We start from the raw sequence: 60,948 nt of genomic DNA, 5'->3' as shown, positions 1-60,948 counted from the left end.
GTGATAGCAAACGGGCGGGTCAAATACGGATACCCCCTCCCCATTCCATACTCACCTAATATTTTTCAATCTACTACCCGCCCACCATCCATAATAGGTACAAATTTTCAAATCCACACTCGCCCACGCGGGTACATTTTCAAATACATCCCCACACACACTACCCACTAGTGACGTACCCGTCTAGATCCGCCTGAAAGCAAACTTAAGTTATATATAAACAAAAAACATAAAAAAACATGTCCATTAAGAAACATAATAAAATAATCCAAGAATTATTTGAGTTAAGTGTTAATATAGATATTAAAGTACATAAAACACCATAATAAAATACATAATTAAAGTTTAGAAACATAAATGACAAACAAATAATGTTTTTGTTCTTTGGTACAATATTCTAAAATTTCAGACAATACTTGTGACATCTGATACTCGAGTATTACAATCATTATTCTCTATTTCCTCCAATTGAGAGCGCTCCAATTTAAATTCACTACTGCCTACATATATAATAGAAAGTGGGCAGGCGGGCGAGCGGTTATTTAGCTAGGTAAGTGGATGCGGGCGGGTAATGTCTCAAATCCATTACCCGCCCACTACCCGCTAAAATTATATCCATCCCGCCCTAATTAAAACGAATACGATACGAAATCCACGAAACTGTACCCGTTTACCATCTCTAATTATCTTCATCGTCACCTCAATTTTCATCATTGGAAAATAATTAAAAAAAGAAAAGAAAATTCTGGCAAACCCGAGAGACCAGCTATTCCGAGACTCTGGTCATAAGCCAAAAGAAACAAATACTGCTTCGCTTCTCTATTCGGTTGCTTCTCTACAATTCGCCATTTTCCTTCTCACACAACCACCAAAACTCCAAACAAACCTTAACCATCAAGGAAATTTAAAAAGAAAATTCAAAGAAATAAAAAACTGTCTACGGTATCTGATTCTTCACTAAAACCAAGACAAATCACTGAAAACCTAATTTCGTTACTGTTTATTCTGTGCTTACATATTCACCTTTGATTCCTCTGTTTTTTTTTGGATTGTTGATCCGTTTTTGTGGAGATGGCGGAACTAGATAATTGTTGCTCGACGCAATTGATCGATGGAGATGGAGAGTTTAATGTGGTTGGACTCGATAACTTCATGCGGACTACTAATTTCTCAAACTGTGGTCTCTCTTATGCCGTCGTCGCCATCATGGGCCCTCAGAGTAGCGGTGCGTTGCTTTCTTATCCGTTTCCAGTTTCGCTTTCTTGTTCTGTCCCTTTTGGCTCCTGCATGTCTAATTTTAGCTCGTTGAAGTTTCGAGGACAAGTTTATTGTTGAAATTGTAATATTTTTTTTTCAATACTTACTTTTAGTTCAATTGTGTCCAATTCGAAGATCGAGTTCTATAATGGATTACTTCTGTTAATGCTAAAATGGAACTGAATATCCAGTGAAGTTGATTGATTGTTTTTCGTTGAATTCGGATTTTGTGCGTAACTTTCTCTGGAAGTGAACCCGTGCATTCAAAATTCATTTTTCTCAAAATATCTAATGTAAACACTGAACCTGCCAGTGAAATTAGCAGATTTTGGAAGAGAATTTACATCCTATTTTCTAAAAATAAAAATTTAGTTTTTTTCTGAAGGTTAATGATTGTACGCTAATACAGTGATTACCATTTATCTTACTATTGTAATATATATACTTATACATTACTGTTAAGATTCTTTAGTGTTCGCTTTGAGGCTAGTTCATTGATAAACCGTTAGGTTGATCCCAACTGTTGTAATATTTTCTGAGGCAATCTGATGGTTTGTAGGGTTGCCAGCGTGTGTGTTTAGCTTTTACAATAAATTGCTTACAATGATGTTTGCCTTGTCGACTAAAAGGTTTTGTATTCTGTTCATAGGGAAGAGCACCCTGTTAAATCATCTTTTCCACACAAATTTCAGGGAGATGGATGCATATAGGGGAAGGTTAGTTGCATTTCTCAAATTACTGTCTAATATTTTCTGTTAGATTTTATTTTCTCTATCACGTGATAGATCTCTAAACTGATCCAATTTCATTGCAGGAGTCAAACCACCAAGGGTATTTGGATTGCACATTGCGTTGGAATAGAGCCTTTCACCATTGCCATGGATTTGGAAGGTACTGATGGAAGAGAAAGAGGCGAGGTAACTAGCCTTTTAAAGGAAATACTTTTGACCGTCGAAGATAATAGTAATTGCATTGAGAGTCAGTATATAAGTTGATTCATTTGGAGAGGAAGGGCTTTTATTCAGTGAGAGTTCTATTCAAATCAAATTGGAGTGAAATACCAAAATGTCCACAGAATTTGTTTTATTTTGGCAAGATATGGTCATATAAACACTTACCGGCTTGGGGAATTAACTGGATGTATATCTCACATCCAATTTACCGAGCTTCCCTGTGGTCTTCAAAACTACCAACAGACACAAATAAATACCAGCATGGAAGATATAAGAGTTGAATTGGGAAGGGCACCTCAAAGTATATATTACTAAATATAAAATGTGTATTAATTAATTATTCCAGTCATTTTTATTTTTGTTTGGATAGTCATATTTCTTTGCCACTATCTTCACATTGGATTTTTGTTGTTGTGATTTTTCCTTTTTTTCAGGATGACACTACATTTGAGAAACAAAGTGCCCTTTTTGCTTTGGCAATTGCCGATGTTGTGCTAATTAACATGTGAGTGTATAAATATATGCTCTTGATGTGTCATATATTTGATGATCAATGCATTAAGGTTTTCTTGTCTTAAAAGAAAAATTATGAGCAGTACTGCTAAGATCCTCTTAAATCACTATAAATCTTACCGGTACAGCCTTTGTATTTAAATTTGAATATGTGGGCATTTTAATAGTCTGAACTGGATGAACAACTCAATCACAATTATAGAACTTTCAACCAAGAGTGTGCAAACCTTTAAAATTCTAGGTATCTCACATGTATTCAAACATCAATTGATTGATTTCACCGGGGTTTCCATAGGCTAGCTTTGGAATTAAGGCCTGCCTATATAGCATCTCCATTGCTCACCCATGGCTCTTGTGCTGTAGTTCCTTTTCCTTTTCTTGTTTTGTTTGCAAAAAATCCTGAATTAGAATGAGTAATATTATAATATGTTATTAAGCTTTTGGACAATCTTGAATATAGCTCCAATTCTTAAATGTGATCCATTCAAGTAGTTCATCGTGTCTTTTATCATCATTGTTTTTTTTAATCTTTTATCTATTTCTTGTTTATATAGTCGTGGTGCTAATGGTAATGCATGGTTTGGTTTAATGGAATCTGACTTTGTCTCTATATTTCAGCCTATTTTTTTAAAATAGGATGCTAGAAATAAATTTAGATGTTAATTAGATATCGGATATTGATGTAGGTGGTGTCATGATATTGGTCGGGAGCAGGCTGCCAACAAACCGCTACTAAAAACAGTTTTTCAGGTACTCCGTGTTCACGTAATCTTTTTCGCCCCTGTTTATCTGCTCGTTAATTGTGTTTAAGAGTTTTGTTTACAATTTTAATCAAGGTAATGATGCGATTATTCAGCCCCCGGAAAACAACACTGCTATTTGTTATACGTGATAAAACAAAGGTCTGGATTAATGTTTTCCATTTTCTTCTAAACTAAACTCATCATCTGGCTTTGTACTGAAACATTTAAGGTATTCATTTTCCCCTTCTTTTTTTTGTGACTGTTTTTGTAGACCCCCCTTGAATATTTGGAGCCTATATTAAGGGAAGATATTCAAAAGGTAACATCGTGTATTATGTATTTCCACTTCCCCTTTCCCTCATTTTTTCCTAGCAATTTAATTGGTCAAATTTATTGCAGATATGGAATGTAGTTAGTAAACCTGCTGCCCATAAAGATACACCCCTCAGTGAATTCTTTAATGTAAGAATATATTGATACCCTTTTTACTACATGTTACTACATGACTATAAATATTTTTTCACCTTTCAACTTTGACATGAAGGTGGAGGTCACCGCTTTATCAAGCTATGAAGAAAAAGAGGAGCAATTCAAAGAACAGGTAGCCTCTCACTCTCTAGTTAATCAAGTTTCATCATACTTCAAATTTTTGCTCTAACTAACTTTTAGTGTCAACTTTTAAGTCTTGTCATGTTACCTTGTTTAACCAAATAATTGTGTTTTGGATCCCATGATCCCTTTTTTGTTGATACGTTAGAGAAGGCTTGAACTAGCAAGGAAAGTGGTTTTAGAGCCTTACTGCCTTGTCTGATATCATATGCAGGTTGCTGAATTAAGGCAGCGGTTTTTCAATTCTATTTCTCCGGGAGGACTAGCCGGTGATAGACAGGGTGTTGTCCCTGCCTCTGGATTCTCTTTCAGTGCACAACAGATATGGAAAGTTATAAAAGAGAACAAGGATCTGGATCTTCCTGCTCACAAGGTTTCTCCTTGCCCATATCTTCCTATCCAGATAGGATTTCCCGTTTAAGTAAATGTTTATTTCATCATGTTCATTAGGTAATGGTTGCCACTGTTCGTTGTGAAGAGATTGCCAATGAGAAGTTCTGTCGCTTATCCTCTGATGCGGTACTTTTACAGCTATCTTCCACTTAGATGTTGCTTGGCTGATTGAATACTTTTCAGTAATGGGATTATTATATTGTGTAGGATTGGTTAGCATTGGAAGAAGCTGTTCAATCTGGGTCAGTATCTGGTTTTGGGAGAAAGCTGAGTACTATCCTAGAAACCTACTTTTCAGAGTAAGTTTATCTCTACGGTCGGTATGTTCAATGACATAATTTCTGTTTGATGCACCTCTATTTCGATTTAAATTGTATGCAAAAGGATAGTTTTCCAATTTGGAAAAAAAGACCTACAGTAAAGGCTTTAATCTATGCATTATGATACCAGAATATGTAAGTTAGAAGGTTTCTTCACTCCTCAAACTTCAATGTAGTTCCTAGTTCTTTATTGTTTTTACTATTAGATAATTTTATGATTCATATTGGATATCTGTTGTTTTCCCTGCAAACTATAATCTTGCTTGTACACATCCATTTTTTTTGCCATAGATATGACTCAGAGGCAATCTACTTCGATGAGGGTGTAAGAAATGCAAAACGGAAACAACTGGAGTCAAAAGCTTTGGATGTAAGTTCCGTTTGCTTCTACCACTTTGATGCTTATTTTGTTTCAAAAACTTGATGGTTTGTATAGCTAACATTCAGGCTTTTAAATTTAAGTTCTAACATGTTGGTCACTTTCAACAATGACTTTTTTATTGTCTGCTTGAATTTATCTCCATGCATGCAACTGCAGGATTTTTTAATTCCTTTTGTCAGGAGTTTACAGTATTGTTTTGTTATGGGTGTTCTTTTAATGTCCATCTACTATAACCAGTGTTCTTTTGAATCATGATGGTCTGATTTTATCAATATCTATGATATTTTGTGGAGGTTGTTATATTTTAATATCTAGAAGGTATTCTGTTCTGACCCTCCTTGATTGTAAATTAGATAACCTGGTAACTAATCTGCTGATATATGCATTAATTGCTAAACGTGATATGTAATCTGCTTGAGTCCATGTGAGTGGATTTTCAATTTGTTGCCTCTTCATTATCTTTAGGATTGTTTACATGAATGTACGTGCTCACGGGCCTACAATGCTGGTATAATTTTGTAATGCTCTATTGTATGTGCCAGAATGAGTTAGCTTGTTGAAAATCTTGATATCACAAAAATCTTCCTCTTATTGAGGTACTCTCTTGAATTGACCAGCTTGTGCATCCTGCTTATCTCAAACTGCTAGGACATTTACGCTTCAAATCACTTGAAGGTTTTAAGTCTAGACTGGATCAAATGCTGAAGGAAGGAGAAGGATTTGCAGCTTCTGCTCATGCATGTACCAAGTCTTGTATGCTTGAGTTTGACCAAGGATGTGCAGGTAATGTACTAAACTCTTTTCATTTGTTTGTGCTTTAATGAACTATGCCAAGCAACCCTAAATTACCATAATAATATGATTTGAAAGTACTGAGTTAAGAATGTTCAACTTGTTTATCTTCTTTAATGGTCTATTTTTTTTATCTCTTACAGATGCTGCTATCAGACATACTAATTGGGATGCTTCTAGCGTTAGGGAAAAACTGCAACGAGATATTGATGCTCACATATCATCTGTTCTTAATGCAAAATTGTCTGAATTGGTTGCTAGATATGAGGTACTTTTATTTAGTAATTCAACCTTGTATGACTGTTCTATCTGTAGATTTTTTTAAAACTTTTCACTATTTTTTTTATCAATCAGCAAGGTTCTGACATATTAGTTTTACTCAGGAAAAACTTAGACAATCACTATCTGAGCCAGTGGAATCTCTACTTGATGCTGCTGAAAGAGACACCTGGGCTTCAATAAGAAAGCTTCTTACACGTCAGACTGAGAATGCTGTGTCAGAGTTTTCAACTGCCATTTCTAGTTTTGAGTTAGACCAACCTTCAATGGAGAGCATGCTGCAAGGTTTGAGGGATTATGCAAGAAATTTGGTTGTGAAGAAAGCAAAAGAACAAGCTGGAAAAGTTCTGATCCTAATGAAGGATAGGTAGGGAGTATCAGATTTCAAATTCTGTATTATTGCTGTTTGATTTTATTAATAGTCTGTTGTGTTTAATGCTTGATGTAATGTTTCAGGTTCTCAACTGTATTCAGTCATGACAGCGATTTAATGCCAAGAGTTTGGACTGGAAAAGAAGACATTAAGACAATTACTAAGGATGCTCGTAGTGCGGTGATTTTTTGGATTATTTCATTTATGGAACTGTAATATACATTAATTTCATGCTACAGCAATCTGAGAGGCTTTCAACTATTGTTCTGTTTGCAGTCTCTGAGGCTGTTAGCTGTTATGGCTGCCATCCGGTTGGAGGAGAAACTAGATAAAATCGAAAACATACTATTTTCTTCCCTAATGGAAGGAACAGAAACTTCTCCAGACCTTCTTGCCTCTAGCAAATGGGAGGAGGTAATGTGGGTTGGTTAGTTTTGTAATATAGTATGTATTTCATCAGACCAAACTTTCCTATTTAAAAGTCGAACATGTATTAGGTTCCTCCTGAAAATACCCTTATTACACCGGTGCAATGCAAGTCATTGTGGAGACAATTCAAAGCAGAGACAGAATATATAGTTACTCAAGCTATTTCAGCACAGGTATGTAATCTAATGCTCTTGATTGCTACTCTTGCTAGTTGTGGGAGATGACATATCAATGAGGAAATAGTTTAGGCTATCTTTCTAATGATTTTGTTTCTTATCTTAGGAGGCTTACAAGCGAAGTAACAACTGGTTGCCTCCCCCATGGGCAATTGCGGCAATGATTATCCTTGGATTTAACGAATTTATGCTTCTTATAAGGTAACTTCATCTAATCTAACGTGTATAGTGCAGTTATTCATTGCTTCTTTTTACTTGTTTTGTCCTCTGCAATGCTCTTTTAAAGGGGGTTAAACCCCTAGATTTTAACAAGAGTTGGGGCTGGAGCCACCCCATTCCTGGGAAGGCAGTCTTTGAACCTGCAGGTCAAAGCCCCAGGTTTAGCATGAATATTCATATAAATTCTGGTTCCTATCTCGGTTCATAATACTAGTATGGATCTTCCTTATTGTGCTCATAATATTTCTTTGCTGATGAAACAGGAATCCTCTCTATCTTATGTTTCTATTTGTTGCATATTTAATCTCAAAAGCCATGTGGGTAAAGATGGATGTCCCAGGGCAGTTTGAACATGGCACTGTGAGTATGAAAGAGAATGCACTCTATTTTTTCCAATTCTTGTAGTTGTGAGTTGTGACCAATGATTTACTGTTTCGGCATGCAAATGAAAGCATATACTCGTAGATGACGAAAACAAATTGGTGCTGAAACGTCTGTGGGTTTATTTATGTCCAATATTTATGTTTACTTTTGTTCTTTGGAATGTTACCAAGTTATTCAAGTTCTCTGTTCACCTTCTTTCCAGCTGGCTGGACTAATCTCTATTTCATCGAGGTTCCTTCCTACTGTGATGAATCTTCTAAAGCAACTCGCCGAAGAGGCTCAAGGCCATCAAACTCCCGAGCCCCCGAAGCAACAACCATTAGTAGCAATTCAAAGTTTCAGGAACCAAAGTCAGCCAAATCCAACAAGCTCAATTCCAGAGTCATCTGTTTCGTCCAACGTCTCAGTATCTGATAGTGGTCCTGAGTTCTCAAACCCTAACTTAAACGCAGAGAAGAAACACAAAAACTCCTGAAGCTGAGCTTTCTTGATAAAAGCCAGCTTTCCCGTGTAGAATGTATAACAAATAGGTCCAAATACTTCCGAATGAAAAATGGGAATATATTGAGAGGGAGGGAGGGTCTTACATACGTAGCAAAGGAACAAATAACGAAGGATAGGCTTACCAAAGTTGCCAAGGGTATCTGTTATTGTAGACAGTTCGAATAAATTTAAATAATGAAATCTTTTTTTTTTACTTGGCGACAGTTACGGATGTTTCTAGCCGAAATTTGTTATGCTGTGTGCTTTAGTTTACAACAAAGGTTTTTCCCTTGCGGGCATGCATATCAATTGAGTGGCTTGTGTTAACAGTGAGATACCAACTCTCTCAGGCTAGTGAATAAACGTAGCCATACTACACTTTTCTTTGCATTGATATCAGAGCTTCATGCCAATAGGAATTTCAACTTAGAACGTGCAATAAATGTGAGAACAAGGTTTTATGCTGCTGAGAAGAAAGGTAATTCTAACTCTTGGAAAAATCATGACAGCTTTTACATCTGTATCTGCTTGACCGATGAGCTTGATAATGTTACAAAAGTTTTCAAATGGATTGCATGAAATGCTGATCAATTAGTTCAGGCACTTGATTCACGACGCAGCATTAGACTTCATCTCTCGAGTCATGACCATCGCTTTTGACATAGTTTAGAGATGGTTAAATCTGCACCTCCAAATCCATCCATTATAGCATTGGCTGTAGGGAACTCTGCTCTGGATGTGTAACTACAAGAGAAATGAAGAATAATGAATTGCACCACTTGAAAAGAGGCGTGAATAGCATGAAAAAGTTTACAAGGTCCAGAAGAAAAGCCTTTACCTGCTCCGCAGCACAACACGGGGCATGCGTATCTGCTCAGCTGCAGCAAGTCCAGATTTGCTTCCTGCAATAAGGAAGCAAAAGTAGACAGGAACCTCGGCAATTGCTGCCCCTGCACGTAATGCTGCTACAGTCTTCTCCAAGCTGGATAGCGTTCACAGTATCAAATCAAAGTTGGTAAATGCTATACGGCCAAATGACCACTCAGCACATCACACATGAACATGTAGCAGCAGTCAATGCATTTCACATTTATATTTTGCCTAGATCAAAAAATCATTGAAATTTTAGTACACACACATATACGTATGTTTCCAGCAATCAACATTGACTAGAAATATTCTTGACAATTGCTAGAGATGTTTGGAAACGGTCGTGGTGCATGACTAGCCGTAACTTTAGAGTTGCCATTTCCCTTTTGCTTTGTCTGCCTCTGTTAAAAATGAAAATCTGAAGAACAAGAAGAGGAAAAATAGAGGTCAGACCTTTTAGATGATGTGGTATCAATGTTAACACTCACTCTCAGCAGGGATGCAACCTCCTCCGCAATTCTTTGTTTCTCAGACGAAGCTGGTCACGAAGCAAGAACAGAACCTCTTAATACCGACCGTTTTTTGGCAAACACAAGGCCGGGGAATATATACCTGCTCTTCTTGCTTCCTTCGCTAGTTGTTCATCCAAAGAAGCAGACACTCCTTTACTGAACACAAGTTGACCATAAAAGCTTTTCTCTACTTAGTCATTTCCAACAACTTTAATTTTCGAGAGTCGTTCATCACCAAGCTTTTCAACAATAAATCTGTTTTTGATTTGACAGAAAAGGGAAACATTAGCAAGCTTCAATGCAGTCAACGAAGCATCGTGAGCTCTAACAAATTGGTAAGTGTTCAAAGTTCAATACATTTCACTTAAGCAGTCATTATTTCCCAAGTTACTAGAAAAGGGATGTCTGAAAAGGACTACGTAGCATTAGATGAACTATCATGTGGCTTGTCATTTAATTTTTTCTTAGATTGCGCCGCCATGTAACGAACCAGAACATTCTTAACCGACAAAATATAGAAGGACAAGAGTTAGGCAAATTGGAACAGAACTACATCTCTTATATTCCTGAAATATACAGAGCATAGCATTGGTGATCACTAGAACATACCGAGCAATTTTATCCCCACTTTTACTGTAAGATGTTAAGATGATCACAGGTATTCCTTTGTTACATGCATCATCGATAAATCTTCATAAACACATCGGTAAAACCTGAATTGAAGGATTGGTCCTGAGGAGGAAAAGTAGGTTTCAGAAATGAACAAAACACAAAGAAAGGCAACTTACTCCTAGACTCTGGGTCGTAAAGGTAAACTTTTCAGCATGAGTTCCTCCAGTGCAGTTTTCTGCCAACAACAAGATAATCCATTGCTAAACATGTTATAAACTATAAGAACAAGCTAAACACTACGGCAAGCAAAATCCAACACAATTACAAGAAAGATTGTGTAGTAAAGGACGTAGTCAAGGCTGTAATAACAGGATAACAGCAGTGCTACATCCAGGGAAAGTTTATATCATTTCTTTATCAAGATCAACTCTATGATGTTTAGATTCTTCGCCGACACGTATCTAGACATGATACGGAGATAGGACTTCTAAGGATCCTCCACATACATGAAAAACCCTAGAAAAAATCGAACATAATTGTACTGGTTTCGTACTAGTACTGTACTCGTCATTTACAACTCAAAGTAGCAAAATTCAAGTTACCTTCTCGCGCAGTACACTTTTTACAAATGACTCCTCACTTGTAGGCAATGAAGTAGGCCAATCAATCTGCCAGATTACAACAGACTGTAAGCCACACAATTGATGTAATAACAATCAAACATACAATGCTAACCTCTACAGGAGATAAATGCTTTCAACCATACAAACGTACTCGATTAAAATACAGAACCTACATTTTTCCTTCATTACCAGCACCTCTCCTGGAAAGTAAACACAATGCATTTCAACAAGATTCATAGTTTCAATCATGAATTGAAAAAGGACAATTTTAGCTGAGATTTCACCTTACAAGATCCAAATAGACAGGTTCGGTCCAATTTGCACAGTCAAGGCCGAGCTTTTGAAACGCTGGTAAGTATTGGAACAATAAACAGTAAATTAAGTAAAAAAAACAACCCATTAGCGGATAATCATGAAGCTTAATCATTGAAGTATTAACTTTAGATCCTTTTTGCGCAATAGACGCATATGATCACTTCTTACGCCGCACCTAAATTTTAGGCTTGGTGATTACCCACACGATATGCGTCCATAAGTACCCTGAAATCATCATAAACAAAGAAAAAAAAAACAAATAAAAAAAGTATCAAACTAGAGAAAAGGGGAAATTCCAGAGCAGGAAATGTAACAAAATGAGTAGCATTACAAATAACTTACCCATCGACTTCGAGAAGAATAGCCAATTCCCGAGATGGGTTTTGGGTTTGGGGACTAAGGATGAGGTGAAAGCAGTAAAGCCATTGAATTGCGGGTTTTTCCCATGGTAGTTGAAGTTTCTGGGGAAAGTAGAGAAAAATGAAGCAAAAAGAGATTAGTTTTAGGAGGCAGACTGAGATTGCTGTTGATAGCTGGAGTTATGGTGTTTTTTTGAGAAGCCGAGTGTGTAGAGGGTTGAACAGGTTTCCTTGTCGGGAATTTTGCTAAAGACGGAGAGCTGGTGATTGGCAGCCAAAGAGTCCGTTTCTGGTTCACTGCTTTTTGGTCATGGTTTATAGATGTTCGGTTTCTCAAGGTAATTTACCATTACACCCTTGTTTTTCCTCTATTTCATTTCGGGTAAATATACATTTTGTAGTTGAGCATGGCTTGAGCATTTTGATATATATATATATATATATATATTCCTTTTATATTAATTATTTAAATATATTTTTAAGATTTAATTTGATATTTATTTATTTTATTTAATTAAGTATTTAATATGGTCTTTAGGTTCAGATTGTTACATGAATTTGATTTTATAATTTAATATGATCCAAATAAATAATTTACTTTTTAAGTATTAATTCAAAATAAAAAGGTAAAGTCTTGGTCTCAATTTGAATCAATAAATCAAGTCCAAGTAAGTGTGACAATGGAATGGGACGAGTCAAATTTTTATTGTGGCTAACTCGAAACGTAAAAGTTTTCATTCAATCTCAATCCAACCTAAATTTTAACATAAACATAATGTAAAATCCAAAAGTTTTAGTAAAAGTCCAACTCACCCTCCTACCTAAGTTCCAATAAGTTTTTTAAATTATATAAAAATAATTATAGAATAAAAACAATATTTTAATAAATATATGGATGCAAGATGGGATAAATTGATCTAAATTCAATCTTGATCCGACCATAAAGATGACAACATAATATTTATCCCGACCCTTGATTTAAGAAAACGGTCTCAATGAAATTGAAACTCACGAGGTCAAAAAGAATTATCATCCCTAAATTTAGGAACCAAACTGGACCAAATAAAAAATTATAGCACCTAATTGTATAACAAAGTAAGCTCAAGTACCAAAATATGCATTTATCTTTCTTTTATTTTTCTTTGGGGCCCAGGCCTAATCTATGCTACCCGATCCATGAAATTGATTGATTGGATTGAGGTTTTTACATAAAAGTCTGTTAAGCCCTAAATTAGGAAATAAACTAAAAATTTAAATGAAGCCACAATATTCGGTATAAACCAAGAATTGGGGGCGTTTGGTTTTACGAATGATCATAGGCATTCCGGTTTAACTATTCTCTTGATATGCACATTCTGATGATGTCATCCATGAAACAACATTAAAAAAAGATGGATTTAAACCTGAATTAGTACCCAAGTTAACAAAATGGCTGCCTTAAAAAAGGATTCTTAAATTTACATCACAAAGAAGTAACTATGAATTATATATTTTACACTTTGCTCATTCTCATTCAAATTATATAAGGAAAACATAAATAAAAGCAAAAGAGGCCTACAAAACTGATGCAACCTTGTAGCTTCTAACACAAATTGATGAAAAGCAAGTCATGCTTACCCCACTGGCATTCACTGTGTTTCAGTTTGAAGTGTTAATCTGAGATCTTTCCGAACTTCTTTCCGCTGTTGTCGAGGGTATCCATGTTCTTCCTCTTCTTTGACAATGTAGTTGGATTTTGATACCCATTTTCTTCATTGGTGAATTGAGCAGCAGTTCTGGCACGCAGCTCTTCTAAACTCTCGCCTTCTTTTGCTCTTTCCAGCACCTAAAATATACATAGACAGCATTTATGTTGTTGATGCTGAATGAGAAATGCGAAGCTGGTAAAGTTGGGGCATGACTTACTAGATGACGACCGTAAAGATGGGTGCTTGAAAGTGCTTGAAGTGCATTTTGGGCCTCTTGCTTCGTAACAAACTCCACGAACGCAAACCCTCTATGGTTTCCGAATTTCATTGGTAATCTCAGGCTCTTGATCTGAACAGCCAAAAAAGAAAAGTAGGGTTAGCCAGAGAAGCAGAGAACATTTTCGTGTTTGGTTTATAAAATCAACATACAGCTGATTCAAATTTGTCATGTTTCATCTTTTCTTTTAATGTACTTTATTATGTAAGTTTCCAGAAGAAACTCCACCAGACACTGCTTCAGTAATTCCCATGAACAAAATAGAATAGTATATACTCTAGCCTCTTGGTCCATATAGTTACCAAAAAAACTAATTCAGCACTAAGATATATATATATAGGGTTAAGAACGTAAGATCCACTTACATAATGTAAAACTTTTTTAGTTTTACACAAATTTAGGACCGTTAGATGAGTGAAAATAGACGGTTGAGATTAACTCATTGTTTTTTTCCATTGAATATCTTTTCTTATTTCCTATAATTAATTTCAGCCGTCTATTTTCACTCATCCAACGGTCCTCATTTCCTACTATTATATATATATAATGATGCCAACTCGTTTTAGTTATGCAATGTGTAGATGCGGGCCTTGATCATTTATAAATTTGTAAAATAAAAAACTTTTACCTGGCCAAATGGGCTAAATAACTGTCTCAAATCTTTTTCTGTTGCTTCGAAAGCTACATTCCTTACAAGCAACTTTGTTGAACTTTTATCCTTCTCAACATTTTCAACTGCTTGTTCTTCTTTTTTGGCATGGCAAAGTTGCAAGATAAGAGCATGCCCATCCAAAATAGTTCCCTAAAAGAACGAAAGCTGTCAAAAAAGCCGCAACTCAAATTGTTGAAATTATGATTTTTCTTAATTTGCTGATCTTAATTGTAACTACCTGCAAATCTCTGCAAACATTTGTTGCAGTCTCTACTGAATCGAACTCGATAAAACCATAACCCATTGAGACTTGCTTTCCATTCTTCAAGTGCTTTTTTACCTGCCAAAGAATGGCAAAACCACGAGGGTCAGAAGGACAAGATTGATTGAGATTAAAGAATGTTACGTATACCAAAATAATTACCCTGATGCTCTTTATTCTTCCTTCCTTTACAAGTTCAGTGAAATGATTCTTCAAGCTCTCTTCAGTAGTCTTGAAATTAAGGTTCTTGACAAATAGAGATCGTGACTGTGATAGCAAAGCAATGGTAAGTAATAAACGCAAATAATTTACCACATCAGAGAAAGAAAAGAGGCAAAAGAAATGAAGAAACTGATATCATATGCTGAACCTCAATTCTGTCAGGATCAATATCTGCATCTGATATGGCTTCCACATGTTGCTCCAAAATTGCTCTCTTAACATCATGTTCACCAACAGCTGCAACATTCTTTTTGTCGCCCTTGGTCGCTGAAATCTTATTAAGAACACTGTCAGGAGCCCACTCCAAGTATAAAGGAGCATCCCTGAATAGGGGGAAAACCAAATTCAGAAAAGGTTCAAAATATAAGAGCCACTATAGTGCCTAACAAACATATATGAAGTCATCCAGAATGAAAGTTCAGGTTAACAACCACTATGTTTAAGCATGTAGCCAAGTACAGCTAAAATCAAACACATTAGCACTCCTGAAGATAATTTGAAAATTAATTAACAAGTCTGTAAAGAAATTTTATTGTTCTGAATTGCAGTGAAGAGATTAAACTAATGTCTAAAGGAGGGGGAAATCTCACTTATAACGCTTATATGCTAAACCCTTAAATGCTGCACGAGCTTCTCCTGGTTCTAGGAAAGCAACCTGTAATGCCATGCACCCAAATCATTAATAAAGGACAAAACAGTCATGCACCTTGCAACAGCAGCATATCGTGAAATCAGATTTGCCAGTTATTCACAGTTTATATGGTACCACATAATAAATTTTAGGAGGAAAAAACAAAAAGCACTCCCTTACCTCTCCAATGCATAACCCTACACCAAAAATCTATATAAAAATTATAATTAGAACATATAAGCATACCAGGGCCAGAGTTTTTGTTGGGGGAAGTATGATCTTGTCTAAACTCCCAAATTTTCCAAACATCTTAGCTAGTTCACCTTCCGACGAACCATACGGCAAGTTCTTGACTAACAAAACATGATTACTCCTTTTTATACCATCTGTTTTACCAGCAGCTATTTCCTCCAAAGAAGATATATTTACTCCAGCATTTGTAAGGGCTTTCTTAGTCTCTGAAATCACTTGAGTTTCCCCTAAAGCAATACGGACAGCTAGATCATCTGCTTCTCGATCAAGCAACTCGCTCTTACTCACACCAAATTTCCTAGCAATGTTTTCAACAACCTATTAACACGCAATAAAATGAAAGAGGTCAATGATACAATCACGATATAGTGAAGCCATAAGAGCACTTCTACAGCATAGCCAAAGATGTAAGGCTACTATCATCAGTGCCAAAACGTGATGGGAAAAATAAGACAGGTTCACATCCCTTGGTAAGGTATCAGTATAGTAATTAATAAGCGAAGGTTGTGTGAAATGCAGTTCAAGTTCACTAAATCTCTTTTTCATTGACAAAACTTTTGCGATAAAAGAAAAAATCTAGAACATCCTTTAAATTCAGTTAATATACAGAAATGACCAAGGATTAATTTTTCTGAAAAAGAAAATGGTCTGTGATATATTCAATAAAACATACTGTATCAGGGCGCATGAAAAGACTGTTCCATGCTCTTGTGTCCCCGCTAGCTTCTGATGCCTTCCTCTGTTCCTCCCTCTTTTGCTTGAAACTCTTTGAACCTTGGTTAGCTGAATCATCAATCCTAAGAGAAAGGAATTGGACTTAATGACCATAATATATGGAAAACGATGATCATTTGAAACCTAGAAGGTTATAGAAAATGATTATAACTGAAGCTGCTTACTCTTGTTTGTCTGCTGGCTTTTTAAGTTTTGCTGGCATAACGTGCAATAATCTGCCCTGAAAAATTGATCTGTCAACTTCTTCTAAAGCCCTGCAAAAATAAACCACACAATAAGATCCAGAAGCACATTAGGATATCATCAAAAGTGTCAAAACATGAATACATCCCAAAATTAAAAACATACAAGGTTGGATGACCAGCTTTGTTTTTCTATTAGTGAAATCAGAGAACAAAAGCAAAGATAAGAGGTTAAGAATTAAAGGATCCAAAGGGATCAGCATCCATTTAATCTTTAGCAAATGAAAAAACAAATGATTCTTGTAAATACAAATAAATAAATATAGCAAAAAAATAAGAACTTTTAAAGTTCTACTGTTTAATGAATGGCAAGCATTAGAATTTCTGTGCCCCAAAGATGAGCATTCCTCTTATGTGAACCTTGAATTCAATGGGACAAGACAACCAGAAAATTATATCATGTAGCTGCAGCACTAGAAAAAGAATTTATTCAACGTTGAAATTATGAGCTTTTGGCATGCATGCGTTAACAAATGTTCAAACGAATCTTTGGAGAGAAAAAATTAAGTGCCAAAATCACCACTAAAAGAATTAACAAATAATACCTGACCGCACATTCTGGAACCTCGTAAAGAACGTATGCAATTCCCTTGGAACGCTTAGTGTCTTTATCAATAACAAGATGTACTTGTGAGACATCACCAAATTTGCTAAAGAGTTCCGTCAACTCATCTTCACTGTTAGATGAAAATCAAGAGAGAGAGATATTACTATGGAATGCCCTTAATAATAAAAGGAAAAGAGGGAAAATGAAACAAACAAGTGCATGTGCACAAAAGTATACGTTGCTGTATATGGCAGGTTACGAAGAAAAAGTCGACCACTCTCAAGGACTTCATCTCTATCATCTTTGACACCTGAAGATGGGTTGTCTGAATCAAGTATTTCACCATCAAGATCTTTGGATGAACCCTGTTGAATCTGATCCTGGTTAACATTCTCAGATACCGAATTCTGCTTTCTCTTTTGATCATCATCACCATCTTCCTCATTGTCACTGCTATCTGAATCTGACCAATCCTTTTTTACTCTACTCTTGAAATAATCCATATCCGAAATGACCTCATTATGAGCAACATTGTCTGATGCTTTGGTTTCATTTTCATCTGACGCTATGGTGGTTTCATCTGATTCAGCATAAACTGGAGTTGATGTCTTTCCGCCTTCCTTCTCAGCTACACCTTTTTTGTCAGTAGCTTTGCCATTCTGATTTACCGGGGTATCAAGAACAATGTCATTTGCCCACATTTTAGACTTAACCCTCGGCTGCATAAGCTGAAGGAACTCCTGAAGCTGCGGGTCATCACTCTCCCCGCTTTCAAGATCTTTTTTCACAGAACTTTTAGTCCCAGCTTTGTTTTTTCCAGTTTCAGTCAAATTATCCGGTTCCTTCCTAGAATACCGACTCCATGGATGAGGAGTACTAGGGTCCCCTACTTTCCGTGCAATCTGAAAGAAAACAAAATCCGATTTGTTTCTCCATACATTTCAAAATCACATCAATTTGCAATAGTTATATCATCTTTAAATCTTTGCCTAAACACAACAAACATCAATTAATTATGGCAAACCCTTTGAAGTTCAAAAGCAAAAAGGAACACAGAAGACCTCGCATATGATTCTAGAAGTATCGAGATAAGACTTGTTAAAGTACTTGACAGCTTCCTCAGCTTCTTGTTCCGTACGGTACCCAATAAATGCAAATTGTCTATTCTTTCCATCTCTGATTAAAATATAAATTCATCAAAAAAACAATGAACCGTAATGTTTTTTAAGTTCAAAAAAAGGAATTTAATCGTTACCTGGTTCGCATAAGCTTGACGTCGGTAATTTCTCCTTTCTGAGAAAAGAAATCTCTTAAACGCTCTTCGGCCACATGCTTTGGCAGATTTTTCACACATATTCTAGACCTTCACAAACAAACAAAAATCTTCATATTGTGACAATTCAGTGATTCAACTGGAAAAGAAAAGAAAAACGAAAGATAACTTACATAATTTCTATCGATTTGAGCTAAAGATGTATGGGCGCCGCTTTTCGAGGGAAATAAGGGTTGGTTCAGTGAGTCGGTTAACTTTTAAACCTTTGAATTGAAAGGAAGAAGGTTTTCTTAGTTTGAAGTTTGAACCGGGTGTATTACGGGTCGATGCGAAGCCCATATTCTTATCGGATTTGGTCCATTCTTTCAAGATCTAAGGTGTAGTCCAACAAGAAATAGGTGCTGAAGTCCATTAACTCTGCAAAGTGGTATCTCGAGATCACGGGCCAATAATATTGTCCCACGGTGATTGATTCTATAGTAAACTACATATTTAGTCACTCAACTACCAATTTAATTTTGTTATAGTCACCAATTAATATTATTTTTAAATCATACTTAATATTACGTTTTGATCACTTAGCGTTAAAAAGTTAACAGTGATACTAACGTATCATCATATCATTGAAAAAAAATTATCACGCCAGTAGTTTTATTTATTTTTTACGACAAGTAATCATATTTGAACCAAAACATTATGTTAGGTATGTTTTTGGGGGAAAAAACAGTTGAATGATCAAAATGACACCAAAATAAGAATTGAGTGGCTAAATATGTAGTTTACCTTTACTTTAATATTATAATGTTAAAAGCAATTAACGTTTCACAAATTAATATTTTAATATTTAATTTTATATAATTTATTTTGGATCAAAATAATTTTTCTATAAATAAAATCGTTGATTAAAACTTTGAAAAACATATAAGTATCTAAATAGAATGATTTTAATTTCTTTATTGCTTACATAATATAATAAACGAACAAAGATCAATTGATTTTGAAAGAATCTATTTTATACATTATTATATTAAATTATGAAAATTATAGAACAAGTTTAATAAAAAAAACATAACTTTTGGAAATGGGTTGAAAATGTTCATGGGATTCCCTTTGTATCGAGCATAGGAGGGCAAGAAAGACTGAAGAGACCCCTCATGTTTTTAGTCTTTTACAAAAAGAAAAAGAGATATTGCTTAGTCAAACACCCCAAATAAAGTATAATACTTTGATGGAATGTTGTGGGCCTTAACCATTTCGTACGTAGCATTAATTTATTTTTATCATTTAACTTTTATATCATAATAGATTACATGAATGCTTATGTGAGTGATTGTAATGTAATTTTTAAAAGTTAAATGGTCAAAATAAACAAAAATTGAAATAAAACGACTTTTATCCATGAAACAAATACTGCTTCGTTTCAATTCGGTTACTTCTTCTGTACTCTGCGCCTTTTTCCCGCGCTTTCCTTCTTACACAATCACCATAAATTCAAACAAACTTTAACGAAAGTCAAAATGTAAATCCAAATATATAAAAGGCTTTGTCTGTGGTATCCGATTCTTCTTCGCTAAAGCCAAGAAAAACTGAAAAGTTAATTTGGTTACTGTTTATTCGGTGCTTACAGATTCACCTTTAATTTCTCTGTTATTTTGGATTGTTGATCCGTTTTTGGGGAGATGGCGAAACTAGACAATTGTTGCTCGACGCAATTGATCGATGGAGATGGAGAGTTTAATGTTGTTGGACTCGATAACTTCAAGCGGACTACTAATTTCTCAAACCATGGTCTCTCTTATGCCGTCGTCGCCATCATGGGCCCTCAGAGTAGCGGCGCGTTGCTTTCTTATCCGTTTCCTGTTTCGGTTTATTGTTCTGTCACTTTTGGCTCCTGCATGTCTATTGTTAGCTCGTTGAAGTTTCGAGTAGTAGTTTACTGTTGAAATTGTTATAATTTTTTTTTCAACACTTACTTTTAGTTCAATTGTGTCCAATTCGATTACTTAATTTTTTCGAGATTGAATTCTATAATGGATTACTTCTGTTAATGCTAAAATGAAACTCAACATTCAGTGAAGTTGATTGATTGTGTTTTGTTGAATACGGATTTTGTGCGTAACTGTCTTTCTCTATAAGTCAACCTGTGCATTCAAAATTCATTTTTCTCAAAATATCTAATGTAAACACTGAATTGCCAGTGATATTTAGTAGATTTTGGAAAAGAATTTTCGTCCTATTGTTTTTTAATCAGAAATATAGTTTTTCTTTTAATGGTTAACCATTTTACGCTAATACAGTGATTACCATTTATCTTTCTGTTGTAATATATATACTTGTACATAAGATTCTTTAGTTGTTCACTCAGGCTAGTTCATTGATAACCCCTTAGGTTGATCCCAACTGTTGTAATATTTTCTGAGGCAATCTGATGGTTTATAGCTATGTTGCACTGATACGGATATGGGGACGAGAAACGGCAATTTTTAAAATTACAGGGTATGGGGACGGCAAGGGTACGACATATAAAATAATTTTAAAATTATAAATATATATAAAAATCATAAATAAAGACAAATATCAAGACTCAAACAATAATATTAAGTTTAGAACAGTAAAATCCATAAACAAACAACAATATTAAAATGTTAAATTTTAAGATTCAAACCATAATATTAACTCTATAATAATAAAATCCACAATAAAATCATAATATTAAAGTGTCAAATCTTAATACTATAACTCTAAATATCCAATATCTCCCAATGAATCAAAAGCATCTCCACCAACATCCCACATTTGGTTTTCTCATCCTCATATTGACTAGAACTCTTTGATAAAAGACGAAGATTGTAATGTAAACTAAATCTTCGGCGTGACTCGGATTTAACTTATTCCTCCTAAGTGAGTGGATAAAAGAATAAGTGCTCCAATTTCTTTCACAACAAGAGGATGAAGTAGGTTGTCCAAGCATTTTGAAAGCCAAAAATTGGAGCAATGGAATTTCGGCACCAAAGTTAGCCCACCAACTTTTCGGATCCGAAGAATACCTATTTGTAAGAGGCACCAAATCTTCAAAAGGCCGAGCTTAAGTGATAAACAAGCAAATTCATCGAAGACTTTGTCATAATCATCATCATTTGGAAATAACCTACGAAAACATTTCATTCTCTCTTGAGATATTTCACAATCTCTATGAGGAGCAACTCTACAAGGATCCTCGCTTAGCCAACCATCACTATAAAACCTTCAACATATTAAAAAAAAGTACACATAGCATCAAAGAACTAGGAGTTAAAAATATAAAATTCAAAACTAACAAAGTTATGTATGTACCTTGGATTTAGTAAATGAGCTAGGCAATGAAGAGGAGTATAACTCTTTGTCCAACGAGCTATAAGAATCCCATAAACAACATGATAAAAAGGACTGAAGTCTGAAATAAGACGTTTTTCCTTCTTGTAAATTTCACACTTCACTTTCTCAATCATGGAATCCCACAACTCATATACCAAATGAAGACATGGCTTATCAATGTCACATACTCTAAGCATGTCATAGATGAGTTTTGTGAAAATCAATGATGTAAGCTACTTTATCCCACCAATCATCACTCACAAGCTTTTCTTTAATAAAGTTTGATTTTACCATGTCATCCTTCCTATAAGAATTTCATTCATCACTGATGACCATTGCTTGAAGTCTCTGCTTGGTGAGCTTAAACCTCTTAAGCATCACAATGATCGAAGCAAAATGAGTATAGGCAACTGAAAGTAACTTAAGAGGACTAAATCTTTGAAAGATTACCAATCTCATGTTGTGGTTCGTGATGAAATTCTTGATTTGTACGACATCCTCATGAATATCAATAATCTAATGACACAAGTCATATGTTTCCTCATTTCCCTCAACATGTTTTGCTGAACAAATATTCTTCAAGGCAAGATTAAGTGTATGGACAACTCACGGTATCCAATAAATATGAGGATACATGCTCTCAATAATCTCTCTTGTCCCCTTGCAATTAGATGATTTATCAGTAATAATTTGTACCACATTTTGATGACTAACCTCATCAATCACTTCTTTCATCAAATTAGCAATGAAAAACTTATATTTGACTTCACTAAAACAATTCACAACTTTAAGAAACATAGACTCATTTCCAGAAATAGTCATAAAATTAATGAGAGACTTTCTTGTTGGATCACTCCAACCATCACACACAATAGTTAATTATTTTTCTTGTCATGTTGCTTTAATCGGTTGCAAGAGCTTCAATTAGGTTACCGTGCTTCCTAGGTTGCCGAAAGCTCCAATTAGGTTATGTTGTTGCGAGTTTTTTTTAAAAAAATATAAAATGACGAAAAGATCTTGAGGACGCATGTCCTCGAAACGTCTTCAGGTCTCGGTAAAACGACTCCGACGTCATTCAGCAGTACCTTGCCATGACACGTCTCCGGTATATACCCAGCCGTCCCCATGCCGGGATGTATTGAGTACTTGAAACAACACAACTATGGCATCCCCGTGCTTCCTAGGTTTATAGGCATGCCAGCTTGTCTTGAGCTTTTACAACAAATTGCAGACAGTGGTGTTTGCCTTGTCGACTAAAAGGTATTGTATTCTGTTCATAGGGAAGAGCACCCTGTTAAATCATCTTTTCCACACTAATTTCAGGGAGATGGATGCATATAGGGGAAGGTTAGTTCTTGCATTTCTCAAATTACTATCTAATACTCTTTTAGCTTTTTTTTTCTCTATCATATGATAGATGTCTAAACTGATCTAATTTCATTGCAGGAATCAAACCACCAAGGGTATTTGGATTGCACATTCTGTTGGAATAGAGCCTTTCACAATTGCCATGGATTTGGAAGGTACCGATGGAAGAGAAAGAGGCGAGGTAACTAGCCTTTTTAAAATTGCCTTTGACTGTTGAAGATAATAGTATTTGCATTGCGAACCAGGCTATTACTTGGTTCATCTGGAGAGGAACGGCTTTTATTCGATAGCAGTTTTGTTCAAACCAAATTGGAGTGAAATACCGAAATGTCCTCAGAATTTGTTTTATTTTGGCAATTTATGATCGTATAAACATTACTGGTTTGGAGGAATTAACTGGATGTATATAGCACATCCAATTTACCGAGCTTCCTTTTGGTCTCCAAACCCACCAACACACAGATAAATACCAACACGGAAGATATACGAGTTCTGAATTTGTGAAGGGCACCTCAAAGTGTATATATTACTAGATATAAAATGTGTGTTAATTAGTTATCCCATTTATTTTCATTTTTGTCAGGTTAGTCATATTTCTTTGTCACTATCTTCGCATTGGATTTATTTACTTTTCCTTTTTTTTTCAGGACGACACTACATTTGAGAAACAAAGTGCCCTTTTTGCTTTGGCAATTGCCGATATTGTGCTAATAAACATGTGAGTATATAAATATAAGCTTTTGATGGTTATTGCATTAAGGTTTTCTTGTCTTTAAAGAAAAATTATGAGCATTTTAAATTTGGATATATGTCATTTTAATAGCCTGTACTGGATGAACAAGTCAATCACAATTATAAAACTGTCAACCAAGAGTGTGTGAACCTTTAAAATTCTCGGTATCTCACATGCATTCAAACATCAATTGGTTGACCTAACTGGGTTTTCCAAAGGCTAGCTTTGGAATTAAGGCCTGACTATATAGCATCTCCATTGCTCACCCATGGCTCTTGTGATCTTATGCTGTTGTTCTTTTTCCTTTTCATTGTTTTGATTGTAAAGAAATCCTGAATGAGAATGAGTAATATTATAATATGTTATGAAGCTTTTGGACAATCTTGAATATAGGTCCAATTCTTAAATGTATTCCATTGAAGTAAATCGCCTTGTCTTTTATCATCATTGTTTTTTTTAATCTTTTATCTATTTCTTGTTTATATAGTCATGGTGCTCCAATGGTAACGTATGGGTTTGGCTTAATGGAATCTGACATTGTTCCTATATTTCAGCCTATTTTATTAATAGGATGATAGAAATAAATTAAGATGTTAATTAGATATTGGCTATTGATATAGGTGGTGTCATGATATTGGTCGGGAGCAGGCTGCCAACAAACCGCTTCTGAAAACAGTTTTTCAGGTACTCTCTGTTCACGTAATCCTTTTCTCCGTGTTTATCTGCTCTGTTAATTGTGTTTAAGAGTTTTGTTTCCAATTTTAATCAAGGTTATGATGCGATTATTCACCCCTCGGAAAATAACACTGCTATTTGTTATACGTGATAAAACAAAGGTCTGGATTAATGTTTTCCATTTTCTTCTAAACTAAATTTTGACACCATCTGGCTTTGTGCTGAAACATTTAAGAGATTCACTTTTCCCCTTCTTTTTGTGACTCTTTTTGTAGACCCCCCTTGAATATTTGGAGCCTATATTAAGGGACGATAATCAAAAGGTAACGTCGTGTATTATGTATTTCCTCTCTCCCTCTCTTTTCTTTTTTCTAGCATTTTAATTGGTCGAGTTTATTGCAGATATGGAATGTAGTCAGTAAACCTGCTGCCCATAAAGATACACTCCTCAGTGAATTCTTTAACGTAAGAAGATATTAATATCCTTTTTGCTACATGGTTATAAACATTGTTTCACATTTCAACTTTGACATGAAGGTGGAGGTCGCTGCTTTATCAAGCTATGAAGAAAAAGAGGATCAATTCGAAGAACAGGTAGCCTCTCACTCTCTAGTTAATTGAAGTTTCATCGTACTTCAATTTTTTGCTTTAACTAACTTTTAGTGACATGTTACAAAAAGTTAAGTCTTGTCATGTTACTTAATTTAACCAAATAATTGTGTTTTGGATCCCGTGATCCCATTTTTGTGGATACATTAGAGAAGGCTAGAACTAGCAAACTTAAGTTGTATTAAGAAGAAAAAAAGCGCGGTTTTAGAGCCTTACTGCCTTGTCTGATATCTTCTGCAGGTTGCTGAATTAAGGAAGCTCTTCTCAAATTCTATTTCTCGGGGAGGACTAGCTGGTGATAGACAGGGTGTTGTCCCTGCTTCTGGATTCTCTTTCAGTGCACAGCAGATATGGAAAGTTATAAAAGAGAACAAGGATCTGGATCTTCCTGCTCACAAGGTTTCTCCTCATCCACATCTTCCTATCCAGATAGGATTACTTTGTTCCTCGTTTAAGTAAATGTTAATTTTGTCATGTACTTTAGGTAATGGTTGCCACAGTTCGGTGTGAAGAGATTGCCAGTGAGAAGTTTTGCCGCTTATCCTCTGATGCGGTACTTTTACAGCTATCTTCCTCTTAAATGTTACTTTGCCTGATTGAATACCTTTTAGTAATGGAATTAGTATATATTGAGTAGGATTGGTTAGCATTGGAAGAAGCTGTTCAATTTGGTTCAGTATCTGGTTTTGGGGGAAAGCTGAGCTCTATCCTAGAAACCTACTTTTCAGAGTAAGTTTATCTCTATGGTTGATATGTTGAGTGACATAATTTCTGTTCGATGCACCTCTATTTCGATTCAAATTGTATGCAAAAGGATAGTTTTTCAATTTGGAAAAAGATCTACAGTAAAGGCTTTAATCTATGCACTATGATACCAGCCTTTGAAAGTCAGAAGGATTCTTCACTCCTCAAACTTCCATGGACAGTGCCTAGCTCTTTATTGTTTTTATTATTAGATAATTTTATGATTCATATTGGATATCTCTTGTTTTCCCTGCAAACCATAATCTTGCTTGTACACATCCAATTTCTTTTGCCATAGGGATGACTCAGAGGCAATCTACTTCGATGAGGGTGTAAGAAATGCAAAACGGAAACAACTGGAATCAAAAGCTTTGGATGTAAGTTCCATTTTCTTCTACTACTTTGATACTTATTTGTTTCAAAAGCAAGATTGTTTTCCTAGTTAACATTCCAGATTTTAATTTTAATTCTAAGAAATTTGTAGCATTCACCAAGATTTTTTTTATTGTCCGCTTGAATTTATCTCTATACATGCAACTGCAGGATTTCTTAATTCCTTTCGTTACAGTATTATTTGGTGATGGGTGATCTTGTAATCTCCATTTACGATAACAGGTGTTCTTTTGAAACATGGTGGTCTGGTTTTATCAATATCTGTCAACTTTTATTTGTAACTTCTCTTTGGTTCTATTAGTCCTGGTAGCGGTTTGATTAGAGCTTTCTATGATATTTTGTGGAGGCTGTTATATTTTAATTTCTACAAGGAATTTCTGACCTTCCTTGATTGTAAATTAGATAACCTGGCAATTAATCTACTGATATATGCATTAACGACTAAACGTGATATGTAAGCTGCTCATGAGTAAGCTTGTTGAAAATCATGATATTGCAAAAAATCTTCTTCCTCTGTTTGAGGTAATATCTTGAATTGAGCAGCTTGTGCATCCTGCTTATCACAACCTGCTGGGACATTTACGCTCCAAAGCACTTGAAGACTTCAAGTCTTGACTGGAACAAATGCTGAAGGAAGGAGAAGGATTTGCAGCTTCTGCTCATGCATGTACCAAGTCTTGTATGCTTGAGTTTGACCAAGGATGTGCAGGTAATGCAATAAACTCTTGTCATTTATTTGAGCTTTAATGAACTATGCCAAGCAACCCCAAAACTACCATAATAATATTTTTTTTATAGGAATAAGAGGCCTCATTAAAAACCTCCCTCTTAGTTGGCTCTTGTGAAAGAGGCAACTAGCGGAAAAAGGAAAAGAGTACCTCATTTTATTAATAACCCATAATTACATAAGATACAGCTTACATAATAAACTTCCCTAGATAAAATACATAACACGACAACAACAGAACACAATACCTCAACCAATCCCCTCTTTTGCTAACTTGTCTGCTTCCCAATTACAACTCCTTGGAATCCAATTAATAATAAAACCCCTAGCAGATACATAGGCCCCAATTTCCTCAACCAAAGAGCTAAAAAACGTTGGGGCAGAAATAGGTATCAAGATCCAATCCACTGCTTTCCTGCAATCACTCTCGAGGATAAGTCTTCCCTTCGTTGCCCACTCCGATGAAAGAAATACATCAATTCCCTGCTTAATAGCTTTTAACTCAGCTAACATAGGAGGGCCAGGTACCACAGCCATAGAGAAAGAGGTTAAATAGAGCAGTTGGAATCTTTCAAAACTCCTCCAATTCCTCCCTGCAGCACATCCCCTCTCACGGCCCCATCAACATTGAATTTAAAGAAATCATGAGGGGACGGAGACCAACAAATAACCTTCTTCTTCTTAGATATCTTTGTATGGATTCTGTCCGCAAGTGATGGATCCCCTATTAATAAATCAGCCTGAATATTAGCAAGAGGAAATTTAGCTAAGAACCATTTAGCCAGCCTAAATCTGGTTATAAAGAACATAGATGAGCTATCAAAATTCCAGTTTTCAAATACCACCGAATTCCTCGCTTTCCATAGTGACCATAAAACTACTCCAGGAATAAACTTCCAGATGGTAGAGTACTCCCAAATATAGGACCAAGAACAAAGAAGTGAAACCGGATCTTGGGGCAAAACTGTAGAAATATCCCAAAAATTTATGAATCTATTCCACAGCTCCATTGCAACCGAACAAGATACAAAAAGATGTTGAATTGACTCCTCAAAGTTATGACATAATGGACATTGGACATTTTCCAGATTAACTCCTCTCTTCTTAAGTTCCACTCTAACAGCCACTTTATTATGAGAAATTTGCCATAGGAAAGTTTCCACTCTAGGAGGTACCAAACCAGACCAAACCCACTTCTTCCACTGAAAAGTATCTCCATTTCTGCTTGAAAGAGCCATTCTGCATGACTTAACCGAGAACAAACCATCACCAATCCCCGACCACCCAAGGAAATCATCTACTGATTCAGTCAGACGAATATTATCAATCAAAAGCATTAATGACATCCACTGATCCAATTCCCAGACACATAAGTTTCTCCTTAACTGAATATTCCAAACCCAACCATTATTTTCAAAGCACCCAAAATCTGCCACTTTTCCTTTTTTATTGTTCGATAGAGCGAATATCCTAGGGAACTGACTCTTTAAGGAAGAGCCATTGACCCAATCATCATTCCAAAATTCAATTGATCTACCATTCCCCACTTGAATCTTCGAATTGGACCTCAAGCACTCCCCTATCCGATCCTCTTTCTCATAATTATTCAAAATACCTCTCCAAATCCAAGAGTCTACAGGAGAAACGGCATTGCATATTGACAAGGATAAATTACTGACATTAAGCTTACAACACAGTATTTTTTTCCACTGAGCTTCTTTCTCGTTTGCATACTTCCAAACTCATTTCACTAGCAATACTCTATTCACCAATCTCATGTCCAAGATTCCCAAGCCACCCTCGTCATAAGGTTGACACACCATATTCCAATTTATCCAATGGATCCGTTTCTTGGCTTGTCCTTCACCCCAAAGAAAACTAGCCACTATAGAGTTTAGTTTCTGATTAACCTTCAACGGTAATTTAAAGATAGAAAGGTAGAAAATAGGTAAAGAAGACAGCACCGATTTCACCAACACCACCCTCCCAGCCATCGATAAAGAGGAAACTTTCCAACCTGCTAGCATGCTGTACACTTTCTGCAGAACTGGATCCCACAATACTTTTGAATTTTTAATTGCACCTATTGGTAAACCAAGATAAGTCATAGGAAAATAACCCATCCCACAACCTGCTTCAGATGCCCAATCTTTCACAATGTTCGCTTCCAAATTAATTCCAAACAGTTTACTCTTAGACAAATTGAGGTGAAGCCCTGAAATTAGACTAAACACCCTCAAAACTCTCCTTAAATTGAGAATTTGAGTTGAAGAATCTCTGCAGAATAAAATAAGATCGTCTGCAAACTGTAAATGAGTCAAATTAAATGGATTATCCTCCTTACCGATACTAAACCCTTCAAAAAGACCTAGATTCGCAGCCTTACACAACATTAAATTCAAGAGTTCCCCAACTATGTTAAACAACAAAGGGGACAAACTACAACCTTGCCTCAACCCCTTGCCCATCTAAAATTCTGCTGTTGGAGACCATTAACGAGAACTGAAATTGAAGCAGAAGAAATACAGTACCGAATCCAAGAAATCCATTTCTCCCCAAACCCCATGATCTTCAATAATCTCAAAATAATTGGCCATTCGACTGAGTCATAAGCTCTACGAAAATCAATCTTGAAGACGACTCCTTTCCTTCCTTTTTTCCTCCAAAAGTCTATGGATTCATTGGCCATAAAAGCACAATCAAGCAACTGCCTTCCAGGAATAAATGCAAACTGAGAGGGGCTAATAAGATCTTTAATAACTGAAACCAGCCTTTTCGATAAGATTCTGGAAATAATTTTGTATAAGGTACCAACTAGGCTAATTGGTCTATAATCTTCAATACCTTTTGGATTAGGTCTCTTAGGAATCAATGTAATAAAAGCATGATTGACCCCATGCTCCCAACTCCTCCCTCTATGAAAATCATTCACAAACTTCATAAGATGATCCTTCAAGAAAGGCCATCCGGTTGGAGGAGAAACTAGATAAAATCGAAAACATACTATTTTCTTCCCTAATGGAAGGAGCAGAGACTTCTCCGGACCCTCTTGCCTCTAGCACATGGGAAGAGGTGATGTGGGTTGTTTGATTTTGTAATAGTTAGATATTGAGTCAAATTTTAACTAGAAATTAAGTTGAGTTTATTTAGTTGGGAATTCTTATGGAATAAAGATTTTTGTTGATCAAGTATTGGATTTTTTAATTAAAGAATAAGTCTTGACCTTTAGAATTATGAGAGAAAAATATTTTTGAAGAGATGCAATTATTTTGTAATCTATGTAATTTTGGGACTTATGATATAGACAAAGTTTTGTAGGATATCGGGAGACTTTTTTTTAATTTAATCGAATTTGATATATATATATAATCACGTTAAATCTCATCCTTTACGCATATCTTTACGGGTTTTTTATTTTATTTTTTCGTTTAGGAATTCCTAATAGTAATGTAGTATGTACTCCATCAAAGCAGAGTTTCTTATTTAGAGTAACACATGTAATAGGTTCCCCCTGAAAATACCCTTATTACACCGGTGCAATGCAATTCATTGTGGAGACAATTCAAAGCCCAGACGGAATTCACGGTTACTCAAGCTATTTTAGCACAGGTACGTAATCTAACTAGTTGGTTGCTTCTCTTGCTAATTGTGGGTGATGGCATATCAAGGAGGAAATAGTTTAGGCTATCTTTCTAATGATTTTGTTTCTTATTTTAGAAAGCTGACGAGCCAAATGACAACTGGTGGCCTCTTCCATGGGCAATTGCGGGAATGGCTGTTGGAAGCTTATCTCGTCCATGGGCAATTGCGGGAATGGCTGTTGGAAGCTTATCTCGTCCATCGAAAATTGCGGCAAGGGTCATCCTTAGGATATAATGAATTATAGTTATGCTTGTTTTGCATAAGCTCGATCCTATGTGTGCAAAACTTAAAGTTTAGCCTAACTTGTATCTATGTGCTTTTGCGTGTGATGTGCTGATCATGATACTTATACTAGTTCGAATGGTACATGTACGATTGATGGAAGAATGTGAACTTGATGAATTAAGGTAGATCGAAGGGTTTGCTTGTGTGGTGAATTCAGTTTCTTGTTATCTTAATAGTCTATATAATTTCCATAAACTGTTATGACTCGAATTAATAGTCAATTACGCTATTAAGTCGTTTTGTTCTTCGGACTGTATGAAGCGCTCTCGTCTTGTTATTGAATGTGACTGTTGTCAAGTGGTTGATTGGTTAGTAGATCCGGCGAAATCATTGTTTCCATTTGGTTCGCTCGTAAGTTCTTTATCCGTGTTTATCCTTAGCAAAAGTTGGGTTGTGAGGAAAATTCCAAGAGCGTCTAATATAGAAGCGGATGCTTTGGCTAGAGCTGTTATTGACCGGATTATTGATTTTGTGCATGTATACTAACGTTTTCGATTGAAGTGGTTGTCGTCGTGTACAGGTCAGGGTTGCGATGGGAGTGTGCCCAGTTTGGTAGTGCCTTGTGTCCGCGGGAGCTAGTCTTCTGTTTCCTTGGTAGAAGACATGGAATGAAGTTTGATGGTTAAAATCCATAGTGGTTGGTTTATAGCATCCAGAGAATTGTGCTCTGATCCGATCTTTATCGTTTGTGGTGTGTGGTTCTATAACGGTTAATTGGATTGGGTAGTGCAGGGCCTATTTCGGTTTATTGATGATGTTAGACTTTGTCAATAATACTTTTTTTCCTCCATGTTAGGTTTAGGAGTGGTTTTAACGAGGTTCTTGACAAAGTGATGTACTATTTATTTTGATCTTAATAATACAAACTTCATTTTTTTTTCAAAAAAAATGAATTTTACTATAGAATATATTAACTCGAAGTATATTTAGAAGTGATAAAGTTTTCAAAAGTGATTGTTGGTTTTGAGAGAACCTACTTTTTATAAAATTATGTTAGATCATGGAAATTATAGAATAAATTTAATAAAAAAATAAACTTGGAACTGGGGTGAAAATGTTTATGGGATTCCCTTCGTATCAAGCAGGGGAGGGCAAGAAAGACTGAAGAGGCCCCTCATGTTTTCAGTCTTTCTCAATAGAAAGGATCTTATAAGAGATATCGCTTAGTCAAACACTCCCAAATAAAAGTATACTACTTTGATGGAATTTTGATGGTCTTAACCATTTCGTACGCACCATTAATTTCTTCATTTTCTTTATAAAATTCCCACTTTGCCTTGTACCCAACAGAATATTTAAGCTGCCAAAAAAATCTATTTGAGAAAGAAATTTCTTGCAAAGAAAACCAAAAAGACAAAACAATATACTTTGTTTCACTTCCTAGCATGCTTTGCTTTGTTTTGATACGTGCAAAGAGAAAAAGAGTAGACGTTATTAGCATTAAAGATGTAGTTGGAAAAGAATAAATGATTAGATATAGTCCCCCTCACCGGCAAAGAAAATAAAACCCACTAATTCGATTACTTAATTCAATATACCATTGAAATTCAAAATACGAAACAAAAGACGAGACAAAATGATCATGTACTAACAAAACCCTAAGCACACTTACACCACAAGACAAAGCATGCGAAGGAATCTTATGGCATCAGCATTAAAAACATAATGTCGGCTAAAAACATTAAGGCCCCTTAATCAGTTTTAAGTAGTTGGTTTAATTTGATGGACATTGGACCTACAAAGATTTTGCTTAAGCATCAAGCCACCTCCCAACAAGAATCATTCCCTCTCCCATATGAGGTCATGGGCTCTAAAAAAATAAACATAATTTTCAAACCTTGATTAATTAGAACACTAGTTCTGGGATAATTTGTTGGTAATATATAAAAACCTTCAAAGGTCAATGTGATCACCTTTGTGGTTTTAATTGTTCACGTCATGGTCCATGCAGGATCTTACCATTGTAATCACAAGATCTTTGCTGAAAATATGTTCCCATTATAATAATATCCATATTTCTTTTCTTGCTCCTCTTAAACCTAAAAAAAAGTGTTCGATTCTTCAACTGATTTGTTAGTTTGAGGTGAGCCCATTATTCAATATTTTATGAATACAGAGCCTCGACTTTTTCTTTAAACCAAGACTTTATTAATATCATTATACATATATATAATTTGCAGTTTGAAAATGGAGGGTGTTAGGTATTCTAATATCATGCAAATAGAATAACACTATATGATGATTCAAATCTACTGTATTTGAGATGTATATTATTTTAATAGTACGAGTGATTACAAGATAGTATTTGTTCATAATATTTTTTAGCCATTGATAATGTACACACCGCACAGGCGTAATTGTTCGAACCCGACATTTTTAAGAAGAACAACACTCCCTTCAACCACCGAAATCATTTGATGGAGTCAACTACTTGAGAAAATTTATGAAAATGAACCACTTCAATGAACATATGGATTTGTAAAATTGTAAAGAGTGCATTCATATGTTTGTTGTTATATGAACTCGATTTTTTTAAAAATAATCTGGGGTGGATTAAAAGGTAATATATGTTCATAATTCTTTTTAATTATCGACAATGTACACACAACTTGCAAAATGCTACGGCTCGAATCTAATGTCTGAAGAGATAACACAATTCTCTTTGACCACTGAGATCACTCCAAGAGTTTGAACTTGAATCTGTAAAAGTATACAAATCTTAAGATAATTTTCAAGCTAATATTTGTATAAAATTTAGGTGAGAAAAATTGGTAACCGATTGCTTGACCAAACATTTGTCCCCCGATCTCTCAATTACATACTCCCAAAATTTTCAAAAATAGCCTGAAATTGACTTGCTAGAGTATTGTTTATCAAGTTTTAATTTGGTCAATAGGTGTTTGTTATATGAGAAAGGGAATCCTATGAAATTTGAAATAAAAATATGCATCTAAACTCAAATGAATTTAGAATTTTATAAAAATATAAAATAATAAAATTTAGAATTTATTATACACTTAAATATTATAATAATAAAATCAATCAAATTAAAATCAACTTATACCCCCACTAATTCTTTGGTTCGATCTTTCCTCTTAATTCTTGAGGAGTTCTTTCTTTACATAAATCATCAAAATCCACAAGACATTAGAAAACGTAGAAGCATGGCTTCAACACAAGACTCGTAGCCTTTGATTAGGATAGATATTTGATACCAATTCGACTGATTTTAGTTTGATTTAATCAGATAGGATCATTTTTTTTTTTGAAAATTTGAGTTTAAATTTGATCATATTTTTCAAGGATGAAGTTAGGTTGGGTCGAGTTTCAATTTATGGTGAAAAATATTATATCCAAGGATAATAATATAATTTATCTTTATATATTTATGGATAATTATTATAATATTCCTCTCTATTGTTTTTCAATTATATTTTGATTTTAAAATATTTATGTAGGGTTGAATTTTGAATCGAATAGAATTTCTGGTGACCGATGAAAATGTGTTATACTTAAATAGTTAAATTGAATTTGTTTTAATGTAAGATATTTTTTTAAATAGTTTGGAGATTTCACATAAACGGGAATTTGTATGCATCCACGTGATGCATTCATGCAAATTATTTGGAGGACCAATACAGTGTTATATACTTCTATTTGACAATATATAAACGAGTAAACTATCTCATTAGTCACTAAACTTTAGTTTGTGAATCAATTTGGTCATTATACTTTAAAGTATTTCAATTTTTGCATTAAACTTTCAACATTGATTTTCTTTTTGTTATTGAAATAATAAATTGTTAACGATGTGATGACGTGACCGTTTCTTCCTTGTCTTTCTTTTACAAAAAGATTGTTAACTCCTTCGACTGTCATTGGTGACAATATCAGTACCAAAATATTCGCATTGCACTTATATTTTTCTTCTTGTCGAAATTATTTTTTATGAAATTCACTCAAAATAAATAAAAATTCATCTAAAAGTTTGACATTCTAAATCTTTGATCTCCTCGAGGTTAGTTTTGAGATATGTTATTCATCTTCTGAAAGAATGTTTCTCACTGTTCAAATTTTTTAACAAACATCTCAAAATCTCCAAATTTAAAAAATGTTGGGATTTTCGGAAGCTCGAAACGACAACCGGAACGATTTGCAAAGAGGGGTCGGAACGGTTTTGTATTTAGGGAGTAAGGAGATTGAAAGATAGAAAATTGCACAGCGATTTAGAGTGGTTCGAATTTCTCAACCAAAGTCTACATCCACTACCTTAGCTCCTCACCAAGGATTTTCCAACAAATTCACTAATTTGTTCTTTCTTTTGAGGACAAAGAGATAACCTTACAACTCCCTAGTTTTTCCGGACTAAACTAGAACATTTCCCTAGCTTTTACACAGGCTAAGCTAGAACCTTTCCCCTTTACAAAAGGATAAAAGATGTAAACAATAAAACCTCTCTAAGGTAAGTGTTTACAAGAATTAAGCTCACAAGAACAAAATATTTACAAGAGAAAGATGAAATAAGAATGAAAAACTCTTCTCTTGTGTTTGATTACTTGGATATTTGTTCTCTTACTTCTTCAAGTGTCCTTAGCTTGTATTTATAGCTTGGAATGTGTTTGAAGTCATATCTAGCCGTTGGGGATGTTTTGGAGCCGTTTGGGAATGATTTTTCTGCAAAAATAGGCTGCCCAGAATGAGGGGAATCGATACCCCTTCATAGGGAATCGATACCCCTTCATAATATTCAAATATTATGACCGTTTTGACTGATGAACAGTGAGGGAATCGGTACTCCCTTGGGGGGAATCGGTTCCCCTTTTACATACTGGAATTTTTGAGCCTCAGGGGTACTGTTCAAACAGTGATTTACTGTTCAAATAGTAATTTACTGTTCAAATAGTAAATTACTATTCATAAAAACATTTTTATGCTCAATTTTAAATTAAAAGAACTTTGAATTATTTTTGTAAATTTTGAATAAATTCAATTAAGTCCAAATATATTTTGTAAATTTAATTCAAGTCCAAATACGTTTTGTAAATTCAATTCAAGTCCAAAAATCATTTTGCCTTAAATTGTTATATCGAAACATAGTTCAACAAAAAAAAAATCTCAAAACCCCAAAATAATAGATTTCGTGTATAATTTCACGAGTTTAAAGAGATTTTGGGAAAACTTTAAACTAATAAAGCAATAGAAGACAATAAGACGAGTTCATTGGTGTCTAGGATGATCGTAAAAGACATTGGAGAATGTTGATTTCAGACGACGACTGAAAATGAGTAGGGAAAAAACTCTATTTTTTATAAAGAATGTGATGAGATAGAAATACTTTTTTTTTAACTTTCACGTTAGCACACGTGAACATTAAAATTAATATGAAATGTTTAGTGCTAAAATTGAATCATTTTAAGATCTAGTAACCAAATTGATGTATAGATTTAAATTGAGTGATTAGTGAAATAGCTTACCCTATAAAAATATATCCATTCGACCAATTTTATGAATTTTCAAATATATAATAATATAACTCTTTAAAGGTAATTATATGAATTAAATAAGTTGATGTCTTAGAAATATTAATTCCCATTTGTTTGAGTAAACATAGTGGATTGAAGAGTGGATGGTAGTACCTAGAAAATGGTGGGAAAATGAAATGATGAGTTCTGTCTTTGTTCCTCGAAACCCAGCAAAGTGTGCTGTTGTTGCATCTCCGTTTTTCCACATTATCATTGCTATTTCACTTTCCCCACTCTTTCAGTGTTCTCGTAATCGATTTTTGGTTAATCTATCTTGAAAAAAATATTTATTTATTTAAATTTTAACTCGATCTAGATTAAGAGAAATTTCATCTAATCCAGGATTCAGTTAAAATATGGAATATGCCCTAACAATATTGTTTGTTTAAAGAGGTTTGTTTGGTGTAGGGTAGTGGAGCCCTAAATGAGTGAAGTTTAAAGGACATTGATTGACCCAATGGTAGTTGACCACAATCTAATAATTGATTATTGGATCCATTAAGGAATATTGAGCACCTCATTATGATTTTGCCTTGTCATTGGCCCCATCTGCCTTCCCTTACTGGATTTTTTATATTTATTTTTAATTTTCCCCATGTTATTTCTTCCATTATTATTATTATTATTATTATTATTATTGGTAATTCTACTTCACTACCTTTCTCTTTTGCAAATGGAAGGCAGGATTGAATGATTTTGGCATGCACCCAAAATTAAACATTTTTGGCAATGGATGCTCTTCTACCCTTAATGTATCATAATCATTTAACTTATTTCCTTTTTCTTTTATACATATTCTAGATTTAATAAATTTATTTATTTTAACGATATTTGATATATTTAAATGATTTTAAATTTTAAATTTAAATCCTAGAAAGGAAGAGTAACCTTATTACAATCCAATGATAAATTCAAAATTACTTTTAAAGGTAAGCACACACATATTAATAATATTTTTTTTATTTGCGAATAGACACAATTAACAAAATGAATAACTAACCGAAAATAATTCAAATTTCATAGTGAAGCAACATTTTGCATCTGTCATATTATAATCTTATTTATAAAATGTATTTTTCATTCGTCAGTGCATAAAATAATAATCATACTTTCGTAGGTATAAGATAGGCAAAACCTGACGAAGCATGAGGCAGATAAATGTGGTTTATTAATATAATCAGAAAATTCAAGCATAAAAAAATAAATTAATTTGATCTCTAAATTTCAAAGAGTGGAAACTTTTATCTGGTTTTATTGGATTTCGATCCACATATATCTTTCTTTTGTTGGTCAAACTCTATTATATATGATGATGATTAGTGTTGAAAATGTAATTCAGATTAGCATGTTATGCTCCGGTAGCTACGCATGCACACGCACTACTTATTTTCATTGGCCTATGTCATTTTCAAACTATTATAAAGTAATGAAAGTTGGAGCAAAACGTTGAATACAAGTATATATTTATAATTTTTTTTAAAAAGTTTTCTATATATTTAAATAGTTATAATAATAACACATAATTATATTACTGAAGAAAAAAACAACTGAAAATTTCGTATATTATTGTAAAATAAATATATACTAATTTTTTATACTTTTTAGAAAAAAATACAATAAAAATGTAAAATGATGATTGGAAATATGAAGCTAAAATGCGTCATATCAATGGTGATGTCTTTTGTGTAAACCAAAATCTAAAGGAGTTTATTGAAAGGGTCCACAATCCATACCTTTTTGCTTATTTAATAACACCTGAAACCCCCCACATTCACTCTCAATATCTTTCTCTTTTTTCCTCTTCTTCTTCGGTTCACAGTTCTTTCATGTTTTTTTGGGTCCTTCAGCCTTCTGCAATTCTTAAGTATATATCATCCTCAGCTAGGAAAACATTTTAAACTCCAGGAACTGATTGCGGTATAAGTTTTCTGTAAGTATCATTTGTGAGTGTACGCCCTAGGATACACACACACACACATAGAGAGAGAGAGAGAGAGAGAGAGAGAGAGAGAGAGAGAGAGAGAGAGAGAGAAAAGATCAGAAGAGTAGTGGGCAGACATGAAGGAGAATGGAGGGAGGAAGCAAGGAGCAGCATCACCATGTGCAGCATGCAAGCTTCTAAGGAGAAGGTGTCCACATGACTGTGTTTTTGCTCCTTATTTTCCTGCTGACGAGCCCCACAAATTTGCTAATGTCCACAAGGTTTTTGGTGCTAGCAATGTAAACAAGATGCTTCAGGTTTACTACTTACTTCCTTTCTTCTAACTGCTTGTATTTTACTTATTTAACTTTTGGGGAGGAGTTTAAGTGGGATCATTTTCTTCTTCTTGCAGGAACTACCGGTGCACCAGCGGGGAGATGCCGTCAGCAGCATGGTCTACGAGGCCAACGCTCGGATACGCGACCCCGTATACGGCTGCGTCGGAGCTATATCTTCCTTACAGCAGCAAATAGACACCCTTCAAACCCAATTGGCCTTGGCACAGGCAGAGGTGGTACACCTCCGAGTGAGACAGAACGCATCCATTTCACATCATGGCTTCGGCTCTACTAGCCCAACTAATAGCGGGTCACCCCCGTCCAAGCACGTCGGTTCACAAGCCAAGCCCATTTTCGACATGGATATGATAGTGGACCAGGCAAGCTTGGGTGAGCCCATGTGGTCATGCTAGCTTACTTATTATCATATAGGCTACATTTTTGTCACCCTATGCTTAATTTCCCTCAAGCTATAATTCCTATATCCTTTCTATACAAAAATTAGAATAGAGAAAATGGGAGGTGACCGCAGCAGCGGTGGCGCAGCAGAGGTTAGAGTGGCGGCATCAAGGCTTGAAATGGGTCTTGATCATTAACTATATATTGTGTGTGTATATATATATACAACTTTTAGCTGCTGATGAAAACTTTATATATCATATACATGAATGGTTATCAATCTATATCGATAAAATTATTATATAAATATCGAACACAAATACTTTATAAAAAAAAATTCACTGTTAAAAATCCGAGAATGGACCCACATCAGATCATTATTAACACCAAGAACTAAATAATTAGCTGCCTCTTTACTTTCTCATTAAGCCGCTGCCATTATGTCGACTGAAATATTGTCCTTCCTAGCATTCTGTTACAGCCAAAATATGTGCCATTGTAGGCAAACCAAAATCAAACTAATTCTAAATACATTTCAGCCAATGTTTCAGTTTCCAAAGGATCATTCTGACCATTTATGGTTGCGAAGTTAAAAAATATCAATATTTATGGTCAGAAATCAGTATCTAATGAAATTATCTTACGGATCATGCACGATCGTTTCAGAAAAAGTACCCCTTTTACAGCCTCACGAATGATTCTCGTGTGCATGCCTTCTGTATTCTTTATCTGCGTAACTACCCCGGCCTGTCTTTTGCCCATCTTCTATGATGTCACGATTATAACTTGACATGTACTCATGACGCTTCTTCCCTTCAATCTGTCTGTCGGATGGGCTTCCGGCCTTCCTCTTTCGGCAGTTCATCATCGGAGAAGCATCATCCAACATTTCTCCTTCTTCAGCACCCTCTGTTTCAAATCTCCAAGATGATTGTCCCTTTGTACCAAAGTTGTTCCCTTCTCCAATTTCCCCCTGGTCCTTAACATGGTCTTGATTCTCGCTCCTAGACCAGCTCTGTCGATGCTCTCTCTTGATTTTCTCATCTTCCACGGCTAATTCGACCCCATCCTCCAGCTCTCTCTCAATAAGATCATCTTCGTCCATGACATCCTTTTTCTTCATTGTTTCCCCACGAGACTTCCTTCTTTTCTCAAGAGCGGCCTTCACCTTATCCTTGTCGATTTTAATAGCTTCTTTGGGAGACTGGCCAACTGGCCCTTCTCTAGTGTCCAAGTTTCGCCCAACCACACTGCTAGCCTTACGTGATGGTCCATTATCTCTCCACTCACCTGCTTCAGCAATTTCATTTCTTCCACCTGTTCTTTCCTGGTCTTCTCCAACAGTTCGCTCCATTCCGGACCTAGATTTATTCGAAGCCTCCCTTGTGTTCTCCTTCGGGGGCAATTGTTCATGATGTTGATTATCCTTGGTTTCTGTATCCATCTTGTGATCAGTAATAACACTGCCCATCTCTCCACTCCCATCATCATTCCTTTGATTTTGTGCAGTTTTTAATGGCATTCCATGATTATCCGCAGAAGAGTGGTCGGCTCCCGACCGTGATGAAACTTGTTTTTCCTCACTTCCAGAAGGATGTTTTGCTGGGGCTCGATGAGATGTGCCACCACCAGCACTTCCTTCTACTTCACTACCTTGAGACGGGGGTACTCTGTTTTGCTCATAAAGTTCCAGCATTTGATTACTAACCTCTGCAAGATAACCAATTGACAAAGTAGAATATCCAACTAAAGGCACATGAAAAAAGACACAGAAAGACAGAAGCAACCACAGCAGCATCCATGGTATTTCACAAAGCATGGCAATGAGCAGACTGTCTACCAAATCATACAGTGGGTCGATTTTAAGCGAAGCAACCTCAAGCAACACCAGTTCCATGGGACCATTTAATAACTGACCAATTTTATTGGCAAGATCTTTTTTAGAGTTATGGAAACAAACCTTCTAATTGGCGTGGGGTGACATCAAACTCTTGCCACCAAACCTTTTCACCATCTGACGGAAGCTTCACTTTGAGGAACTTGGCAGCAAGGAAAATGGCACCTGCTGCAATATGGTGGGGCTTAAATTGCAGGCAGAGCGACGTCCTCAGCCTGCATGCCGCTTTGCAGTGTGTCAAAAATGAGCACTAGGAAGAGAGCATTTTAAACACTTGAGGAAACACCAGTTAAACGTACCCATCATTAACAAAATTCCATGCAACTTGAGCAAGAGCATTCTGTGCAACCTTGAATTTCTTTATAGCCTCAACAAGAGGTTTATATGGGTGATAAACATTGAAGTCAAAACCCAAAGTTGCAAGGACAACCCTCTCCCCAAGTAAAATTAGCTCCTTTTGTTGCTCGTACACTTCCTGCAACATATATCAAAGTTAATGAGTCACCCTCATAACTACAATTGTGCAACAGAAGTTGGGAGATGTTTTGCTAAGGACACAGCTGTTAGAGGAAAAAAGTAGCATCTGTGCAAGAATTTGAGTTCAAGAGGAACAGAAAATAAATTCTGACAAGGAAAGAGGAGACCAAAATGATGGAAAGTTATAACTCTGCCAGTTATTTACACACATTGGCAATATATCACAAGAACAGATTGGACAAATTTTGTTGTGCATGGGAAGTTCAGCTAGTTGGGTTTTATAAAAAGGAAAATATAACTACAGGTGTCAGTCTTATACCTCTGAGGGATAACAAAATGGATAAAATGATAGCCTAATAAACAGAAGAGCAAATGGAATGGCAAGTAAGAGCAGATCAGAAAACAATTGCACAAGTCAGGAGCGAAAGGCACAACATGGATGACAATTGGCAACTTGAGCATCAAAAAGAGGCACACAAAAAAACTGATAAAAGCACCATAAATTTAAAGAACACCTTTTGTTTGATCCTCTGGGCTGCAGCAGGATCTTTTTTGTGTATTATCTCATAGGAAACAAGAATCACGTCCTTCAATGGGCGAGGTGTCTCTTCAACCTTCCCAGCGAGGAACATGCATACAGTAGCAATGGTCTGTGAAGCATGTGACATAAAAATTGTTAAGACTCGATGCTATCTTTCTTAACAAAAATCTATATCAAAAATACAAATTAGTTGACACTATTCCCATATGTAATGGGGTAAGGGGAGATAGGGTAGTAAGCTGTCCCCAACACCAGGTTGAGAGCAACTTCCGTGGAAGACCTCCGTTATGAATTGCCCTCAGTGGGACTCGATCCCACGACCACAAGGTTAAGAGCCTTGCGCTCTACCAACTGAGCTAGACGGGCAAGACTCTATATCAGAAATACAATGATAGGTTAAGTTGACTAAAGGAACTATGTTTACAAGCTCCTATTATAACACTTTTCACTCCTCAAGCCTTCCAGTATGCCAACCATCATTATATCATCCAAAAGGAAAGCTAACTGAATAAAAGTTCACAATGAAATAGATTCAAAAGACAAAGCCAGCTTAGATTTCAGAATTTAAATTCGCTTATCGAAGATAGTGCAAATGGAGTAAAAAATACTTAGAAATGTAACATTGATAATTTTATTTCTTAAATCCTTGGATTTGTTAAATGCCTATATAGTAGTGATTTTGAAATTCCTAGTTTATTTTTGGATTTGATAAATCCAAGTTTGTGTTTTTGTCATTCTAACTGGAAAGACAAAAAGCAAGTCGCAAAGTAGGCGTTAGTGAGAGAAGCTCCTCCTCTCTAAAAATCAGGCGTTTTCAAATATTTTCTTTCTTTTTCCCTTTTCATATCTATTTGATGACGTGTAAGGTGAGAAGATTTGTTGGGAAAAATTGCTTTACAGTGATCGTTTTCAATATCTCAGAGTATCTTCATCATCAAGGTCTTAGGTTATTATTCGATAAATATGGCGATGTGGTTGATTCTTTCATCCCTAATAAAAGAAGCATGGGAGGAAGTAGGTTTGACTTTGTTCGCTTCACCATAGTGGAGGACGCGAGGAAGGCTATCAACTGTGCTGATAGATCTTGGTTTCAAGGTTTTAAAATTAGAGTTTTCATAGCGAGATTTCAACCTCGTGAAGAATTCTGGAGAAAGAAGTTTTCTGGTCCAAAACCAGCCGAGGTCAAGAGTAAAGTGGAGGTTGATACTCATTCAGAGGCCCCCATAGTCGACGTTGTTGACGAGGATAAGCTCTTAACTCTCAGAAATAGCTTGGTAGGTTGGTGCATAAAATTTTTAAAAATGAAAGAGTTGACTGCTCTTTTGCATAAGGAAGGCGTGTTAGGTCCCAAAATTATGAGGTTAAGTGGTTTAGCAATTTTAATCATTTTTGAAGATGAAGAGAGTAGGGATTTTGCTCTTAATAATCAGATTGGGGCGTTGAGAAACTGCTTTGACAAAGTGGAAGTGTGGTCGGAAAAGTTTCAATGCAACAGCCGTCGGGCATGGCTTTCGTGCAAAGGAATCCCTTCATTTGTATGGAGCCATTCCACCTTCAGAAACATTGTTGGCAAATGGGGAGAACTTATCTCCATTGAGGAAGGGACCCTCAACCCCGACTCGTTTGATAGAGCATTGTTTCAGACAACCACGAACTACCAAGCTCGAGTGGAAGACTACTTAGATTTGAAAGTCGGGGATCATATCTATACAGTATATGTTTCTGAGTTTGAACCTTGTTTCAACCCAAAATCTATCTGGGTAGATTCGTCCATGATGGAAAAGGTAGTTGCCTACCCGTTATCCACGGTGGGGGAAATCGATGGTGACTCGCCAGTGAAGACTTCCGAGATGAAGGAATGTGTTGAGGAAGCAGGAAGAAGCATGGACTCTTCGGAGGACAATAATTCCAAGCGGTGTTTTGAGGAAGAAGATAGTCTATTATGTTGTATGGGGAACAGAACTAGAGGCAGCAACTTGTCGGGTGAGGTTGAGGAGGAAAGGAATATAGGGGAGGAATTATTTTCGGGACTGAGGATTATTGTTGCTAGTCATGGGATGGCTCAATCGAAAATTGAGAAAGTAGTGGAACACGAGGATGTGCTGGTTCACGCGGAGAGAGAGGCAAAAAATGACAAAAGGAAAAGTAGTGACACTGCACGTGGTTTTGAGGGAATGAAGGATTATTTTATAGAATTCCCCATGTTGGATGGTCGGGTAAAGACAAAGGTAGTGGAGGATGAGAGTATTGTGAGCCTTACAAATAATTTTGCATTCATAAGTTCCAAGGGAGTGGACAGGCAGAACCGAACAACAAAGGATGGGAAAAATAATAATTTAAGCTCTCTCCATACAGCTCTTGGAAAACTTTCGGCTCAACAATGGAAGTCTAGAGAATGCCGTAGCAAGATTAATCACAGTAAGGTGAAACGTGTGGAAGAATTGTTTGATCTTGAAGGTAGAACCCTTTATGATTCTGACTTTCTTGCAAGGCAGCATAGACATAAGAAGGATGCGAAAGAATCCCTACAGATCGGGGAAGATTCGGATTTTGAATCTAAAGGCTCACGAGTGTTCTTGATTTCGGAACATTTTAGCGATGGATGTATTGAAAGATACAATACTTGGTGATTTGTTTTCGGGGACTCGAAGTTGTTTTTGGATTTTGGAGCTGGAGTTTCGGTTGGTTCTGATGTCATGTCTAGCATTCGGTGCAGAATGGCGGACAGAGTTTTTTCGAAGTTTGTTGTTTCATCTCTTATCGTGTGGAAGCTCATGGCTTTAGTGTTCGAATTTGGCTTTTATGGTTTGTGTCAGCTGTTTTGTGGCTTCTTTATAGTTGTTCTGTGTTGTGTTGTGTTTCGGGCCAAGTTCTGGTTGTCCTTTTGGAGTTGTTGTAGCTGAGGTGATTAGGCAGTTAGTGTTGTTGTGGAGGGTTGTTTTTGGTTGTTTTCTGGTTCTTTGTCTTTGGTGGGGGTGCTCTAAGTTTGTATCTTTTGTAATTTCTTTTGTTTAATGAAATCTTAAGGCACTCTTTTCCTCCTTCCTCTGATTAAGGAGCTTCTCTACAAGCTTCTTTAATCAAGAAGGAGGTTTTTAACGAGGCCTTCAATTCCTATCAAAAAAATAAATAAATCCAAGTTTGTATGCTTTTCATCTACATGTTGTATTGAATCTTAGCTATTTCTCTAATGTATACATTTCATTATTGTCAATTACACAGCAAATGAAATCCAAATCCAAAATTTGAAATCCAAGTTCCCAAACGGTGCACAATGGAGTTTTAACAAGATTCACCAGACAATGAGAATGATAACTCACCCTTCTATCATTCTTCGAATGTGATTGTCGAATAAAGAACCGATGACAAAAGATTATTGCTGTGGCTATTGTTACCTGAGGCCTGTATCAGATGAGAAATTTAGTCAAATTCATTCCATGTGAGCCAAAAATATATAATGCGTGTGCAGAACTCTGTAATCACACAACAGAATGCCAAAACAACTCCTTTCATCGACAAGATTGTAGAAAGTAAAAGAAACAATAATAATTACATCACATGCTTGCAGGGTTAGAGAAATTGTTGATAGACCGGGCAGTCACATAAGAAAAGCAGTGGCCAACTGACACCCACTGTTTGTTGATGTAAAGCACTTTTACAATAATATAATGCCAAAATATGCAAAGAATGATAGACGATAAATATTCACACAATGTGCTAACACATTAATATGCAGTATCTTCTGCTAGTGAGAGAGCATGAGTATCAAAATAAGGCAAAGAACAACAGAATGACAGACTGGAAAACACAGAGACATGAAAGAGTGCCAATGTGCAAACAAAAAAAAAATCTCCTGCACCAGCATACTTCCAAATAACGATCTACTAAGATATTTGCACTATAGCAGGCAACAGAGATTTAGGATCAGCTCACAAAAAGGAAATTACCAAAACCAGGAAATGTTGCCTAAAAGGATTGGTGATAGCAGCTATGACAACTGTTGACAGGGAAATGAAGATACTTTTCCATTTAAAAGCATAATGCTAATATTTAGATCAATCTTTCTGTTACAAAATTAACTAGGTAATTTAAAATTGTATATTCCATGCAGATACCAGCACTAAAACAGTTAGAGAACTGCAATACATAATGTCTCAACATTTTAACATTGTGATTTAACCATGTTAAATAAACAAATTTAAGAGCTTCCCACCTATAATAAAACTTAAGCATACTTTACAAAAACTGAACACAGAAATGGATCACAGGTGGAACAGGCAGGCATGGCCACATGCACCCACACAACAGAACACACAAAATTACATTTCCATTTTAATTTTAAATGACACTTCATTAAAAACAGCTACTAATGAAACCCAATATTCAAGTTTAATAGCACAAACCAGGCATTTGCTGCATCCAAAAAGATAAGTACTGCATCTGAATATAAACCATGAACTTACACTTTCAGCCTCATGCCCAAATCTTGCAAAAATGTACAGTATGACTTGCGTAAGTATGTCTCTTTCTTTAAGTCAATACCATCCCTTCTTGATGGGGAATTTTCTTCTATTTCTTTTCTTGAAAAATACCAACGACCTACTTCCTCTTGCTTTTCTGGAGAATTTCGGGAAGGCCCACTATCAGATGTTGAGTGATGTGAGGAATCTCCAGGTAACATCCCTGCCCTTTATATAAATCTCCGTACACTAATACAGCAGACAAAAGACAACTCCGTATAGGACCAAGACTTTATTTCTTCATAACCTCCAGTGAGTATTGTTCTGACCAGCAACAGAAAAACAATGCGAGTACATGCATAACTAAAAATGCCCTATGTGTGATACACCTAAAGGAAAACATCCAACAATTACTTCATTCCAGTTTAACAGCCAATCACATGACACGGTAAACCACAGAACTTGTCAACAAAGTAGCGAGAACATCATAACAAAATTAAAAAATGATAGCTTATGGGACCAAGAAAATAAAAAGCCTAGGACGTTCAGCATTACCTAATTACATTATCTACATCTTCTTGAGGTCTTTAACAATTTCAATTTCAACCTTATAATTATACAATCAAAAACATCCATTTACAAAATAATTAAGACGAACCCTTACTTTTCCATAATTTGAAAATATCTAGTAGTAAGACTGTAAGAGTTCCTGCAACAGGGGGTGGGAGTTGTTAAGGAACAGATCCTAGATTCATGCCTTGGAGCACAGTCTTGTAAACTAAATCCCCTATGAAAGTTGTGGATAAGGTTAAGGCCAAAATTTGATAATTGAAACATACTGGAAAAAACATTTTTAATGATTCTATCTTATTTCTAATGGCATCCCAACATTCTCAATCACATTACCAGATGAGGTTTTGCAAGTTGCAACAGTTTGATAGTACAATGAAGTTAATTAGAAAGGCACACACACCACAAAAGAAACCTAATATTAAGTTCTACCAACGATAAAGAACATAAGAAACATCTCGTTTTAAGTACATAGAACTAAAAGTGAAAAATATTTTGACATTTAAATAATGATAATCTTATCTTCTGCCTACATGTATATCCATCAGTTCGAAAATCATAAGCACATAATTTGGAAAGAGAAGTTACATAAAAAGTAGCATGTTGAATTCCTATACAATAGTTTAAAAAATTCAGAGAGACAAAAAAATCGTAGAATTTACAAAATAGAGAGAAAATGGACCAAACCACAAAAGATTGGATTTTTAATCGCAAAATAAAGGGAAAACCTATAACCCGTCTACAATTTTACTAAAAACACATATTTATCATTTAACATTCGCAGTAAAGCTTACAAAAGGAAAGAGAGAAGGAAACGAAAAGCAGTCTCCCAAAAGCCTAGGTCACGAAGAACCTCGAAAGAGAACCAATTCAAGGATTCGATTTTAGAATTCCTAAATTTGGATATCAAATGATCGGAGCTTAAAATCGTCGAAAATTAGATCCAAAACCCTTTCCGCTCCCGAATAAAATCAAAATCTATCGACTTTTATTTCTTCTTTTCATTTGTCTAGTTTTCTCTAATAAGATAATGAGAAGAAAAAGAAGAAGCGAAGAATTAAAATCTAAATAATTAGAGAAAGAAACTGACCTGACGGAGGCTGAGGCCGAAGCAGGTTATTGGCTGCTCTGCGTACAGCTCGCTTCTTCGTTCCTCGTATTCCTTTTCTTAATATGGTGTTTTTCTGCGTGTGAAAAAAGGGCAAAAATGAAGCCAATGTACACTAAAAATTTGAGGTTTATATTTATATTGAATCGGCATATCGAATTTACATAATTATCCTCTTCGCCTTTGGGATATGAAGAATGCCCCCTTCAATTATTGATCTGTTTGAATTTACCCCATCATTAATTATGTAAATATACAATTCTAAATTCTAATAGGCATGGCAGTCCGTACCATATTAAAATGGTACCAAATAAATCAAATTTTATTTCAATTAATTTTTTTTATATATTCTGACAGTTTTCGTTAATATTAGCTTGCATAAATCAATATGCTAATTTAGTATTTTAAATTACTCTTTTCATTTTCATCATATTTTTATAATTACATTTAAAAAATTGTACATATACTTAAGGTATATATATAATACTAATAAATTCAAAACAGCGTATTAAAACATTAATACTGATGATGAAGATATTACGAAATAACCGTGGATCAAATCTTTTCGATTCATCATATAAATATTACTATATTAGATTTAACTTTATTAGTATTGTTAATACATAAAATAGAATATAAAATAAGTATGTTTAAATACTTATCTCTAATTTATTGATAGAGATGAGCCTAAACATAAACATTATATCATATTTTTTTTTAAAAATGTTTTGATAATTATATTTGTAAATTATGCTAATAATATAAAAATAATTTCACAAGTGACGTTTAAATGATGTCACATGTTACGTTATTGTTTTAAAATTTTTAAATATACTAGAAAATACATTTGACATAATCTTAACAACGCTGAAATTATTTTTCCACCGATATATATATCAAATAATAACTATATATATATATATATATATATATATATATTATAGCCAAATTATTTTGTTGTATAATGGTAAAAAAGAGATGAGATCCAAAGAAAAAAAGGGATGTTATGCAAAAAGGGCCTCAAAAAAGGGTGTCACCATTCTAGTTTTGACATGCAGAGTATTCTGTTCAAATGCTAACAATGAAGTTCTATACAAAGATTGAAGCAAGAAACTATGGGAGAACCATGGCTTCATCCACCAGCAGTAACTTCCAGTGGCTTATCGGGTAACCAGCCAACCAGGTTTGAATAAGACGTCTTGCTTAAAATCACAACCAGTTACAGAAGTTGACTCGCCTTGACGACGGAAACACTGCAGATGAAAGAAGACGGCAGCTTTTAAACATACAGTAACTGAATGCAGAAGTAGATACAAAAGGAAATGGTACTCTTCTAACTTCATATTGAAAAATATCCCTGTTTCTGATCCAAACTATTGGAAAGATGAAGAAATATATATAATGGTTAGTCATCGCCAACCTTGTAACAGACAACGGTATCATCCGGATACATGGCAAAAAGCTTTGTTCCAAGGCGGGTATGACAAGAATCACAAAGGCTCTCATCATTAATCTGCACAAGCCGAGACCTTTCTTCCAATCTTGCAAGTCTTGCGTCGATGTCTACGGCACGGGATAGATGATGCACAATCTGCGAAAAAGAAAGCTCGTGATTAAGCTTAAATTATATGCAGCAGGAGAAATCCAAAAATGATCTTACTTGTCCTTGACGGTGATGATGTAGTCGAGCCCTCAACATTCTCAATATTGTATCTGATGCAAGTTGGAGAGGCATGTCAGGAGAGAGTGTCTGCAAAATCAACACTCAGATTACCTAAATATAAGTCATAGGGAAAATGGAAGTACGGAAAATTCCCACGAGTAACTAGTTAGTACTAGCTATATAATAATAAAAGAGCATGTTCGCACATATGCCAGCAAAGCTAAAGTTCCAGGTTCCTGACATATAGGAGAAGAGAGAGGGGTTTACCTCTAATACTTGCAGAGGATCTAGCGACTCTCCACGATTATGCAGAAGACGAACAGCCGCCTTAAACATAGGCTCTTTACCATCTTGAGGATCCAAATACATATCAAGTAGCCTGATATTATCATGTCACAAACAGATTAAATAAACAAAAAAGATTGCATGCATAAGTAGAGAAAGGAAAAAGAAAATTATGTGGAAAAAGCAAGAACAAGAATACGAACTGCATATAAGCATCTGGTCGGCCAATCTCAGCACAATACTGTTCTGCAGCTTCGCTATCCTCCAGTTTCCTGACAGGCCACTAGATGTTAATAATAGGAAACCAGAATTCATTTTCTTTTTCATCTGCTATCTTTATGAATAAATTTTATATTTCATACTGCCTAATGCACCAAACATCCTAATTAATAATCACGAAATTATTTGAATCTTACAGCGCTAAGATTTGGAGCACCAATGACTCTTGGCCCAATTTTCGGTATAGAATAGCCTAACAATCAAACCATAATATTAAATTAGCAAATGTTAAATGCAACAACTAATCATAAAAGCATCTAAAAAACAATAAACAGTCAATCTAGGATTTGTAGTTGAGTGTAGCATTAAAATTTCAGCTCAGTAGTCAACTGAATAGCACAATATACAAAGCTCTAACAGACCTTTTCTAACCATAACTCTGAGTTTTCTATCAAATCAAGGACCTCCCCTGGATCATACAAATCTGAAGACTGTAAAAATATCTGCAACCGGTCCCGCACAGAACTTTCAAAGATTGAATCTCTTTGAGCATCAATGTTTTCCAAATGCTTTTGCCTTCCAGCATCAGGGCCTTGTGAGCTGCTTTCTGAATTAAAGGTTTCAATAGTTGACTTGGCAAGTGAAACAGCATAGAGAGTATGGAACCGAGTGTCATCAGAGTCTTGATCTTCAATTAACCACTGGAGATAGCTGCACAGATAAGGAAGGTTAAAACAAAATCGATGCAGTGAAGGTCACATCTAATACTAAAAAGAAAGAGAATGTGTACACAAAAAACTTAAGAGCTCATACAAAACAAGGTGAATACTATGACAAACAAATGAATAATGTTCCAAGCACAAGTGTAGGATATAAAGGTAAAAATATTTCGATACAAGCTCAGTTGCCAAAGAATAAGCCTGTGTATAATGTTGTCTACAATGGTGAGTGTAGAGCGTAGAAGCCAAAACTGCAAAAATAATTATAATCCATAAAATAAAATAGAAACATACCATTGGAGAATCTCAACCTTTTTTGGATCAATTGCCGCAATCACTTCATCTGCAGCAAGATACTAATTAATAAATTGTGCATCCTCCAGAAATAAATTTTACAGCTGAAATTGCCCAAGCATAATTCAAGACAAACTAACTTAGAAATGAGATCCACCTGGTGAAAGCTGATTCTCCCTTTTATCCGATGTCAAAACTCGTACAGCAAGTGCTGGGTTTATGTCTGCAATCTGATCAGCAATGTTCAAGGTCAATAATTAACTACAAAGTTCAAGAAGCTCAACACCTTCAATTTAAAAATATTATTTTTTTTATAAGAATTTAAAAATATTATAAAAAGAATCTTTTGTAAGAAATAACTACATACCCATGCAAGATGCTGCAGAACCAAATCCTGGTAAGATGAATCCTGAAGAATATTTGCTGCCTCAGTTGCAGCGATCTCCCTACCGGATGTTACACATGCATTGCCATCATGTACTCCGTTTTCCACAGCAGGATCTTTCCAGAGACCAGAGGAATAATTTCTTGCCAAGATGCGCCAAATGGCAAGAGCCTTTGAGCTCAACCCTTTACTAGCATATAGGAAGGCAAGTGCCCGCAAGTGCCCAGAGCCATCTAATAAAGTTTCTAATTCCTCCTGCACTGCCCATGCAAGTTGTACAGTCATCCTTCAAGCAACCTCCTGACAACGGTCTCTGTTTTCCAATGCATTGGAATACTAAGACTCCACATTTTATCAGCATTCTTTGATCATAGGGTATTTACTTTAGGCCTATAACCATAATCTGAATTTTACTAGACCTAACCAAGAAAATATGTAGTCAACCTGAAAGACCTGGCCAGAATGGTACCATCTCCCATACAAATCATTACACCCACTTGGCACATGAATCCGTACTGAATTCATGTTAAAAGGAAATACTTTCATTTAGTTTCATTTGTTTAGAATAAAAATAAGTTAACTGATGGAGAAAAAAGGGCTAAAACATTTTCAGCTTAAGAGCAGGTTCTCCATTTATTTGAGCAAAAGCTCCATTTTTTCCTTTTAACAAGGAGAATTTTATTGTAACATTACACAACAATCTCTTTTTACTTATCTATTAAAATGTCACTAACAAAATCCTTAGTCATGTATTTGATTTTTTTTTCTTCAGCCAATCATACTCTATGAAACCAAGTGTTGAGAAATTAAAATACTACACAAATTATTTACTTAAGAATTTCAGACCTCCAAGATTATCTTCTTTCAACATGAAACTATCAGTTCTTAAAACCAAATCATTCTTTAACATTTTATTCATGCATGCATTTTCAGAGGCTTTGCAAAACCCAATCCAGCAAACAGACAATTTAATGCAGCAAGGATGTGATTCTAAAATAAATGCATGATTACCAAATGAGATTCGCCAATAAAAATAAAAGCACATACCACGATACAACAATTCTCAGAAGAAGCCAGCTTCTCCATATCATCAACATAATTTAGAGCTCTATATAAGTACATTAAAAGCGTATCAACCCCCTCCTTCACAGGCAAAGTTAAATCTTTCTGACGAGACACCTCTAAATACCTGTAGCAGTGAACTCCAGATTCAAACAATGTTAAGGATATTGCCGGCTACAAGCCATTCATACATAAGAATACTAAAAGAGAACGGAATTATTAAATTTCAACCAAAATTGGAACTCAAGTCATTTCATAACCCCCATTCATTGATCTTGGTAAGGAGAGAAATACACACACGTACACAGGCCTCAAAAAGAAAAGAAAAAGAAAAAAACACAAAAGCAGATTGTCTGGAAGGGCACCTGATAATGTTCTTAATTGCAGACTCCAGCAATTCAGCTCTGGCTGGTGGATTTGATAGAAAATGTTCATCAACTACAGTTTCTACACCTGCTTTTCTTAGGAAAATGGCCTTTTGAATAGCTAACAATCCATCATCCACAACATCTTCGAGGGGTACAGGAGGAGGATGTAAACCCCAATACCGATTTCGAGGAACCTGAAAAGTTCAATTCAATTGCTATGACAATAAACCTTCACAAACATGCACAAGGAGTTTCAGCATGTTTCATGCAAGGAAATGTCAATCAGCAACTCAAATCATACCCCAAACATGCAACTCTTCTTTTTCTTGTTGACTGACTAAGCATTATAAGTATTCTCACAGATGATATTTGAATAAATACTTAGTTTAAGTAGGGCAGTGCGTTGCTCATAGATAGATTAATATGTTAAGCGCTGACATGATTAACACCTTATCCACTAAAACAACATCCACTACTGCAGAATGGACAAATCAAACTTTCAGAAGAATGCACTTATAAAATACATACCAGGAGTGACCAGTGATTAGGGTCACGCATTATAAATGGAAACACTTCAGAAGGCTGCATGGTTTCTGACTGCAAAAAGTGATCCACCGCTTCCTCAAAGTGCAAGTCAAAAAGAAACAGGAAACCCACTTGAGCATGAAAAAGGGAAATCACTTCTTTAGACAGTTCACCTTCACACTCAAGCTCCTCCACCAAGGAGATAGCTTCATTGAAATTCTTTTTCTCAACAGATCTTTTATTTGTTCTTCTGAAGGAACTTTCCGGTAGCAAATAACCTAGCAATGTTTAGCATGAATCAGGAAGATGAATCACAAATTTTATACACTACAAAGCATGTCAGTGTTTATGGGTTGCAACTGAGATCCTGGAACGGAATAGCAGCACAAGCCAGTAAAAGATTCACAATTCAATTGTCAGTTCAGGTCAAAGAAAGTTCTATAAGAAGTGATAGCTTATGCAACAAAGGTGATTAACCTAGTTTAAGGACCATATTAATATATCTACAACATTTCATAAACCTCAGAATGCAAACCATCAGTCAACAAACTGCAAAAGTCTTTTTCAATCAATATATTTAAAATTTCCTGAAGCATATGTAAAAATGTACCCCAAATACATTAATCTCAAGATCAACGCATCACATCTAATGGAAAGTGCATATGAATGATTACAATATGAACTTTACGAACTAATTGAACTAGAATGATTCAGATACCTTTGTGGGAGTAGCAACACCAACAAATTCCCCACTCCTATTTTTTTCATCAGCAACAATACACTGACCAACTCCTTCAACACCAAAAGTTACCGTTTGAATGCAATTACCAGATTTCTTATGGTACAGATCCATCTTCCCATCCCTAACAACTGCTACATACGATGACAAGTCCCCAAGCGAATCAGGACCACCCTTACAAAACACCAAGCTCCCACCAACAGGCTGGCCAAGAGCATCAACAATCACGCCTACATTGTCCACTAGCAACAAAACCTCCCAGTTTCTCCACAAAAGCTTCAATAATGGCGGCCTGGATAAATCAGGTAGCGAGAAAATCACCCCGCTTTGCCCAGTGACACAAGAAAACAAACTATACCCATTAATTGTACCGACAATAATGGAATCATCAAGCCAAACCATAGACTTCACTCCATCAAAACACTGCATTTCTCTTAGGATCACAAAAGAAGGATTCGCAAAATCACTGCCTGAAACAAGCTCTATTAACATCAATTTCTTACCAATAACAAGGGAAAAAACGTAAGCACATTCTCGATTCTGCTCTAAATCCCTCGTTTTCACCCCGTTCGCCCTAACACCTCCGAATTTATCCAAAATCCGTTGCCCTTTCGATAAATTCGAAGCAGTACCGGTTAAATCGGTGCTCTGTGAATTCGTTCCTCGGAATCTACGAGCAATTATGCTAATTCCTCTCAAACCACCTACTTTTTTAACCGGTTGAATCAAGAGCGAATCCGTTAAAAACAAGAACCCATCGGATAATACCAAGACGAAGCCGATCTCAGAGAGCACGAATATCGATTCCACGGGAGAGTCGGAAACGGAAACGGTGCGCAGAAGGGAAACGTTACGGGAAAGGGAAGGGAGAGAAAGGGATTCGATTGGAGGTGGATTTGGGGTTGGAGTAGGGTTGGGGTTTAGGGAGAGTAAAAGGAGGGAACCGTTCCGAGTGCCGAGGTAAAGGGTGGATTGTGAAAGAGATAGGGAGCTGATTGAAAGGTGGTGGGTCGGGAGGTCGAAGTGAGTGAAGGGCTCGACCGCGATGCGGGATTTGAGCTTGGACATAGCGGCGAAGGAGATGGTGGAGAAGGTTTCAGGGTAAATTGAAAGAGATCGGCATTGAATTTGCGTTTTAAAAGCTTGGAAATTGAGATAAGAGAGAAGAGCAAACTGTACTTCAGACCACCACCTAAGAGCAAGCAGTAAACTCCGGGCGACCTCTGGTCAACTTTGCTTAGTTGTTAAGTAGGATGTTTCCTCTTGGGAATGTCTCAGGAAAGGCGGGTTAATATACGGCTAATATACAGCATTACCGGATACATTAAAATGTATTTAATAAATTCGGTTTAGCGGTACCTATTATGTTGACAACTAATAATGTTTTAGGTAGAAAATATGAAAAACTATTAAAAAATTTGGTAACCGGTAAACTTTGGTTATCGGTAAGTATCTATCCTTTTTATAAAAGTGTCCATACTTTTAACATATCAAGTAAATTTTACCGGTTTTGTCATAATGAATCTGGTTTTGTCATATTTTTACCTGTTATATTGTAAATTATCTATCCTTTTTATAAAAGTGTCCATACTTATTTCACTGTGAAAATATATTTATTATTATCTTTAGTTAATATTGTTAAATTTAAAATCTAAATAATATTTTATAAAATATCAAAACAATCAAATAATTTTTTGTGTAAATGAAATTATTAAATTAATATTGTAGGTGGAAAACATGAAACACTATTAAAAAAATTGAAACATAAATTACATAACTTTCAAAAAAGTATATATCATTTTTATAAAAGTGTTCATACTTATTTCACTGTTGAAAACATATTTATTATTATATTTGGTTAATATTGTTAAATTTAAATTCTAAATAATATTTTATAAAATATCAAAACAATCAAATAAAATTTTGTGTAAATTAAATTATTAAATTAATATTGTAGGTGGAAAACATGAAACACTATTAAATAAATTGAAACATAAATTACATAACTTTAAAAGCAGTTTTAAATCCTAAAAAGTGTCGATACTTTTAAAAAATATATCGATCCAAAACGATATACCAGGTAAAAATATGATAAAACCGGTAACAAAATGATAAAACCGGTAAAATTAAAAGTGTCGATACGTTATATAAGGATCGACACTTTGTGAATTTAAAAGAGAAGCAGTTATAGCGCCTATAATGTGTCGATACTTTAAAAAAAAATATCGATCCACAACGATATAACAGGTAAAAATATGATAAAATCGGTATCAAAATGATAAAAACGGTAAAATGATACCGGATATATTGAAAGTGTCGATACTTTCGTAAGTACGTGTAATAAATTATCGACACTTTCAAAGAAATAGGTAATTATCCTTTCGAAAGTATCGACACCTGACATAAAAGTATCGACACTTTTGTATTTGTATCGATTAAATATAAATAACATATCCGATGAAAATATAAGCTAAATATCCTCTGAAAATAGATAGAACGGACGAGTTTTTGAAATCGAAGAGTAATTGTTGCTGCATTTCAGAAGGCGTTTCTAAAGCGAAGTTTGTTTGTTTGTTGCTGCAGTCGAATCGAAAAGTATGTTGTCGAAACCCTAATTTTTTATTATTACAGTAATCGCGATAGGGTTTTTTATGTGTTGTTTGGGGTTTTGGAGTAAGGAAGCATTTGGGACCGATTGCAGGTAGAAATAGATATTCAAGGAAAACGATAAATGTCGATACTTTTATTAAATATTATAGGTAGAAAATGATATTATAGGTTGTATAAATGTGCCGACACATTTTGGTGTGGCCATTCAAATTCTTTTGAAGAAAACCGTTTTACCACAAGAGTAGTTATCTATATTTGTATATTGAAAGTGTATGTAACAAAATAATTTGATTTGCGTAAACTGATATATGAAGGAAAAATGGAGTCAATGGGTTGGAAAATTGTTGGTGGAGCAGATGACTTTGAAATTGAGGCCGAGACTCGAAAGCAACCAAAGGGTGGATATATGTACTTCTAGTAAGTATCAATGTCTTTTTGTTATTATTGTTGAAATGGTAATTGGATTAAAATATCGATAAACTTTAAATTGATTACAAATTTTAAATGTTAACAGTATGGCCGAATGCAAAAGGATGAAGGGAGATGGCACACAGAGCGGTTCGGTATGTAAAATGAAATTGACATTGAGTAGTATTAGTATTTAGTGTTAATGTATTGATTAAGAAACGTTTATGTTTAATATTAGGTGAAAAAAGATGTGAGGTCCAAATGGAATTCAATGAGTGATGCTGAAAAGGAACCTTACATCACACAGTCAAGGAATGATAGTAAAGAATACAAAGAACGGAGGAAAGCACATGAAAATAAGGTATTCATTAAACTTGTAAATACGTTGATACAAAATATATAAGAACTATAACATTATATATTGTTAAAAAATGTAGGAAGTTTCGACAAGATGCAGCATTAAAAGGGTGAATTTATTAATTAAACACCTTAAGGAGAAGGGTCAGTTGAATGTGCTGGGAGAAATAGGTTTTGGATCGTTGATCGGAGTAAGGGATCGACCTATTCGGAGGGAATTGTGTCGATCCTTGATGGCACAATTTGACGTCAGTCAATGTATGGCTAAGTATGGTGATTATTCATTCCCTCTGGGGGTATCGACTGCTGCAGCCGTATTGGGGGTACAAAACAAAGGCAAAAGTGTTATAGAAGTCTGTAGGAGTAAGAACTGGAAAGCACTTGCCTCCAAATATGGTTTGAATCATAAGGTGACATATACTGAAGTTGAAGAGGATATCAAAAGTGGATCTTACTTGGGGGATGAGCTGAAGGCCCGAGTTCTATTGTACCTTGTCGGTATATTTCTTTGTCCAACGGGTGATACGTCAACGAACAAGGAATATATGAAGCTCATTTGCGATGAAGGCTTGAAGGGTGAATTCAATTGGGCTGAATATATCCATTCGAGATTGATTGAATCAATTATCACCTTTAAAAAGGGCAGCCAGAGATACCTCAAAGGGTGCATAGCAATCTTAGAGGTAAATGAGTTGAATCACTTTTTTGTGTTTTTATATAAAAATTCTAATTTTATTATAAATGCAGGTTGCACTGTTCGATTTTTGGTCGGGCTGTGAGGCAGTGCCGGCTTATGAAAGAACCGGAGTGGCACGCATCCGTGCATGGGGGAAGGAAGAGGTGGTTAGAGTGATGGTGAAGTTGAAGTTGGATAGAGGGAAGAAGCAAGAAATGGTAATAAATGTAATTAAATAATATTAAGAATATAATCAATGTCTTAATATTGTAATTTAATTTTTTGAAGGTTATTGGCAAGGATGTAGAGGAGGCAGTGGAGGCAGAGGAGAAGAAAGGAGGGATGGTTGTATTGGGGGATGAAGGTGAGTGGGACGACGGTGAAGCAAAACAGAGTAACTTCGACATTTTGATGTCTGAATTGGCTGATATCAAAAAATCCAATTTGAAATCATGCAAAGACAATCAAGAGTCGAAGAGAAACTTGATCAAGTCGTAGAGAAACTCGAGAGGCATAAGGGGGTAGTGGAAGGAAAAATAGATGGAGTGGTGAAAGAAGTAGAGGTGTTGAGGGGTGAAGTGGTGAAAGAAGTTTCGGTGTTAAGGGGTGATATTAAGATGGTGACGGGAGAAAAATTTGAGGGAGTGGTGAAGGAGGTTGTTGATTTGAGGAGTGAACTTACGGGGGTGAAGGGGGTGGTTGATAAATACTCGGATGAAGGAGCTCAATTGAAGGGTGAAATAAAAGATATGAAGAGCTATGTAGAAAAAAAGTACGATGAACTGAAAAATATGAAGAAGAAAAGAGGGAGGAGGAAGAAGAAGAGATGGAAGAAATGAGGAGGAAGGAGAGGCCCAATGTGCTTTATACACCGGAGAGTGTCATAGCAGCAGTTTTGGATTCGGAATGTCCTGCACCCCAGAAGAAGAAGCAGAAGGTAAGTTTAATAAAAGAATACTTAATTTGATTTTTATTATGTTGTTGTGACAAAAATTTGTATGCAAAATTGTAGGTTGAAAAAGCGGACATTCCAACCGGAATTGATGACATCGAAGCTGCAATTTGTGATTATTTATGGAATAGCGAGTTAGAATCGGGGTAAGTGAAATATATTGTTTTGTGAGTGATATTTAAATATTTCATGACAAGATATTAATCCTAATGATTCATACAGATATTCTGTAATATCAATGGGAAATCAATTCGCTACTGTATACGACGTTGCAACGTTGAAGCCTACAGAATGGGTTGGCGGTGTGGTAAGTAGAAAGTAGAAAATAAATAAAACTTATTGAATATGTTCTGATTGTGTAATTAATTTTGTTAGGTTATCGATTTGCTCGCCTGGACCATATGCTACGATTCTCAAAAGTCACACCGGAGGATTGGCTACCTTCCATACCTCTTAGTGGTGAGTTAAATTAATAAATATTGAAAAGTAGTGTTATAGACGGTAAATTAATAATGTTTGTTGCGTAATTACAGCAACAGGCGTTGGAAGCCAACAATAAAGAAAGTGTTGAGAATATTTCTACCTTCTGGGGTGTCATATTGGATAACTATGTGAAATTCACCGACTGTGAGAAGGTAAGACACCATACCAATTGCAAATGATGTTTTCGGATATAGAATGTTGAATTTTGTCAAATTGGGTGTGAAATTTGTTGCAGATAATGATCACAATAAACTACCATAATTCACACTGGTATCTGTTGGTGTTGGATATGGTAGATCATGTTGTAACAATATATGATAGTATGTTTACAACTGAAGCAGCTAAACAGAGAGTGAAGGATGCTAAGAGATTGGTATGTATGTATGTATGAAAGGACATTATGTAAATTATAATGCATAATTTTTTTGGTGCATAACTTCTTCTATTTTAATGCAGATTAAAATATTAGATTCTTATAATAAGAAACGCATTTATGTTGAGTCATGTGGATCTCTAGGAAAGTATCCCTTGAAAAACTTCAAATTTGTGGAGCATAAGAAGAATAAGCAATTGAATGGGTATGAGATGTTATCACAAATAGAAAGCTTAATTTATGCAGTATTCATCATAATTGACATGTGTGGTTTTCAAATTTTGTAACAGATATGATTGCGGCATGTATGTGATGATGTGGATGGAATCGATCGGTTCTACAGGGGCAACTGGTGATTTTGTAAGTGGATAGAAAAAATTGTTTGTGGTAAAATTGTTAAAAGTCGTAGATTGAATGCTGTAGTTGACAATACTTAACGTTCTGACAATTTGAATATAGGTTGTTGGAGACTGGGATCGATCGCGAGTATTAAATGATCTCGTAAGCCACAATCAAAATGAACGAAGACAGGAGATAACAAAAGCCGCAATATTACATAAGAATAACAAAAGGATGCAATGATGTAAATGTCGAGTTAATTTTGTATAAGATTTATAATTTTGTATACGATTTATATTTTTTTATGTGAATATAATTATGAATGAGATGAGAAAAGTTAGCAGTATGTTG

General features: G+C 35.4%; 5 protein-coding genes, 1 non-coding gene and 2 pseudogenes across 9 annotated transcripts; 3 read left to right on the top strand and 5 right to left on the bottom strand.

Moving 5' to 3' along the window:
* Positions 1 to 830: 830 nt before the first annotated feature.
* Positions 831 to 8,458, top strand: LOC120210321 (protein ROOT HAIR DEFECTIVE 3 homolog 2-like). Of its 2 annotated transcripts, none has more exons than XM_039209084.1 (22): positions 831 to 1,225; positions 1,907 to 1,973; positions 2,072 to 2,174; positions 2,645 to 2,715; positions 3,410 to 3,473; positions 3,560 to 3,625; positions 3,738 to 3,785; positions 3,866 to 3,928; positions 4,011 to 4,067; positions 4,290 to 4,448; positions 4,526 to 4,594; positions 4,676 to 4,767; positions 5,080 to 5,158; positions 5,788 to 5,953; positions 6,106 to 6,230; positions 6,346 to 6,608; positions 6,698 to 6,794; positions 6,891 to 7,028; positions 7,112 to 7,216; positions 7,326 to 7,420; positions 7,702 to 7,798; positions 8,025 to 8,458. In XM_039209084.1, exons 1-22 carry the CDS (start codon positions 1,072 to 1,074, stop codon positions 8,295 to 8,297), a joined length of 2,451 nt encoding a protein of 816 aa, XP_039065015.1. In that variant the 5' UTR covers positions 831 to 1,071; the 3' UTR covers positions 8,298 to 8,458. The 2 variants fall into 2 exon arrangements, with proteins under 2 accessions (XP_039065015.1, XP_039065016.1); XM_039209085.1 differs by lacking the exon at positions 831 to 1,225 and adding an exon at positions 1,408 to 1,502.
* A 292-nt stretch (positions 8,459 to 8,750) lies between these two features.
* LOC120210386 lies at positions 8,751 to 11,727 on the bottom strand (annotated as a pseudogene).
* Positions 11,728 to 13,038: 1,311 nt separating this feature from the next.
* Positions 13,039 to 18,649, bottom strand: LOC120210320 (multiple RNA-binding domain-containing protein 1-like). The gene is made up of 16 exons (XM_039209082.1): positions 18,551 to 18,649; positions 18,360 to 18,467; positions 18,166 to 18,280; positions 17,342 to 18,006; positions 17,103 to 17,234; positions 16,480 to 16,569; positions 16,254 to 16,377; positions 15,575 to 15,898; positions 15,288 to 15,352; positions 14,846 to 15,020; positions 14,638 to 14,742; positions 14,452 to 14,553; positions 14,190 to 14,363; positions 13,502 to 13,633; positions 13,243 to 13,421; positions 13,039 to 13,189 (listed from the first exon to the last, which is right to left on the bottom strand). Coding segments are annotated over exons 1-15 (2,487 nt in total). The 5' UTR covers positions 18,553 to 18,649; the 3' UTR covers positions 13,039 to 13,189; positions 13,243 to 13,247.
* A 1,407-nt stretch (positions 18,650 to 20,056) lies between these two features.
* On the top strand, positions 20,057 to 31,393 carry LOC120210385 (annotated as a pseudogene).
* A 6,842-nt stretch (positions 31,394 to 38,235) lies between these two features.
* Positions 38,236 to 39,254, top strand: LOC120210325 (LOB domain-containing protein 4-like). Its single transcript, XM_039209090.1, has 2 exons — positions 38,236 to 38,667; positions 38,763 to 39,254. The coding sequence occupies exons 1-2, from the start codon at positions 38,488 to 38,490 to the stop codon at positions 39,099 to 39,101; spliced, it is 519 nt and encodes a 172-aa protein (XP_039065021.1). The 5' UTR covers positions 38,236 to 38,487; the 3' UTR covers positions 39,102 to 39,254.
* A 337-nt stretch (positions 39,255 to 39,591) lies between these two features.
* On the bottom strand, positions 39,592 to 49,071 carry LOC120210319 (cyclin-T1-4-like). Of its 3 annotated transcripts, XM_039209079.1 has the most exons (8): positions 49,049 to 49,071; positions 47,352 to 47,354; positions 46,466 to 46,690; positions 45,323 to 45,404; positions 41,977 to 42,111; positions 41,284 to 41,459; positions 41,048 to 41,199; positions 39,592 to 40,797 (listed from the first exon to the last, which is right to left on the bottom strand). In XM_039209079.1, coding segments are annotated over exons 2-8 (1,794 nt in total). In that variant the 5' UTR covers position 47,354; positions 49,049 to 49,071; the 3' UTR covers positions 39,592 to 39,775. The 3 variants fall into 3 exon arrangements, with proteins under 3 accessions (XP_039065010.1, XP_039065012.1, XP_039065011.1); XM_039209081.1 differs by lacking the exon at positions 41,977 to 42,111; XM_039209080.1 differs by lacking the exons at positions 47,352 to 47,354; positions 49,049 to 49,071 and adding an exon at positions 48,121 to 48,222 and having other exon boundaries at positions 46,466 to 46,770.
* Positions 42,296 to 42,368, bottom strand: TRNAK-CUU. The gene has a single exon. It is a non-coding gene; the product is annotated as a tRNA-Lys (tRNA).
* An 87-nt stretch (positions 49,072 to 49,158) lies between the features above and the next one.
* Positions 49,159 to 55,659, bottom strand: LOC120210317 (vacuolar sorting protein 3-like). The gene is given in 15 exon segments (XM_039209078.1): positions 49,159 to 49,393; positions 49,561 to 49,731; positions 49,801 to 49,890; positions 50,071 to 50,182; positions 50,292 to 50,360; positions 50,505 to 50,560; positions 50,730 to 51,018; positions 51,321 to 51,369; positions 51,478 to 51,550; positions 51,688 to 51,960; positions 52,753 to 52,894; positions 53,133 to 53,329; positions 53,664 to 53,878; positions 53,881 to 53,938; positions 54,379 to 55,659. Coding segments are annotated over 15 exon segments (2,976 nt in total). The 5' UTR covers positions 55,468 to 55,659; the 3' UTR covers positions 49,159 to 49,300.
* Between the last annotated feature and the right edge of the window lie 5,289 nt (positions 55,660 to 60,948).

This window comes from Hibiscus syriacus, unplaced genomic scaffold (assembly GCF_006381635.1).
Source record: "Hibiscus syriacus cultivar Baekdansim isolate YM2019G1 unplaced genomic scaffold, ASM638163v2 tig00109923_pilon, whole genome shotgun sequence".
Classification (NCBI taxonomy): Eukaryota; Viridiplantae; Streptophyta; class Magnoliopsida; order Malvales; family Malvaceae; genus Hibiscus; species Hibiscus syriacus.
This window is presented reverse-complemented; position numbering and strand designations above follow the sequence as displayed.

What these genes read in the sequence shown, in the direction of transcription:
- LOC120210321 (XM_039209084.1), top strand. Translation starts at nt 1,072, where the DNA reads ATGGCGGAACTAGATAATTGTTGCTCGACGCAATTGATCGATGGAGAT. An exon ending in GTCGCTTATCCTCTGATGCG is followed by an intron (nt 4,595 to 4,675) that starts GTACTTTTACAG and finishes TATATTGTGTAG; the next exon opens with GATTGGTTAGCATTGGAAGA. An exon ending in CTAGAAACCTACTTTTCAGA is followed by an intron (nt 4,768 to 5,079) that starts GTAAGTTTATCT and finishes TTTTTGCCATAG; the next exon opens with ATATGACTCAGAGGCAATCT.
- LOC120210320 (XM_039209082.1), bottom strand. An exon ending in CTTCTAGAATCATATGCGAG is followed by an intron (nt 18,007 to 18,165) that starts GTCTTCTGTGTT and finishes GTTTTCTTTCAG; the next exon opens with ATTGCACGGAAAGTAGGGGA. An exon ending in AACCTGCCATATACAGCAAC is followed by an intron (nt 17,235 to 17,341) that starts GTATACTTTTGT and finishes TTCATCTAACAG; the next exon opens with TGAAGATGAGTTGACGGAAC.
- LOC120210325 (XM_039209090.1), top strand. Translation starts at nt 38,488, where the DNA reads ATGAAGGAGAATGGAGGGAGGAAGCAAGGAGCAGCATCACCATGTGCA. An exon ending in ATGTAAACAAGATGCTTCAG is followed by an intron (nt 38,668 to 38,762) that starts GTTTACTACTTA and finishes TTCTTCTTGCAG; the next exon opens with GAACTACCGGTGCACCAGCG.
- LOC120210319 (XM_039209079.1), bottom strand. An exon ending in TTGGGCATGAGGCTGAAAGT is followed by an intron (nt 45,405 to 46,465) that starts GTAAGTTCATGG and finishes CATCTGATACAG; the next exon opens with GCCTCAGGTAACAATAGCCA. An exon ending in TGGAATTTTGTTAATGATGG is followed by an intron (nt 41,200 to 41,283) that starts GTACGTTTAACT and finishes AGCGGCATGCAG; the next exon opens with GCTGAGGACGTCGCTCTGCC.